This window comes from Astatotilapia calliptera, chromosome 14 (genome assembly GCF_964374335.1).
Source record: "Astatotilapia calliptera chromosome 14, fAstCal68.1, whole genome shotgun sequence".
Classification (NCBI taxonomy): Eukaryota; Metazoa; Chordata; class Actinopteri; order Cichliformes; family Cichlidae; genus Astatotilapia; species Astatotilapia calliptera.
Genome location: NC_137435.1, coordinates 16,783,588 through 16,855,676, shown reverse-complemented (window position 1 = coordinate 16,855,676; position 72,089 = coordinate 16,783,588). Strand labels below are relative to the sequence as shown.

The 72,089-nt window shown below is 39.8% G+C and overlaps 2 protein-coding genes and 1 long non-coding RNA gene across 5 annotated transcripts; 2 read left to right on the top strand and 1 right to left on the bottom strand.

Moving 5' to 3' along the window:
• Positions 1–27,403: 27,403 nt before the first annotated feature.
• On the bottom strand, positions 27,404–30,876 carry gemin7 (gem (nuclear organelle) associated protein 7). Of its 3 annotated transcripts, none has more exons than XM_026192413.2 (2): positions 30,858–30,876; positions 27,404–28,609 (listed from the first exon to the last, which is right to left on the bottom strand). In XM_026192413.2, exon 2 carries the CDS (start codon positions 28,586–28,588, stop codon positions 28,202–28,204), a length of 387 nt encoding a protein of 128 aa, XP_026048198.1. In that variant the 5' UTR covers positions 28,589–28,609; positions 30,858–30,876; the 3' UTR covers positions 27,404–28,201. The 3 variants fall into 3 exon arrangements, with proteins under 3 accessions (XP_026048198.1, XP_026048197.1, XP_026048196.1); XM_026192412.2 differs by lacking the exon at positions 30,858–30,876 and adding an exon at positions 30,612–30,630; XM_026192411.2 differs by lacking the exon at positions 30,858–30,876 and adding an exon at positions 29,809–29,930.
• Positions 30,877–38,433: 7,557 nt separating this feature from the next.
• Positions 38,434–51,360, top strand: LOC113036910 (uncharacterized). The gene is made up of 14 exons (XM_026193500.2): positions 38,434–38,517; positions 38,604–38,636; positions 39,250–39,280; positions 39,881–40,035; positions 41,612–41,746; positions 42,613–42,807; positions 43,110–43,211; positions 43,383–43,556; positions 45,998–46,089; positions 46,617–46,843; positions 48,458–48,617; positions 49,458–49,620; positions 49,742–49,795; positions 49,870–51,360. Exons 1-14 carry the CDS (start codon positions 38,457–38,459, stop codon positions 50,115–50,117), a joined length of 1,830 nt encoding a protein of 609 aa, XP_026049285.2. The 5' UTR covers positions 38,434–38,456; the 3' UTR covers positions 50,118–51,360.
• Positions 51,361–55,567: 4,207 nt separating this feature from the next.
• On the top strand, positions 55,568–60,537 carry LOC145420023 (uncharacterized). Its single transcript, XR_013901299.1, has 3 exons — positions 55,568–56,002; positions 57,764–57,855; positions 58,923–60,537. It is a non-coding gene; the product is annotated as an uncharacterized LOC145420023 (long non-coding RNA).
• Positions 60,538–72,089: the final 11,552 nt, after the last annotated feature.

Here is a 72,089-nt window from a genome sequence, read left to right as displayed (position 1 = left end):
TGTTCACTCAAATTTAGCTTTTCTTCGCTCAAAATAAATTTCTCCTCAAAATGCAACACTTGCACCTGCAATTTTTCTTTACGTGCGCTCAGAATACTGGCACAAAAAATAACGCCATATCCACTCTGCTGTTGCAACAACTTATCTTATCTTATCTTATCTTGTCTTATCCCCTGGTCGCTGGCATCAGGTGAAATGTGTTTATTGGCAGATCATTTATAATTTGTTGGTCCGAGAAACCACAAAGTCCTCTTGATCAATCTGTTATCCTCTTGTATGCTATTCTATTTCACCCCACCTAAATCCTTATCTGCTATTCCAGTTACTTTACCTGTTGGTACTGATTGGTAAGCCAGTCTAATATTAAAACTGATGACCTACCTTACAAACAGCTGTTGTTTTTACTTAATTCAAGGTAAAATATGACAGTTATATCCTAATACTTATAACTCCTAAGTGCTATGTCTTGAAAAGTCTTCTTTTTTGGTGTACTTAGGAAGGCTCTTAATCTGGTACTTGAGATTAATAAAACATGTTGTAGTTGTGGCATATTGTCCTGGAGATCAAACTCAGAAGAAAAACAGAAAGAAAACATAAAGCACAGATTCACAGACCCTTAAATGCACCACTGGGGAGAGTCTCTTAAACCTTGCTGACCCACAGATGGGCCTCTCATTGCAGACTCTATAATTGAGGACAGCTTAAATTTAGGAGGAATGTGTATAAATGATGGAAAGGATATCAAGAATATCACCCATTAAAGAAAATACCACAGCAGTGAGTGTTCCCTTCATCTGTGGTAGGTGTCATTTAGCTCAAGCTAATCAAGAATGTAAACAGGATCTTCTATATATAGGACACTTTAAGACAGAAAGGTGGCTTTAAAGACAATTTTTCAACATTAAAGTAATAGTTAGCCGCAGCTCTGGCTTCACTGAGCGCCTTCCTGAAATGAGCAGTAATCCCAGCCTCCAGCTTTCCCATCCTCTGGAAAAGCTGTCGGCTGCTGTCCCGCTGACTTCCGACGGGGGTGGAGAGAAACTTTTAAAGTAATACCTCACCGCCCTCTTAACAAGCCATCCATCCGTCCCTCATCCCAGTGTTCCCACCTCCATACTGCTCCATCCCTCCATGGACACAGAGTTTGAGGCCTCATCAGGAGAGGAGGGGGGAAGCGGGTATCTGGATTAATTCCCTGTTCAGCCACCCCTTCTCTTCTTCTCTTTTCTTTCACCAAATTGTCCAACATAATAACTTGTTGATTGGCATGATCATCGGTCCTTGGGTGGAAAGGAGAGCCTGGATGGAAAAGTTAACTTGGTGTCATAGTAATAGTAGTAAAAGCTGTAGACACACACATTTGTTTGTTTGTGTGTATTTTTTTCCATCCATCCATACAGTCTCTTTCGCTTATCCTTATCAAGGATGCTGGAACCTATTGCAGCTACTATAGGGCGAGAGGTGGAGTACACCCTGAGAGAGACAGACAGTCATTCACACCTATGGGCAATTTAGAATCACCAATTAACCTAAGCTCACTGCACGTCTTTGGACTGTGGGAGGAAGCTGGAGCACTTGGAGAAACCAAACAGACACGGGGAGAACATGCAAACTCCACACAGAAAGGCCCCGGCCAGATGGTGGAGTCAAACTCACGACCTTATTGCTGTGAGGAAACTGCTCACCACCATGCCACTGTGCTGTGTGTGGGTTTTTTTTGCATAGTAAATACTTCCCAGTTGATAACATGGGAATTTATGAGTCCTGTTATCCCATCAATAAAAGTCACGACAATCCACATTATCTGCTCAGCTAAACATCTGCTTGTTGAAGTTTTAAGGAAACTGACTGTTGATTTTCAAATTTTTTCACAACTGGATTATTTTTCACTTTTAATTGTTAATTTAATTGCCTAATTGTTGAGTTTACGATATAAAATTGTTAATTTTACATATTAAAATGAACAATTATTAATGTCCACAGCTTTTATGATGTTATTGCTGCTGTAACTTCATGTAGTCAGGATGATATTATTACATTAAACACCCTCAACGTCTTGTCGTTGTCATAAAACGTGAAATCTGAGCTCAGATGTTTTTGTTGAAATGAGAAAATCAGTTTTATATGAAACAATTTAAACATGATCAATGTTTCAGTTAAATATGTTGTGAACTTGAATCGTCAACAGCAATCCCAGTCTAATGAGGTGTGTATTCAAATGCATGACTCACTGGCTGAAGGAAGAATAAAAGCATATGTCGTTTATTGGATTATTGAACCAAATAATGATTGGGTGACAAAAGTCCAAATAGAAATGAGCAGGTGGGAAGCATTAAGCCAAGCAGAAACTTAAATTAAATTAAATTTCCCATATAAATAATTATTTTATCCTCTGCTGAATTTGTTTGCTCACTTAGAAGGAAACAGTCTTTAATTTTTATGGTACTTTCATTTTAATGGAGAGAGACAGGACATTAATCATTACATAAAAGTTATAATTGAGTTTCATGTCATTGATTGAAACAAAAAACAACAGACAAAAACAAACTATTTGGTCCCCTACAACCCACCCAGAATTCTGGCTCCCAGTCAGTCAATTATAGATCCTCCAGATCTCAAGTCGTTATGTGTATGAAGCACACCCACCCACAGAATCAGTGTCTTCCATTTAAACCTCTCCAGCACCATGTGCAAGACCAAAGAGCCATCAGAGGATGTCAGTTGTAGACTTGCACAAGTCTGGAATCAATTGCACGACCATCAGCAAAGAGCTTGGTGAGAGGGTGACAGCTGTTGGTGTGGTTATTTGGACATGGATGAAATATAAAATCACTATCAGTTGCCCTCAGTTGCCCCAAAAGTCTCCAGTTCCTGGGAAAAGCTCCTTTGCTGAAATGCAGCTAATGCCATCTACTAGCTATCTACTCTACTGATAGTCATTATTTTTTCATCAATACTGGGCCAAATCTCCTTGTATAATGTAAAAACAATTGCTTTGGTTAAAATGATCAAGAGACCCACGCTGGTCTTTCTCTTCAGCATCAAGCGGACAAATGAAGTAACCCAAATGTTGTTTGTTGCCTGGAAAAGCAAATTTATCAAGAAATCTACTAGAGAATTTGGTTTACTTGTGAGGGATTGTGAGTTTTGGGAAATAGTTTTGAAGAAAGGATTAGAAAAGTAATACAGATTTACAGCTGTGGGAACAAGCCTTTTATTCTGGGCTTTGTTTAAAGCTTTGGACCTTACACATGTTGATAAAACATATTAATCTACTTTAGCTGAAATTAATAAAACCATGTTTATCTGGGACAGTAGAACACATTTTCTGCAGCTGGGAAATGTTGGAAAGTCACACATTCCTCTGAGTAATCAATCCAGGCTATTAAATCCCCCAAATATAAACCTGTGCGAAAAGGAAAATCACTTTATTTTGAACCATGGAAACAGTTTAAAGGAACGAGTCTGACAGTTTACGGTATTGTACGTAAATGTTTTGTCGTGGTGCAGATGATGTGGAAAGCAGTTATAAAACTAAGCTGTTGTAAAAGTGAAAGCGGTGAAGTGACACTGACAGAACATCAAATTAATGTGAATTGTTGTTTATAGAAATTATGCAACAAACTCAGCTTTATCATTTAGTCATCTGGAGACTTTTTCCAAAATCCTTTGAAGAGCGTTGCTTTGAACAGAGTGAGGTATTAGGAAAAAAAAAATCTTTTGGGAGATCTAACAGCCTCAATTTAAGATGCACCTTTGGTTTAAATGACATGATTTATTATAAATAACCTTTCTGACTTTTAAAACTATGCCGTTGAGTTTACATGGCTTTCTCTACTTCAATTTCAGACACAAACACACATTACAATACTGAAATAGCTTTCAGTATTGTAATGTGTATAGGAGTTTTCCTACTTTTCTTAAACCTTCCTTACTTCCAAAACACCAAAAATATGGAAGCTAAAAGTCGATGGACATTGGTGAGTATCTCAACTTGAAACTGCTTTGCATGATGAAATAAAGCTGTCTGACCAAACATAAATTTAGTCGCAATGCTTACTGTGATTTACCAGTGATAATAATGATAATGATCATCATAAAGGACAACAGATAGATTCCTCTGAAGATTAGACAATCAGCTTGGATATCGTCTCAGATGTTGATGATATTAAGCAGTGTCTTCCCCGGTATATATGGGAATAAACACACACGCACACACACACAAACTTCTTAAGAAGTTTTCTGCCATGTTGTGTTTGTCATGAACAGAAACCAGTTTTCAGACACTGAATGCTTCCAAACACTGCTGCTTCTGTGTTGGACAGATCCAATGGACAAATGAAACACAGGCCTTTGGGCCCAAGATGTGAGATGAGCTGGTCCTATCCTAGAAATAGGATATCTGCGTCTGTCATAACAGAGCCTTCCCACTCAAACCAGTGCTTGAGATTCCACCGGATGCACTCGGAAATATCTTAGAAGTGGATATCCACTATTTTAAGCTAAACGAATATGTCTAGTCTATTTCTGATGAAAGCCATGCCCCCAGCACAGAGCAGGAGATGAGCAGGATGGGGAGACGGGCACAGAAACAGAGAACATCCAGGAAAATTTCAAAATAAAAGACCCAATGTCTTTAGAGTAGAGTAAACGTTACTGCTTCTGTATCCAGTTTCCAGAGTTACATCTGCCACAAGAGATACAAAACAGACAAAATAGCACATAGAAGAGCTGTATGATGAAACACAGTGAGACACAGGATGGCTTTGAATAGAAAAGAAAGGACGAAAATGTGGTATAAGCTAAAACAAAGATATGCAAAAATTGCCAACAAGTTGAATGCTGAATATCAACCCCAAGTGAGTAGGTGACGAGTGTTTCACCGTTACACACTACAGTTTGTCATAATGAGACAGGCGTATAAAAGTTATAAGGTATGGCATGTAAACCTGTTCAAACTTCAGCAATAAGTGTACAAACTCGACAACACGATTAGAAGTGCTTAGATTGATAGTTTGATGTATCCAGTAAATCCTTAAGCACACTTCAGTGTTTTTAGATGCTGAGTGTGTTTTAGAGGGGAATGACCAAGAAAACCAGGATGATTTGTGAGTACTGCATGCTGGAAAGGACAAATGGATGTCAGAAAAAGAAGTGACGAGAAAGAGCATGGGGGACGAAGATGAGATTTCATTACCAGCTCATACGAAGGAATCCACTCAGCTGAAATGAGCACACATCCTGCCCGAATGTACACAGTCGCACACTGACAGACTATACACAGACACTGTCGCAAAAACAGAGTCTGACTCTTTTCATTCACCAGTAAAGAATTCCAGTGTGCGATAAGATTTCATTCTTTTGTTCTGAGCTCAGTGTTTTTAGTTAGACAGTGGGCCAGACGTGTGTGTGTGTGTCTGGACACCTTGTGTCACGTCTCCTGCCCACACTGAGTCAGTCAGACATACTTAGACTTCACCAGTAAAGACAACAGTGTTGCTAAAGGGGAAATCTGGACTTCACTAATTGTAAATCCAAGATTAAAAGTTGACTCAAAGATTCTGTGAAGTTGGTTTAGGAGATTAGGGTGGCAGAGAGCAGCAGTGGAGGAAGGTCTTAAATACTCATAATATACATGTACGACATATCGTACCTTTTCGGGAACAATACCTGCAACTGAGAACCTGGTCAGTTTTGCTTTTTATGCATTTTCACTGTTACTGTGCTAAATCCTTAGTACAATATATATTTTTATTTAGGCAGTATATTTTCATACTACAAATGTGTTTCTAACTAAAGGTCTCATCTGCTACAGATTTACAGAGTGAATTTTGCTCTATTAACTTTGTACATCCCTTAAATCAAATATATTATAACAGCATTCTTCCATCTGCAACAGACTGGTGACCCATTTAGGGTCCCACCTTTCAACATGTGGGAGCTGTGATATGCTACAGCTCATTTGTGACAATGAAATGAAAAATCAGAGCAAAATCCATCCATCCTTCCATCCATCCATCCATGTATCATGATGAAGAGCTTCGAGAGGCTCGTCATGAGGCACATTAAGACCCGGCTGCCACCTACACTGGACCCACTGCAGTTCGCCTATTAACTGGTCAACACATGACGCCATCACCAGCACCCCCTACATCTTTTTCTCACCCACCTGGACAATAAAGACAGATATGTACGAATGCTGCTCATAGACTTCAGTTCAGCATTCAACACAATCATTCCTCAGCACCTGATTGTAAAACTGAGCCTGCTGGGCCTGAACACCTCCCTCTGCAACTGGATCCTGGACTTTATGACGGAGAGACAGTCCGGATTGGTAACAGCATCTCCAACACCACCACACTGAGCACTGGAGCCCCTCAGGGCTGTGTTCTCGGCCCACTGCTGTTCACGCTGCTGACTCCCAACTGTGCAGCAATGCACAGTTCGAACCATATCATCAAGTTCGCTGATGACACGACTGTGGTGGGTATAATCAGCAAGAACAATGAGTCAGCATACAGAGAGGAAGTTCAACAGCTAATAGACTGGTGTAGAGTCAACAACCTGTCTCTAAATGTTGACAAAACAAAAGAGATAATTGTTGACTTCAGGAGAGGAGGAGCGATCACTGTTCACTTAACATCAATGGTTCTGTCTTGTGTTGAACTGTCGCTGTTTTGGGTTTTTTGCAATTTTTGCACACTTACACTTTATGTAGTCCTGTGTTGATTGTCTGTTTAATGCTATATGTAGCACAATGGTCTTGGAGGAGCATTGTCTTGCTTCACTGTGTACTGTACTATTGCACATGGTTGAAATTTCACTAAAGCCACTTGACTTGACTTGCGATACCCAGACCTCTGACTGCCTAGCCACTTCACCCCCTGCTCTTCTGGTGTTGGTCCTGGTGCCGTAGCACAACAACCAACTAAAGAAATAATATTCTTACTGTGAACATGTGATTGTGTCATTGTGAGTAGGACTGTGTATCTTGATTATCTTTGGATAAAGAAGTATTTTAGCTCATTAGTTGGCTTCTTGGACATTTTATAATTCCAACTTTTATAAATAAAGTTATTAAAGTTAATTTTGACTTGTTGGGCTAGTCTCCTTGTAACTTTCTTTACCTTCCATTAACCTTAGCCAATAAAAATCTTAATACCAAACTTTAAATGATTCTTTCCTTCCATTGACCCACCTTACTGGACTATAAAACGTAGTCTATGATAGAAAAAAGGTAGCTACAACCCATACTGTTATTACAGTAAACTCTCCCTATTTTGGGAATTATATGGAAAAGTGTATATTTGCAATTAGGATATCCTAAAGATAATTTATGTCAGGTCTGCTGAATATGCAAAAATGTCAAATTTGTCTACAGGGATATCCACATCTAACCATAGGTTATGTTTCCAGTAATAAAGCAAATGTGAAATAAATTATAATTAATGGTTAATTACATTGTCTTTCCAAGAAAAATATTGGTAGGAAATTATTTGCAATTTGTGGGCTCTTAAAAATAAAACTTTACCAGGTTGTGGATTGAAACAGATACATCATAGCAAGGGCATATCAGTAAATCAGAGACATAAAATGAGAACAAGCTTGAGTGATCCATTTGATTCCTCTGAAATGGAAACAGGAAGTCTGGTGGCCACACTCCTCCTCCACAGAACATTCAAACCAAGGTTAATGTAGAGGCAAAGATGGATTTAGTCTGTGTCTGTGTGTGTGTGTGTGTGTGTGTGTGTGTGTGTGTGTGTGTGTGTGTGTGTGTGTGTGTGTGTGTGTGTGTGTGTGTGTGTGTGTAAGAGAGAGCGATAGAGAGAAAGAGAAGGAGAGAGAGACAGGCAAGCAATCCTATGAGCTAGTATGCATTCATTATCTTGCTCAAGGGCAAACAGCAACCTACTCACTCCACAAACGACCACTATTGCTGCACAAATTCATTCACAAAGAAACACACACACACACACACACACACACACACACACACACACACACACACACACACACACTGAGAGAAAGCGAGAGAAAGACAGACTAGATCCCTTATAAACTAACTTTCTTGCCGACTGATAGAGTTCCTTGTTTATCTAAGGTCAATCACATCACATTTAGTTTCATATTTCATTCTGTGGTTAGTTTTTACAGTTCCAAGAGGAAGATTTACCATAAAAAGTTTTAACTATATTATGGAGCGGACTTTATTACAGCTGCTGTTTGCATGCCTTTATATGACAGTTGGATTTTTTTCTAGATGGCTAATCAGACTCTGGTATCAGAGATAAGATGGTGGCATAATTGTCTTTAACATAAAGTGCAAATCTAATGATCTCTGTGTCTGTTTCAAATAGAATTGCTGTTTGAATAATAACAAATATTTTTTTTGTTTGTCAAACAAGAGTAAAGTACTTTCAGTACTCATCAAAATGAATTGGGGTGCCAAAAATCTTAAACTACATTATTTAAGGTCAGTCATTGATCTGAGTTGCAGCAAGACACTATTAAAAATTGTTAATTTAAAAGATAAGCAGTTATGAGGACAGCATGTTTGCAGATGTTTCAGTTTCTACAGCTGTATATATGGCCTTGCTCATTGTAGAAAGCAGATAAGCACACGCACAGCACATGTCTGTTTGGTTGTTGCATGCTGCTGCTTAATTACAGATACAGTATATTACAGGTTTGTATATACATACATGTGTGTGTGGTCAGTAATAACAGGAAGCTGGTCCTCAATGTTGACACAAAGCTGCCCGGGTGACTGGCCGTTTAAAATAAATAAACAAACACACACACGAGTGACCCACTCAAACCACAAGCTGCAGAGTTCTCCATGAGACTAAAAATACAAATTGACGAGCGCTCCACGCCATCAAACCCAAACAGGAACACCTGCAGCTCACCCCTCAGCCCGGCCTTGTTGCCGGGACGACCAGCTACACTGCGTAAAAACAGTTTCTAGTAGGATAAGGAGGGGTGGGAGAGATTTTACAGATGCCAGAGGATTCAGGTGACGATTACTGGAACACAGTTTGCAGACTTACAGCAAAGTTTGAATAAAGTCAAGGAGAGTGAAGAATGAGGAGACAGTCATAGTGTTGGGAGAGAGGTGATAAAATAGAAATATTAAAGAAAAAAAAGATCCAAACTGAGAGAGTCTGGATGTGGTTTGAGTGGGAGCTGGTGCTGTTTTTAGAGCCAGCAGGTGGCTGTGGAGCACCAAGGCCACAAGACTCACAGAGGAATGTATGAATATGACTGCGGTAAATCATGCCATAGCCTTCCCAGTGCAGTGGAGAAGTAAAAAAAAAATCAGTGTGAACAAACAAAAACCAACTTTTGACCAGAAGTCTGGACTCTGACTCACATCTGGAACCATTTTTAAGTTTCACTTTCAGTCACTGTTTACTTTGGTTTTCACACACTGTTTGGTTTAGGTTTAAGCACCAAAACTGCTTGGCCAAAAAAAAGGCTGATGGTTTGGGTGTCAAATGTCAAAAAAACAAAAAACAAAAGACAATGTGTCTCACAGTAAGCAGATGTATCTACGTAAAATTTACCAAGCTGAGATGTTTTCCCGTAATCCTTGTTGCTATAGACGCTCATGTTGTTTGCGCTTATATTTTGGGCTCGATTTGTGTTCAACACGTATGGGCTGATTCCATTCAAATCACAGACCCCCTATTTCACCCCCACTTCCAAAGTATTTGGGATGCTGTGTAAAATGGAAATAAAAACAGAATGCACTGATTGGCAAAGCATTAAAACTGAGACATTTTACGTTCTCTCCGGTTACTCCTGCTTCCTCCCTCAGTCCAAAAACATGCAGTTAGTGCGGTAAGGTAATTCTAAATTGTCCATAGGTGTGAATGGTTGTCTGTCATTCTGTGTTAGACTGGTGATCTGTCCAGGGTGTACCCTGCTTTTCACCCTATAACAGGTGGGAAAGGCTCCAGCCAACCTGCAACCCTGATAATTGAAAAAAAAAAATAAAAAAAATAAAAAAATAGTAGCTCAGTATAGTGATTGGCAGTTGGCAATCAATTTGCAGCATGTGATGTTAACCTCTTAAGCCCCAACTAGATTGGACATACAATATGTAAAGACATACATACTTAGAGAGCCAGAGTTCCTAAGAAATAACGATGGCTACGGATTCAAAAATCAGCAAAATACTGCATTTACAAATTGTGGAAAACCTTTCAGAATAGGATTCCTCCATGTGAAGCTGCAAAACCTTTCATCTACAGTCCATAATTTGATCAAAGTTTTCTTAAAATCTGGAGAAATCTCTGTGGGCAAGGGACAAAGTTGAAAATCTTTGGGCCTCAAGAGACAACTGCACTACACTGATTCTGTCATGGAACTAACTGCTCAGTAACTCTGTCATACAAAAACAACACCACATGTGATCATGATCCAGAAACACTGTTGTCTTCTCTGAGACAAAGCTCACTTAAAATGGACTGAGAGAAAGTAGAAAACTTTTCTGTGGTTAGAAAAATGCAAGCTTGAAATCATGGATGCCACATCCTCTGGACTAAAGAGGAGAGTGACCATCCGGCTTGTTATCAGCGCTGGGTTCAAAAGTCTACGCCTCTGGGTCATGTTTCGGCTGTGTGCTGGCAGGAGAAGGACCCAAATGCAAAACTCACCATACAGGAATTAAACTCAAAAAGCTGCTTTATTGCAGAATGGCACAAAAAATATAACAAAACTAAACTGGGACATGGCTAACTAACACACAGCCGGGGAGGGGAACACAGCCATGAGGGTAGATCACAACATGGACACAGAGAAACACAGGGCTTAAATACACAGAGGGAGCAATCAGGGAATAGGTAACAGGAGGGAAACAAAGCTGGGGCAAATCAGACCTAACAAGACAAAGGAAGCAAAACCAGACGTATTTACATGAGACACGGACTTTCAAAGTAAAACAGGAAACATAACACAGAGATGTGAACTTGACAAGGGGATACAGCTTACAGGGGAGACAGAGCAACTAGAGAACACAGAGACATAAACCATAAGACAGAACTCTAAGAAACCAAAGACTAGAAATGATAAATAATATAATAAACTCAAAACCCTGGGTCAACGACCCAGGCATCCTAACACTCTGATGGTATGAGGGTGCATTAGAGTCTATGGAACTGGCAGCTTGCACATCTGGAAAGGCACCATTAACTGAGAGGCATAAAAGGTTTTGTGCTCCCATCCAGACAACATTTTCTTAGGAAAGTAAATAATAAACTACATACTCCATCTAGTACAAGAACATGGTTTCATAGTAGAAGTGTCTGGGTGCTAAACTGGCCTGCTGCAGTCCAGACCTTTCAGCAAATGAAAACATTTGATGCATGATTTAAAAAAAAAATCAAACGCCACAAAGAAGACCCAGGGGTTTTTAGGAACTAGAATCCTATATAAGTAAAAAACTGGGCCAACATTCCTATGCCGGAAGTCCAGAAAGTGGCCTCATCAGTTCCCACACATTTACAGACAAATGCTAACAGTGGTAAACGTGGCCCTATGCCAACTTTTTTGACACACGTTTCTGCAATCAAATTCAAAATTAGCTTTTTTGTTTTTTTAATGGTACTTGTTCTCTGTTTAAACATATACTTACTGTTACTGTTTTCTATTGTGAATAAAATAAGAGAATTGCTAGTCGTTGCATTCAGTTTTTAATTATGTTTTACCTTTTGGGGGGATTGGGGTTGTACCTCACATCTTCAGAGCTTTTTATTTTCTACACTGTGGTTTAGTTATGAAGAAATTTTTGAGAATTGGTATATTTCAGAGGAAGATGTCACACAAAAATAAGCAACATTTCCCAAACATGACCTGCTTTAAAACAAAGCCAACAGAGTGTGAAATTTGAAATGCTTAAACTATCCCATAGAGTGGAAAGCTGTCCTCTCAGGTGGCCATTGATTTCCATGTGCATGCATTTTTGTATCTATGGTTTGAACTTGAGGGAAGCTCAGAGCTTTAATTCAGGATGTGTTGTCTGGCACAGTTAGTGGCCTCTTCTGGGAGGTTAAAATGCCCTCCAACAGCTGCAGCACCTGCTCAGATTTCTCTCCGAGACAGTGTGATAAAACCCAAGTCTCCCTTCATACATAAAATAAAAATGCAGACTCACAATTCATCTGGAGTCATGACTTGACATACATTTTTGTTTTCTGCATGTGTCTGTACATACGCATATGTACTTCATGCACATGTGGGGACATATGTTTGTTCTTTGGTGAAGAAGTGCATGCCTGTCTGAATTTGTGTATTTCCCACGAATAACATACTGTACATACATGAGAGTGTTATTTATGCATCCTCTCTGTGTCTGTAAGTGCGTAAGCTCCAGATGTGTCCCGGGGTCAGAGCAGGGCTGCCCTCTCCAATCCAGATGTGTCCAGGTGTGGCCTTAAGTGTCACGCCAAACAGAATCTTCTTAATGGCAGAAACAGGTCACAGGTTCACAGATATTTTGTCCTGACTTGTGTCTCAAGAAGAAGAAAAAAAATCACAAAAAAAATAAAAAATCAATCATGTGACAAGCAGGTGCACAGACACTTGACTTGCTGTAGTTTCTACTAAAATGAATGAATGTCTCTGGTCTAAAGTAATCTAGTGATTAATTTCTCTGTTATTATCTTTGGCAGGATATGACTGTCTATTCAGTCCTTACAGCTGTGTCCGTTGATATCTTGAGCAAGGAGGACAGGACCACGCTTAAGGACGGAGATCTGGCAACTTTACAACAGGAAAAGGGCACTCAAGTCTTACATTCTCTGGCACAGCAAATGGAGAGAGCGAGAGAGGAGGAAAGAAAGAGACAAAGAGAAGGAGGCACTAAAGTTTAACAGAATTTTTAAAATGCAGAATTTACTGAGGGGAAATCTGAGTAAAGTTCAGGAAGAGCTTGGTGTTTGTTAAGTGTAAGGATTTGGGTTTCGGGGGCATCAGGTCTGTGGTCGGGAACATAAGGAGAAAGGGAAAAAGGAAGATGTGCTCTACTTGTTATCTAGCCTCACTGTTTACTCAGATTCCAGCTCACAGATAGCATCAGCAAATAAGCTGCGGCCAAGTCAACGTGCTGTTAGACCATGCCAAAACTGACCTTTTGCTTCTGTGAACACACACACACACACACACACACACACACACACACAACATATACACATGCTGTCAAGCCATTCTCCAAATTCTCCTCAGTTATAAACAGCAAGTATCAGTGGGGCCAAAGCAAAACAAGAACCTGATCCTCAGTACGTTTATCTGAATCAAATAACACAAACATGAACATTTACATTTAAAAGGCTCTGTGATCATTACATGTACAAATAACAAAACTCAATCCTTATATGTAGCAGCTAAACTACTAAAATATGAAATAAGAGTAGAATTCAGCAGTAATTTACCAAAATGATAAAAAGATCATGCAGAAAATGTTCTCAGAATCCACTTTTGAACACCTCACAGGATCTTGTGTGGGTTATACAGTCATCCATCCATTTTGGCCTATTTGGTGAGGCTCAGATTATATATATGTACAATGTATATAATCTACAAACAGTTAAAAAAGTGATTTAACACCCCAGCAATTCAAGAAATTAGAAACAGAGGTCTAATCCACTGTAACTCGTCAGATTTTGATAACTGTAAACTATCCTCTCTGTTATATGGAGAGGAAAGTAAGATTTTTCAAAACTGTTTTAACATAATTCAGCATTTTGGAGATCATCTTAAAATAAATGATCCTGATGATGGTGACAATGGTGATAACATTGATTACTTGGTATACAACCTGTTCTTATTTTTCTTGTTTTAAAAATAATTTTATTTTTTCAAATGTGACATGTCTCAGATATACAAAAGCTGTCCTTTGGGAACACTGGGTGATAAACAGGGTCTTGGGATAAATGAGGTGGAGCTGTTGCTACCAAGCTGGTGTTCCTGGTGTGAGGGGCTGTATTTTAATCCAAACCCAATTCACTGTTTCCTAACCATTCCTGAATCATTTAATTGTAATAATGTAATAATATCCTGGCTTAGAAACGTGTTATCTATGCCAGCCCTCCAACCTCTTTATTTGGACTTTCTTGGACACCATCACCAACTGGCACCAACACCAGACGGCCTCTTGTAGCATATGACAATGGACACAGTTGTGATAGCACAAGTAAATCTATTCCTAGATATAATATTTTCTTCATTATTATTAAACCTGTTTTGCTCTCCCTGCAGCTGCCATATGTCTATCCTCCCTTGGCCTTACAATTTAAGGTGAGTTTTTATTCCTTACTGTCACCAAAGCCTTACTCACAGCAGCATGTGTCTCTATGGTGTTGTAGGTTATATAAATAAGATGACAGGAGGCCAGCAGGAGTAGAAGGAACATGACCACTTGCCACGTAGCTTTGGTGAAAGTTATAACCGGCCCATGGGCTGTTGAAGCTAGCTCTGATGTCTTTCTGGTGAGCCAATTTCACAGATACTTGATCTGACTGAGAATTATGCTATGACCAACACTTTGAAGTCTTTATTGTGTTTCTCAAACTAGTCTGAAACAGTCTTTGCATTGTTGCAAGATGCAAGCTAAAAGAAGGCACTGCCATTGCCATGAAGAGGTGTAGCAGGCATACAGCATAAAAAGTGTGGCCACAAGAGTTCCTTAACCCAAGCTTTCCCAGTAAATCATTGGCCAGAACATCATTATTCTTCCAGCAGCTTGTTTTCTTCCCACAGTGCATTCCTTGTGGACTTACTCACCTGTTACATGGCATGAAATAAAATGAGCTTTAATTTATATCACTGCTAATGTGGGAACCTCTCATCATGCCAGGGGTGCTCTAACCAGGTCATCTGGCCAATGATAATGGTTTGATGAGGGTTGCTAAGTTCTGTTCACCTGCCTGTACAGTGGCTAATTTTCTGACCAATATGTCCTAGACTATGACTTTCACTGCTGGCTGGACTCTTGGTTTATTGCCTACATTTAAGAAATGTGCTATTTTGAAATGGATGAATCAACCCTTTTAACTTCTGCTCTTTGGTGCTGGACCTCGTAGATGATTTTATGAACTAGAAAAAAACTGTAGCAAAGTAATGATGGAATAAAGTCTCCCATGTTTTTGTAGACTAATAAAATGACTAAAGTGTATTATAATTTTGCGACAGCATTTTGATGAAGCAATAGGAGTTAGTGAGCTTTGATTTTATTACGTAAGCATTACTGGATCTTTCATAATCCCCATCTTCTTGCAATGTCCCTCATTCATATTCAGTGTCTCCCTCTTTTGCTGTATTCCTCTCTTTGTGCGACGGAGTGGTGTGACAGTAGAGAGCAGACAATGTCGGGTTACCCTGGTAATTTAGGGAGGAGGACGGAAGTATCCTGGACAGGCAGTCCCTCCTCCCGAGAGTCCCACTGATGATTCACCAGCCTGCATGATGAAGGTTGGTGACCCCAATTTGAGTAAGGCAGAAGGAGGTGGAGCGGGAGAAGAAGGCGGATGAGGAAGGGGGATAATAAGCAGGAGGGGATGGCGATGCCTACGTCAGTGGCACTCGCTAATAGGCAGATGTCCTTGTCCATGACAGAAGTAAATCATGTCTCTTGGGGGAAAGAATACAAGAACGAGAGGAGAGGAAGGGAAGAAACAAGTAAGACAGAGACCAAGATTGCTGTCTGGAGTAGTGAAGTGCAGGGCTGGACGTGAGTGCGTGTCTAAGTGAAATTATAGGCAATTAGTTCAGCCTCTGAGCCCACTGTAGAAATGTTGTTTTGATGAAGAGGAAAACAAGAAGGAGGGAAGCCAGAGAAGGTGAAATGACTCAGTTTAAGTGTTTGAAGCTGTTTAGGTTGAGTGGGCCGGGTTGCATTAAACCAGAGAAGGTCACAGGTGATCTGCAGAGACAGAGGAATACAGAAAAAAAGAGCAAAAAAAAAAAAAGGAAAGGTAAAAGAGTAGTGTGCAGCAAAGAACTAGTAATGTGAGTGTAACAATAGCAGACTATGGAAATACTCAAGAGCAAGTTAACTTACAATTAATAGTATATTTCTAAGGAAACAAGTAGAGAAAAGTACCATCAGAAAACTGCAAACTAGCAAGATAAATAAAAATCACTCACATCCCTGTTCCCCAGATTACGTAATATATTCTCTGTATTAAATTACTATTTACTGTTTATAATTTTCTTAAAAGGCTTGTATGGCTTCAGACAATTCATGTGGAGCAATGTGTCATGTTTTGTAAGCATCTCCTTGTTTTTGCATGAAAATATTTATCTATTTTTTATGTAACTCTTTGAAGCACCACAAAATTGATCTTAGATGTAGTACTTAAGTGTCCCAAAGACTCGGCTAATGACTAAAAGAACATCAACTTTTATGAGTATGTGATCTACCTCCTGATGAAATAGCTGTATACCCACCCCCACTGCCAAGGAAGTTTCCATGCCACAGAAAACATAATCAAAACAATAATAATAATAACAATAATGATGGATTGCATTTATATAGTGCTTTTCAGGACCCCTCAAAGCGCTTTACAATACCACTATTCATTCACTCTCACATTCATACACTGATGGAGGCAAGCTACAGTTGTAGCCACAGCTGCCCTGGGGCAGACTGACAGAAGCGAGGCTGCCATATCGCGCCATCGGCCCCTCTGGCCATCACCAGTAGGCGGTAGGTGAAGTGTCTTGCCCAAGGACACAACGACTGAGACTGTCTGAGCAGGGGCTCGATCCGGCAACCTTCTGATTACAAGATGAACTCCCAACTCTTGAGCCACGACAGCCCTACAAAACACCAGAAACACTTATTTCTTAAAAGTAATGTGGACATTCAAGGTCATAGAAACATTTCAAGCAATCATATTATGAGACACTAATAATAATAATACTATCCCATCAAAAAAACTAAGGACAGGATTGGGCCTGCACCCAGGGCTGGACTGGGACAAAAAATCGGCCCAGGCATTTTGACTAGAGACCGGCCCACCAGGTATTATAGGAAAAGCCATAAAGCCTTTGAATGAAAGCAGACGCTGTTGTGACAGTGATGTACACTGTCTTTTTGGTATATTTATGATTTCTATACATCTTACGTCAGATAAAAACTTTGGTTGTAAGATTCAGATAATTATTTATTAAAAGCTAAACATTTTAAATGAGAATAAGAAAGAGACACATTTCTTTGTGTCCCCCTCTCCCTGTTAATGCCCTACCTGGCCCCCAGGCAAAACTTTGCTAGACCCGCCCCTGCACAGTTACCAGCTGTCAGCTACCTAAAAAAGGATCCTGGTGTTATTTGTCTCTCAGAAACAGTTCATAACTTCCCTTCAACTCATTCCTGTCACCTAAAAGGTAAACCTGTTTCTCCATCACCTGTTCAGCTCTGATGGTTCAGTAAGGACATCTCCTGGTTTCATCTTCATGTTTCCCTCTCACCACATATCCAAACCGACATCATGACCAGCAGCTTTTACAGCTGTGGCTCCAGCAAACATCAGCTGATACTAGAAATTAATATTAAATAACTTCTTACCTGAAGTTCAGTTCACCACACTCAGACTGGTGGCCGCCTCGGGTCTCTCCTCCTCCTGCCTCCCCTTTCTCTCATCCACCCGCTGGCCTCTGTGGAAGCTCCGCCATAGCCACCACCAAACAACTGAGTTATTTTTACACATCTGCCAGCATCTGGCCAATCCACCACCTTTCATTGTTTGTACCGTTACAAAGGGGGAAAAAAAAAAGGCAAATACCGGCAAATGCCCGGTATGGCTAATGGCCAGTCCAGCTATGCCTGCACCTGAAGCAGGGTTTAAAGGGAAAATCATACTCATCAACAATGTGTTCCTATTTTTTTCTTATTAGCAAACGTAGCTGAAAGGTTTCTGAATAACATATGGTTCAAATCATGTTTCAAAAGTAAGGCTTGAGTGAACCATCAAATCTGATAAACAACTTAATTTATATTACTGTTCAAAGAGTTTATTTTTCATGTGCCACAGCTTGGCATTGCTTTATTGACTGCATAGAGATATTTGCTCAGTAATAATAAAAGAATGACATCCCACTGTCTGCCTACACACTCAACATGTTCTTTTTCATCCTCATCTCTGAGTTGTGTTCATGGTGCAGATGTAAATAAAGTTGAGGTCATGGAAGAAGTATATTAATTTTTTCTTGTTTAAAGATTGTGTGAAAATATAAGGTATTTTGGCATACTGTGGGCTAAACGGGTTATTTTGCAGTACCGGGGTGAAGTTTACAGTAATGCACGATGTTGGAGTGGTGGAGGGCTGGCTGTACTGTTCATGGTCTATGTTGGGCTACATCAAGGCTAACAGGTATCAATTTAAGGTCAGTATTAGTCGCTCACCAAATTTTTACTTACTTTATATTGTCTAGGGGGTTGGAAAGCAGCCATATAGCTCATTACACATCTGCTTATACCTTGTTGAATTCAGATCGAAATATCTACAAAGAGCAGTGAATGTCAGAGTATCAGTACAGGTCAACTGATAACAGCCTGTCCACTGAGAAAATTCTTCTGGTGCTCCCAAAACAAACTATGTGGCTTATTTCCAAGTGATTCCTTTCCCTATGCTGCACTGCTACACCCAATCTTCAGGTTACTCCAACTGCCAAATCCCACTTTAACTGCTGCCTGGGATAAACTGGCAACCTCGACAGGTGGTAACGCACTTCTCATCCCACGATTGCTGTGGTACACTGCAACCTATACCAGCTGTCATAGGCCAAAAATGCAAATGTAAAATAGCTAAAAATAGCTATTTTAAGGCCTTGTAAAAATAAAGTTGGGAATCTTTGACGTTACCTTAGATCCTAAGCTCAGCATACTAACATGACCATAGTTCAGCTGATGTAAGATCTGTAATATGTCGTGAACCGCTAAATCACAGATGTCGAACTCCAGGCCCTGATGGCCGGTGTCCTGCAGGTTTTAGATGTATCCTTGATCCAACACAGCTTATTTAAATGGCTATATTACCTCCTCAACATTTCTTGAAGTTCTCCAGAGGCCTGGTAATGAATTAATCATTTAATGCAAGTGTGTTGACCCAGGGTGATATCTAAAACGTGCCCTCGAGGCCTGGAGTTCGACATCCCTGCAAGATAAGCACGTTAACGTTTGCTAGTTGGGACCAAAAAGGTACAGTTGAAGTTGATAAAAAAATTTCATAATTTTGCACATATAGATGTCATACACCAGAGGATTAAATAGATGACCATTGTGACTTGATCCTGGCATTAGCTGAAATATCATGATGGCAGTCAGTAAACTGACTTTGAAATCGATACAACATATTTAATAGGAATATTGATGACTGCACAAATGTGACTTTTACGTGTAGAAAAAAAAGGATCTCAGAGATAAACATCAGTCAAACCTTCACTCAAATATTCACAAGCTTCTCAATAATAGCATTTCTAGCTGGTCCTGATTGGTCACAGCTGATGAACCTGTCCAATCAGCGCTGACATCAGTTGGTCCTCAGCATCACAGACAGTAATTAGCAGCATCTTCCTGTGTTTACTCCTGTGGGGAAGGGAGTGGGCCGTGATAGAGTCTACAGACTTATAGATAAATGGAGATAACTTTAATCTCACTCTAATTGGCGCTTCCCTTCTCCTCCCACCTCCTCATATGTCTTCCTGTCTAGACTTGAGTTGGACATAAGCCTCCACTTTCCCATATCATGCTGTGGCAACTTCTTGATCATGGGCATGGATAGATATAGTCCAATATGGATTTGGTTCCTTTGCAGGGCTACAGGCCAATAAAAAGGAAAATTATAGTTTAGTATCTTCACTTTTTTATTTAAACAACTGGCAGCTTCATTTATGGGAAACAGTCTCAAAATGCTGTTGTGTTCATACATGTATATTCACCCTAAACACAAATAAAATTGAGTCTTTCAATGCCTAAGGGGTTTTTACAGTTTGGATTCCAGGCTTTTTCCAGCTGGCATGCTCCACTGCTGACCTCTTTATCTCCCTGGCCACTTGAGCTGGGGAAATGAGGCTGCCACAGAGCGCCTGGCCCTCACAATTGCTGGAGATCCTCCAACATTCCCCGCGGTGGCAAGTCAAACAAACCTGGGGACTGATTGTGACTCAGCCATTCCTTTTGTGTCTGTTTGCCTGGCTGCTTTGACAACACCTTCAGTGAGAACTTTACAGTAAATATCAGCACTTCTACTTTAGAAAACGTACTGTGACTGTATTGTATGCGCTAACATAAATGGGGTTTTATTCATTTATTTACCCAGTTCTTCTTAATAATATCTATAATCATAAAGGAGAGAAGCACCAGAAACACTCTCTCATTCATTCACTTCCTTACATAGTTTACAGTATTCTATAATGAATATTTAATTTGTGTTTTAGAAATAAACATAAATCTTTTCTGTCGTCACTGGTGGCTGTAATATTATAGGATTAATTTAATCATAATTACTACAATCATTGCATTGAGGGATTTTCAGCACTTCCATTGTGAGAATGTTTGAACTCATTAACTTGTGTATAAAGTTCATAATTAGAAAGCAGACACTTAAGTACAAAGTAATTCTGCTGCCTTGCATAGTAAACAGAGAATGATACAGTTGTCTAGAACTGTGCACATGTCTGCTGACACAATGTTTTTATGTATGCAAGCTGCTGAAAGCAAATGAGCAGTCAGGAGGCAAAGTATCGGACAATCTTCTTGGCATACTGTACCTTGCACTAAAGAAGGTCTGTATCAAATTTAGTGCCTTTTGTCTCACAAAGATATTTTTTAGTGATTTGTCTGTTGGTTGCACCACAGAGAGGTTCAATTCAGAGTCATATTTATAAAGCAACAAAATTACAACAACAGTTCCCTCAAGGCACTTTATATTGAAAGGTAAAACCCTGCAATAATTCAGAGAACAAAAACCACACACCCATGAGCAACCACTTTGGTGACAGTGAGAAGGAAAAACTTGCTTTTAACAGGAAGAAACCTCCAGCAGAACTAGGCTCAGTGAGGGACGGCCATCTGCTCTGACTGGTTTTGGGTGAAGGAGGGACACAGGGCAAAAGACACACTGTTGAGGAAAGATTTTCAGCACGATTGTAAAAGTAGAGAGGGTGTCTGTCTCCCAAATCCAAACCGAGGGTTGCTTCCACAGTAGAGGGGCCTGAAGGCTCTGCCTCCCATTCTACTATTACATATCATAGGAACCACAAAAAAACAGCAGTCTGACAGCAAAGTGCTCTATTGGGGTACAAGGAGGTCTTTAAGATAAGATAAGACCTGAAACTGAGTTTAGATTTAATTCTGGATTTAACTCAGAAGGTAATCTGGGAAAATTGTGGTCTCTCTTTGTGGTCTTTGTCAGTACCCAATTAAAAGCTAAACTAAAAGTTTCTCAGTTAGATTTTAGAAAAGCGTGGTAAAATGAATGACAAAGTTGGCTTTTTTCATTACTGTTTTTCTTTTAATTTTTGGGGGATTGAAGCAACCCAATTTTACTTCCAACTCATTTTATATTGATGCTTAATCAGGACCCCTTAGCCCTTCTTTTAGCATTCACTTTTAGCATAATTGTTCATTGTACAAAAAAACAAACAAAAAAAAAACTGTCTACACAGAGGCAGAGTGACACTGCAGGCACATGTAATGAGAAAAGGGTACGCAAGCATCACTATGTAAAGCTGGTACTGTGAATGCTTGCCTTCCCCACTAAACAAGAAGAATGAGCAGTAAGACAACAACCGCAATGTTTCCAAGTCAGTTACAAATAAGCAAAAATATTAAATTAAATGTGAAGTTGAAGGGAGAAAGTGATCACACTGACTCATTGAGGAAGCAGAGGAATGAAAAGCAGTTTCACTGACTCATCAGCCGGCTGAGTGAATTCCCCATCTCATACTCCAGTATATTCATTCATTGTGCTCCCAGTGTCACAGCTCAGACGAAACTTAGTCCTCGTTACCATATATGTTAACGGGTTTAACTCTAGCATTGATGCAATGACAACCAAAGTTAATACTTGCTTATACTTGGGTTAATACTTGTTCCAATGAATGTTATCACGTGAATCATCATTTCTTCCCCCTTTTGATAATGAAATGTGCTAAAAATACCAATTCATGAGGTCACTGCCCAATTATTTTTGTCTGCTGGCTGGTGTTTTTGGCAAAAAGGGTGATTAAGTGGTTTTGAGAGCTATCAGACACTTGCCAGGAAGTGACAGAGGACCACAAACAGGAAAGAGCGGAATGTGCTTCCTGTCGGCCGATGGTAGTGTACAGGGGCAGATTCCTTGTACCATCGTGACTGATACACCAGCATACACACACATGCATACACTAAAAGGCAAGGATGTTTTTCCACTGAAATCAGGGAGAAGCAGACTGTCAGGAAAGGCAAACAGCAAGAAAAGATAACACTGAGACAGCGTGTTCAAGTGCAGTGCGGCACATCGGGAAGCATAAGCCAACACCAGGCCTTCAGAACTACCTTGTAAAGCTCATTCTCACTTAACCTTTAGAAAATACTCATGTAATATTTGTTTTGTTGAATAAAGTGAAGTCATGAAGAGATCACTCTTTCGGCCAACTTAATAATGCATCTGTTTGACAAAGATCTTCCCCTCAAATTGGACTGATCTTTTTCATACTAAAGCTTAATTTTCTAGGTCACGTTTGCATGAACAATGACAGCCTGGCATGCTGGCATAACAGACTCTTTAACAAAAAGCTTTTTACCAGTCAGATAGAACCAAATCTGTGAAGGTGTTCACCGAAAACACCAAAACAGTGAGCTGAAAAAGGTTTCTGCTTGTTTCCATTTTCTTTTAATTGCATTTTTTAAAAGATGTTGTCCAGAAGTATTTGGATTTTGCTCAATGGTTATTTACATTACCATTGAGCAATATTCAAGTTTTTGCCTTTTGCAGCTTACTTTAGGCCGTTATCTCTTTGCACTGTGAAGCAGTCTGATCAGTTCAGCTGAATCTGAGTAGAAAGTATAGCCCTGTATACTTTGTAATTCATCCTACTACTTTTACCAGCTGTCACATCAATAAACAACAAAAACCCAGTTCCACTGGCAGCCATACATGTCCATGCCAAACACTGCCTCCACCATGTTCGACAGATGACCATTGTGATCTACCCATTGTTCTGATACAAGTTCATTACGGTTTCATCTGTCCAAAGACCGTCCACTGAACTGTGCAAAGTATTTTAAATGTCTTCTGGTAAAGTCTAATCTGACCTTTCTGTTCTTGAGTGTCACCAGTGGTTTGCACCTGGTAAGCCCTCTGTATTTATGTTCATAAATCATCTCTTCATTGTAGACTTTGACAATGACATGCCTACCTCCAATACGTGATCAGATATCAGATCGGAAGTGTTATTAGAAAATGAACCAGGAACCAACTAAAGCATGAAGTTGTATAAAATTGAAATGAATGTGTTTATGTATTGTATACATTACTGCAGATAGTCACAGAGGTGAGAGTGAGAGCTGGGGGAGTTGAGAGCTGCTGGTCATAGAACAGTATATGAAATTAACATTGGTTGTCCTTGAGGGCTTCCTGATTCAATCACACAGGCTTGATGACGTCATGCAGAGGTTTAAGCCATATTTCGGATTAGGGAGGGTGAGAGAGAGTGAGAGGGATAGCAATGTGGGGTGGCGGGGAGGCGGACGGGGGGGGATGAGTCACTACCTCACTGATGACTGTCTCCACTGAGTGGTCAGATAATTCAGGTACAAAAAGAGACACAGGCACAGCACGACCGCCTAATGGCACTCAAATAAAATGACTTATTGGGAACTCGCAAAATACACCTTTTAGGAAGATTAAATAGTATTGATGCCACCCCTCCTCCTCCCCATGAGGCTGGTACAAAACAATGACCAATACTGTTCTTCTGTATTTAATTAATGATCAGGGACTTACACGACGGATGTCTTTGCTGCCATCATATGTTGAGTCAGTATGGGCTCTATTACTGAAACATTCAAGAAAAACAATCTGGTGTAATCCTGATTCATCAAAGAGTACAGTTGATTTAGGTTATACAGTCCCAATCAAAAGTTTAAGACCACTTGAAAAATGGCAAAAAATCTTATTTTTCAGGGTTCGATCTTATAAGGTTCCAAGTAGAGCTTCAAACTGCAACAACAAGAAATGGGAGTGAGACAAAACATTTTTTTGAGCATGCAATTTATTAAAAACAAGCTTAAACTGAAAGAGGCTGCTTTATAGCTGATATAATGTTTAGGACCCCAAAAAACAAAAAAAAAACCCATAAACCCCCCAAAAACAGAAATCAAAGTCCCAAACACGAACTCAGTAATAAGTAGGTCCACCATTATTGTTGATCACTTCAAAAATCGTTTCACGGCGTGCTTGATGCAAGCGTGCTACCTGACAGAAAATGACAATGAATCCATATTTTTGCACATAATTGGCCTTTAAAAGGCATGTGGTTCTAAACCTTTGATCAACTGTAAAGCCGACTGTTTCAGTTAAAGCGTTGTTTTCAATAAATTGCACGCTCCAAAAATTGTTTTGTCTTACTCCAATTTCTTCTTGTTACATGTTGAAGCTCTACTTGGAACCTTGTTAAGATCCAACCATGCATTTTTTTAAAAATCGTTTTCAAGTGGCCTTAAACTTTTGATTGGGACTGTATGTTCCGTGCTGTAAAAATGACTGAAAAAATATAATCGCATCACTATAATCTGCATCCATAGATGCAAGGTCAGAAACAAGGACAGATGATGAACCTCGAATTGTCATCATTACAAATTTCTTGATCATCAGAATCATCATTTTCAGTCAGTCAGTTGAGATCCTGCTGAACAGTCCAGCAGGCGAGTTTCACGAGTAAAAAAAAAAAACATTTGTGAAAAACTTGCTAAGAAAGAGGATAGCAAGATAATACTTTAAAAACTGTTGCAGTCCAAACATCATTACTTTTATGATGATATTGGAGAAATATCTTTTGTTTCTTTATACTCTGTACCTGATGAAACCTTTAAGAGGAACAAATTACAATTTTCCGTTGATCAGTTAATCAATTGAGTATGACGACTTAAAGTGTTCATAACATACTATAACAGTTCTACATGTGAACATGAGGTTTTGAACTGTGTCTAAGTTAGCTCATTGTACAGCAACACTTTTATTACGTTTAATGTCATTATTATGAATATGAAACTGAAGATCAAGGAAATCGGCTGTCACACTTTTATAGATTAAATGGTTTTTTGTTTTTTAATTTCTCCAAATAAAAACAAACAAAATAAATATCCAGTATGATATATGTACGTCAAGGGCACTGGCACATATATTTTTCTTAAAAAAACAAAACAAAAATAGTAATACATTTTCAAGCAGAAACCAATAAATATAAAAACTGCGTGCAACTAACTGTTGCTACTGTAGTCGACAAACTGTTCTACCAGTTTGATGAAACAGATATTACACTGGTCATCATGATGATAGAGAGCCAACTGGAGAAAACTCAGTTTGTAGCTTTGTTGTCAGGCATTTTTAAATAATTATAAAAAAGGGTTAAAATATAGCTATGCAGTGGTAAGCCTTACAGGACAGACTTTGATTCCAACTGGCTGGAGGTGCTTCTGTGTGGAGTTGGGATGATCTCCCTGTGAATGCACACAGTTCCTCCAACAGTCCAAACACATGCATGTTAAGTTAGACCAGACCTTCCCAAAGTGTGGGGCATTGCAGGGGGGGCGCGGTATGAAAAGGGAAAAAAAATAAATAAATAAATAAAAACCAACGCTTGGACACTGCTAGCACGGGGCTCGGGCCAACATTTTTCTTGTAAAACAAAAGGGGGCCTAGCAAAAAAAGTTTGGGAACCACTGAGTTGGACGATGGTTCTAAATTGGTTATAGATATGGTTGAGTACGAATGGTGTTACTCTTTATGTTCTTAGCCCTGTGATGGACTGGTGTCATATTTAGTATGAACCTAACCCTTAGTCACATTATACAGTACTACACAAAAGTGGGATATATATATATATATATATATATATATATATATATATATATATATATATATATATATATATATATATATATATAGCTTCCAGATAGCCGACCATTTCAGAGGAATGCTTTGTTATTGTTTTGAGAGGAATGTTTAAGTCACTTAACACTGACCTATGAATCACCCAAACATAAAAAGAACCTAACTCAAGTAATGCACCAGTGTTGTGTCTACAGATAATGACAACTTGGCAAAGAATCCATTTTAAATTGAACAGTTCAGACAGTTAATAGCAGCCTGTTGTTGAAAAAACAAAACAAAAAACACAAAAACCCGTCCCTAAAAAAATCCCCCACAATTTACTCCTTTTCTTTAGATTAATCTAAAGAATTATTAATTACTAGTAATCTGTTATTATTATTACCATTATCATTATTATATTATTAAGCTAAATACCAAAGATAATAAAATCTGACAGGCATAAAAGAGAATTTTTGCACGAGCAATGTAATTCCACCACAAGAGGTATCAGCTGAACCTGGCATATCTTGACACGCTGTGCAGTGCAATCTTAAAAAAAATTGAGGAAACTGACCAAGTGGAGGACAAGTGTCAGACCTAAATTACAAACTACAGCCAACACAGCCAAGGACATAACATCCGAAAGTTGTGTCCTTAAGAATAAGGGGCAAAACAAACAAACAAAAAACCTGTTCACTGAAGTCTCATTAGAAATGGTCTCAGTGGGAGAGTGGCCATCAAAAAGCCATTCTTAAGGGAAACAGGCTGAGCAACGACAGAATAGACAAGGACTGGACTGAAAAACAGTGGCAACAGGTCCTATGGAGTGATCCACATTTGATTTTTTTTTTTTTAGTTAGACGAGGTCAGGGAAGAGGTTTCCAGCCATCTGTAAAACACAGTGGAGGGTCTAGTGTGGTTTGGAGCAGTGTTAAAAAGCTTTTCAAAATTGGTGGAATAATGAACACTGAAAGGTACTATCAGAACCGTGGAATACCACCAAGATTCCACGTATCTGATTGGAAAATGCTTTACTTTTTAGCATCCCAAACACGCTGCCAATGCAGTAGAAGAATAGCTGGATAGAAAAAGACAATGAAAGACATCATGGATTATCCTCCAACATTACTGAAGCAGTGTATTATCTTAAGAGAGAATGAAACACAAGGAAGCCAACATCCAAAGCTTCTTGAATGTCCTTCAAGAAGCCCAGAGAATTATTCCTGAAGACTACTTCAAGAAATTACAAAAAAGCTGTCTTAAGAGCTCAGGATGTGCTGAAGAATATAGATTGTCTTACAAAATATTGACCTTGAAGCTTGTACTGTAAATGTACAAAAAGTTTGCTTTATTTAAACTGCATGTTTTTACACGTTTCAATAAATCATACATACTTCCCATTTCTGTAGAAAAATAATAAAGAAATGGAGGTACCTCAAGACCTTTGCACAATGCCAAAAGGAAGAGTTTAATGAGCCCACTTTAGGAAAAGAGCTCGATTCAAGAGTGGCTTTTGAAATTGAGCTTTTCATTAAACATGAATATTTACCAGTTATTTCTTTAAACATTTTATTTTGCAAAAAATAACATTTTGCCACACAGTCCTGATCACTTTCACAGAGAATACAAAAGTGTTTCCTTTAAGTGCAATAATTTATATACCACATTCAGTTAAATTGAATGAGGCAATTTCACAACTCCAGCACCAGTACAGCAGTAACATGTTTGTACATATCCAACTCTGATGTTTAACTGAGACAGGAAACCTGTTCATAAACATGATACTGAGGCTAAATGTCAGGTGACATCTGGCAGGATTCACTGACCTCAAAAAGCTGCATTATCTTTGAAGTTTTGCACTTCTTTAACTTTGCAGACTGTTACAGCCTCTACCTCACACATTTGTTGAGACTTATTATGAAACCACTAGTGGCACTTCTGATATTTGAGAGTATCATTGAGCTCTGGAGCAACCACTAAACTCTGCCATCAGGTTTGGATGGCTACCTCTTGACACAAAGGCACGCGACTCCCTCTTGTGTTGAAACAGTGGGACTGCTTGTTGAATGCAGTCAAATCACTAGCATATAATCCAGTCCACCGCACACACAAAAGCAACATGTTTATACATCAAAGGTGAATGATATCACATCCTGACATCTGATTAGAGCCTCTTTCTGCACACCAATGGGAGTGTGCAGGTCAGACACCTGAAAGTTCAGCACGTCAATATCTGATGCCCCAAATGTGGCCTCCACCTTCACATTCTCGTACATCTGGAACTGAACCTTCTTGTTGGTCATGGAGAGCAAGCACCGGAGGAAGCCCTCTCTCAGCACAGATCGAGCATCCTGCTCTTTCTGCAGCTGCTCGCTGTCGGTATCTGAAGCTGCTGAGGAGGAAATGGAGGTTCGGCAGAGAGCGATGAAGCGGGGCGAGTTGGGGTCAAATCCACGGCTGTTGGGGTCAGGTCCTTTGGGCAGGCGGAGTACGGGCACTGGAGTCGCCATGCTGACTGCTTCTGCCAAAGCCTGCAAAAGGAAAATAAAAGTCAGGAGCAGGAAAATAAATGTGCTCAAGAAAAACTTTTCCAAGCACAACCACACAAAAAAAGATTAAACTGCAAACTAAAAATAAACAGATCTACTTGCAGTTCAAGATTAGCTACAATATTATGAAAAAGTCATTCACTGTCACTTGTAAATTGTCAGTTAACTTTTCTTATTATATGTAAGACGTATTTAAGATGAAGTGAAGGGGATCATCATGGAAAAGTTATTTATTTATTTATTAGTTACATTAAGTAACAGGTATAAAAGCAGTTATGTAATTATAGCGCTATAGTTACAGATCCTGCTACAAAATGTATGTAAACCATATGTGTTTGTTTTAAGTTCATTTCTATGGGATCAAAATGACATCTTAACAATTCTAAGTATAAGTGGTTATTCTTTTTTTCCCTCTTTATCCTGTCAATTACGCATATCCGTGTTCAGATTTTTGAGAACTGGTCTTCAGTCAAAGATGTTTGACATGGGCAGAATTAAAAGCAGCATGTCACGGATAAGAGATATAACGGAGACATAAGAAAAACAAACAAACAAACAAAAAACCCAACAACAACACTCGCCTTAGTGTCGTGCATTCTTAGCTTTACTGAAATCAACGAACCTTTCATAGCTCGCTAAGAGTTGCTGATTAACAAATGATTTGATCCCATTCTCAGCTGCATATCACTGTAAAGTATATTTTGATTTTGTGTTTTTCCTTTTGTGCGTGCCTTTGTAAGATTAAAGCAAATATTCGATGCGCCATTCAGGGTTTTGATAACAAGTTATCCACATTTTCATTAAGTTTTTTTTTATCGTTTTCTCTCCAGCCCCCCTCTTTCTTTCTTTCTTTCTTTCTTTCTTAAATACATTCGGGACTTTTCATTGTAAAAATGCACTTCAAATTTAAGTTATTAATAAACACGAAAAAAAACCCGATTTATATCATCGTTTCATCCAGAGCAGATGTTACAGTAAGCTAAAATGTACGCTGACCTACATTAGGCAAATTTACCAGAAAAGTAAAATTGGCCAGTTTATGATCAACTGAACTTCATTAACAGTCAGACACTTGGTTTACAATCCCGTTTAATTTAGACACAACATAACCGCACAAAACGACCAGAAAGCATAGTGAAACAATCGAATTAAAATGCACAAATGCTCTTTCCTTTACTTACTGTGTGCTTTCTCGTGTTAGCACCGTTAGCAACAGCTATCTAGTCCCAGACCTTGTTGTTCGGTTTCTTCCTCGACGGATTCATTTGCGCATATAAATCAGCTTAAATGTGCATTACCGCCCCCTAGTGGACGTGAGAGCAAAGAGCCAAATTTGCAAATAATATTCGCAATTTTTTTTTATTTGAAAAGTGAATTTTGAAATATTTTATTCTATACATCAATAATAATAATAATAATAATAATAAAGGTGGACATGTAGAGATATCAAGAAGCAACTGTTAATACCATTAAAAATAATGTTTTTGAATACAATTACTTTTTAAAGACACAGTAAAGTAACTTGTTAAAAGTGTGTCAAAGGTAAGTCAAATAACCATTCATTAAATCCGACATAAGCAGAAGAGCATTTCTGAAATCAAAGTCATGCTACAAGCTAGTTTGCTGAAAATTACCTCCTCTGTTGTCATTTAAGCTCACTGTAGCATTTTTCTTCAGGACCTGTAGTCGCAAACATTTGAAAAATCCACCCACAGAGCATAAGTAAATTTTGTAGCCACTGATGTAAACAATATATATAACTTTTCACTAGTCCGTTGTTATGTTGCAACATAAATTTTGAAAGCACATACTTTTGAAAGATGAAATAAGATGAATTACCAGTTGAACTTTTCACAACACCTGGGGCTTGTTTTGCCCCACAGCCACTGTGTAGTAAACAGTGTAGCAAAACAGAGCTCAAGTGAACCAGATAGATAGACATAAGGTGTCACGGTCCTGGGTTGGTTTTCATATTATTACAGACCTTTGTTTTTATCTGGGGTTTGACTGCTAGTGTGATGGTTTCTGTTTTGTATTTCTTGTTCAGAGGTTTTGGTCCTTGTACTCTGTGTCCCCTGTGTAGTTTCAAGTTTGTGCCCTTAAGACGGTTGTATTTCCTGTTTTACTTTGAAGGTCTGTGTCTCAGGTCATGTATTCTGTTTTGCTTCCCCATTGTCTTGTCTAATTAGGCTCAGCTGTGTCTCCCTCCTGTGTGGCATTTCCTTGTTACCTTTGCTGGGTCTCAATTCAAGGGCGGCATCCTTCAGAGACCAGGCCTTCGCAGTCTACTCAGGCCAGGTTGAGAAGGCTGGAAGTGCGAGGCTGTGAAATAGGACGGTCTAGCCTTCAGATTTACGTCACCAGCTGTGTCTAATAAACTCAGCCGTCTGCTCCTTGCTGTCTTAAATATAACAGGACATTGGAGTAAATTCTCTACCATCTCACACTTCTGTTTGATCAGTTTTCTATTTGTTTATTCAGCTGTGTAAAAACTATAACTTTAATCTCAGCCAAACCGATTTACTCAGGAACAAATAAAACACAGAAAAAAGCCAAACAATAACATTGTTAAGTTACCTGAGTGGCAAAAGACCGCGCGGGGTCTGAAAACAATGTGCAGGGAGTCTGGTGTTCTCGTCAGCTTTAGTGAGTCCTTACCACCCTTTCAGCTATTGAGTCTCAGAAAATATTGGAGCACTTTTGCAAATATGTGAGCAGATATTTGAAGTTGACACAGCTACATTCTTGCCTGAAAATATGTTAAAAGTTTACTTTGTGACCCAGAAAGAGTAATAAGATTAATATTAAAACTAAGCAGCTGCCACTATTGTTGGAAACTGGAATTGGCTGGGCTGTGTTATGAATCCTGGGATAGGTTGGGCCACGAAGGATACACCTGACCCATCCTTCAAATTTGGGGGAATGAAGGATGCATTTGGAGCAGCCTTCGAATTGGGACAGCCCTCGTCGCGTCACTGTGACGTAGTCGGCCTTCAAATGCGGCCTCGGAAGGGTCCAGCCCTTGAATTGAGACACAGCCCTTGTGTGTATATTTAGTGTGTGGTTACCTCTGTTCTTCATTGGAGCGTCTGCGTATCATGCATGTTGGTCATCCTGCTCATCTTCCCCAGTGTCTCTCCAGCTATGTTTCCATGTTTCAGGTTGTTTAGTTTTATAGTTTCATGTTTAGCTGTCCCCGGTTTAGGTTTTTGTTGGTGGTTTTGTGGTAATTCTTACAGCTGCAACAAAGGCTCAGTTTGAAACACTCTGTCCTGCATCTTTGTCTGCGCCTGGGTCCACACCTCTTATGACCACCATGACATAAAGGAAGATATTTTGTGATTTTTATTTCATTTTCATTCATTCTTTTTTTTTTTTTTTATCTTTGACAGGTCTGAAAATGTATCGAACTTCAACTGAGAAAATGAAGAAGCTTTTTCTCCAAGAGAAGATTTATTCCTCCAAGGCAGGGGTGGGCAACTCCAGGCCTCGAGTGCCAGTGTCCCACGGGTTTTAGATCTGTCCTTGATCCAATCTTGATCCATCCTGATTTAAATGGCTAAATTACTTCTTCAACATGTCTTGAAGTTCTCTAGAGGCCTGGTCATGAACTAATCATTTGATTCATGTGTGTTGACACAGGGTGATATCTAAAACCTGCAAGAAACTGGCCTTTGAGGCCTGAAGTTGCCCACCCCTGCTCTAAGGTCATTATAAGGTCTTTGATTTTGTTTGCTCACAAGATGGAGCCAACGTGCTTCGTATTTGCAAAGTCATCATTCAGTGAAAAGAGATAGTGGAAAGTTGTGGGTTGGCAACCAGAGGAGTGAATCCAAAGGTGTAAATAATTTCCCACACCCAAGCATTTGTAGCCTAAGCTCATTTGCAAATCCTGACGCTTTGTCCTTTAAAGGTTTGCTTTGTTCACAGTTAACATATTTGCACACAGATCCTGTCACTGTCTGTCTCCATTTAACCTGTGTGAAGAAGACCCCCCAATTGGGGTCAGCAGGGGGCTGAGGATGAGATGAGCATCACAGCATACATAGTTTGGGAAGCACAGACACCTTGTTCATGTTGCTATTAATTTGAGTGACAGGTGGAGGCCCAGTGTTTGTCAGTGCATCCCAGACAGTTTCTGCCTCTCTCTCAGTGGTGCATCCAGCCATGTTGGAACCCTCCTCTGAGGTCACAGCAGCAGCAACAGTGCCAGGCTGAAGAAAGTGAATGTACACAAGGCAGCAAGCCCAGAAAAGTCCAGGACACATACTCAGGGAGTTTGCTGACCAGCTGGCACATGTCCTGATGGACAACTTTACCACCTTTCTGAAGCAGACTGTAGTTTCATCATGTTTCAAGTCTGCCATCCTATCATTACAGTGCCCAAAAATCCACCATCACATGTTTTAATGACTGTTGCACTAGCTCCCCTAATGATGAATTGCTTTTGAGAGGCTGCTAAGAACTACATCATCTCTATAGCTCCCATGTACGACTGCTACGGAGGCACAATGGAGTATGTTGACCAGCTGTATCTCCACCTGGTATGGCAATTGCACAGTCTAAGACAAAAAACAACTGTAGAGAGTGGTAAGGACTGCAGTGAACATCATCAGGACTTCTCCATCTATCCAGGATGTTGTGCACAAACGACGTCTCAGCAAAGCATCGTTTCCATCATCTGTGACTCCACCCACTGACACCAAGCACTGTTCTCCCCCTAGAAAAAGATTTTGTGGCATGAATTCTGTTTTAACTTTTCCTGTCTTGGTTCCAAAAGTTTATTTCAGTGCAATAAAACTGCATTTGCTGAACAACTCCATCTCTGCACAAAGGTAAGACACCAGTCAAACAGAATTCAGCCACTCAGCCAAGTGCTTCCCACTCGACCTCTCTCTATTTCCAAAGATCCTGTACATATGTCTGTGAAAGTTCTCAGTCATCCAGGTCATTGTAGTCTAAGGAGCTTGGATAGGAAAGCGTCTGGACTTCTTTAAATCGCTTGAAGACGTTTCACCTCTTGTCTGAGAAGCTTCTTCAGTTCTAGGGTCAAATGGTGGAGAGTCCCAGATTTAAGCCCTGTGGGAGTTTCCCCCGAAGAGGGACAATAGACCCCCTAATGATCCTCTGCCTAATCACATGTGCCAAGGCGTGAAAATGGGTGTAGGTCACAATCAGCCAAGGTTTTGGGTGAGCTCATTGTGAAACCTAACCCCACCCTATCATGGAATTTCCTGAGGTCAGATGGCCCAGGATGTGAGTGGGTGTTAAGGTGTCTGGGAAGGGATCTCAAAACTGGATTATAGATGGCAGACAGTTGGTATCGTAAACCACCGCCTCTGTTCAAAGATGGTCGCTCACAGTGGACGTAAATGGCTTCTTTCACTCCTCTTTCAAACCATCTGTCCTCTCTGTCCAAAATGTGAACATTGGCATCCTTGGAAGAGTGACCTTTGTCCTTAAGATGCAGACGAACAGCCGAGTCTTGTCCCTGGAGGTTGCTCCTCTATGTTGTGCCATGCGTTTATGAAGTGGCTGTTTGGTTTCTGGGCATTTCTCGCTACACTACAGCATACACTACCTTGTTAAGTTTGTGTTTAGGAGATTTACCTTTGGGATGAACCAGTTTTTGTCTGAGTGTGTTGCTGGGTCTGAAGTATACTGGGATATCGTGCTTGGAGGAGATTCTGTCATGGTCCGGGTGAGTACGGGGTTTTTCCACTCCGCTGGGCTCCACCTTCAGGCAGAGACTCCGATCAGCTTCCACACCTGGTTCCAATCAAGTCACCAGCATATAAGACCAGCATTCACAACAGACCTCTGCCAGATCTTCTGCTAAATCATGTCAGTGCTAGGCCGCCAAGCCCTTGTGAGAACCCTTAACTACTGCTTTTCTCCTCACCGTGTTTTCTTTGTCATAGGACCCACCTGACAGTCGCGCTTCCCAACCTAGACTACTCACATCTCCGCCTGGACGCTGGTTCTGTCATCTGGTTGCTTCCTTTCCATCATTGGACTACACCTGCCTGCCTCCCTGCCAAGCCCCTCACTCCAAGCATATTCTGGATCCTCTCTGGACACTCCTCACCCGGAACCCCCTGGACACCCCCTCCTCGCATGACACTTTAAACCTGCTACGCTGACTGCGTACCTCCATCCAAGTCGCTGCCCCTTTTTTCCATTCCCCGGATCCATCCGTGAAATCTAGCACCTAGTCATAGCACTCAGAGTTTCATGTTCACAGTTTGGCCTCACAGTTCTCAGTTCATAGCTTCCACAGTTCATAGCATTCATAGTTTCCTGCTTTGTAAGTTCACTAGGCACTGTAAATAAAGCACTGTGTTCACGCCCGTTTTGCCTCCCTCTGTGTCTTCATTTGAGTCCACAGCCTGGCCCTCTCGGCTGTAACAGATTCTCCTGAGTTTTTCTGATACACCGGCTACATAGGGGATGACAATGTTGTTGTGTTTGTCCTTCTTATCCTCCCTCCGCTGGTGTCTGATCTTCTTTTCTGTGCCTCTTTGCTGACTTGATGTTTTAAGAGCTTTCTTCACATGTGTGTGTGTTTCTTCTTTTTCCCTTCAGGCTTAAAGGGAATATTTTCTGCCCGGTGTTGTAGGGTCCTGATTACTCCAAGTTTGTGTTCCAGAGGGTGGTGGGAGTCAAAGAGGAGGTTCTGGTCCGTGTGTGTGGGCTTCCGATAAATTTTAATTTGAGGTCTCCATTCCCTTCAATGTACACGGCACAGTCCAGGAATGGCAAACAGTTATCCTATGTGTCTTCCCTGGTGAACTTATCCACAGAGTTAATGTGAGCAGTGAAGGATTACACCTCTTGTGTTCCTGTACAGTTTTTCCTTACTTATTGTTAAGTTTTATATATACATTTATCCACATTTCTTAGATTTTTCTCACATGTATATAACCTAGATTCTTTAAAAAAAAATTAATATCTTTAGTTTTATTCATTTCATACAGTCCAAAAACTCCAGTCCTCGAGGGCTGGTGTCCTGAAACTTTTCAATGTGTCCCTGCTGCAACACACCTGAATAAAATTTAGTGGCAACCCCTGACCCAACTCAAGTAAATTTAAGTAAAAGTTCATTGTAAAAAAGTACTTCTAAAACTACTTTTATTGCACCATGTTCATTCACCCTGAGCTGCTGTAACATGAATCAAATTGCTGAATTGCCACCTCAGCATTCAGCCAAGTTCTATTACTAATGACCTACTAAATTTTGGTGTAGCAGGCAGCCTCCCCCATATCTCAGCCTGTGTGGGAGGCTGACATGATGACTGAGCAATCTTCAAAAGAGATTGAGATATTTTGGCTGCTGACCTGAGAACTGAGATCATTATTTCTCTAACAATATCCATAACAGATCTAAACCATAAGTTAGAAAAAAATCATTTGATCACAGTCTTACTTTTTTTTGCCTCTTTCTTACCATAATCATCCCTCATAGTTTAAATGGCCACAGAGTGTTTGTTCTCATTACTGTGATGTGAACTAATGAGCAGTTTAAACACAAAAAGCTAAATAAACATGGATATTGTAAAAGAGGTTCCATGCTCCACAAATGATAAATGGCCTGTATTTGTATAGCGCTTTACTAGTCCCTAAGGACCCCAAAGCCACAGCCACCCTGGGGCGCAATGACAGAGGCGAGGCTGCCGGACACTGGCGCCACCGGGCCCTCTGACCACCACCAGTAGGTAACTGGTGAAGTGTGTTGCCCAAGGACACAACGACCAAGACTGTCCAAGCCGGGGCTCAAACCGGCAACCTTTCAATTACAAGGCGAACTCCCAACTCTTGAGCCACAATCGCCCACATATCAAGTGCATCTGTCAGGACTGACTCAAGGGAAAAAGTGCAATGAAGGATTATTTGCAAACACTAAGTGAGCAAGATACAAATGTGAGGGAGTCAGGGGTTCCAGGAATCCACGGGATGTAGGGAGACCGACACCACGCTCCACTTTTGATACGCCACGTCACTCTGCCAAACACCCACACTCAGGAATCCAGGGGTGGGAAACAAGAATGAGTCCAGGAAATCTATATACAATAAAAAAAAAAGAGATCAAAACCAGGAAATCACAAGGAAACAAGAGAGACAGTTGGGGCGAGGGCTACACTAATGTGAGTTGTACAACGATCCAGCGACAAAAAGTCTTGAGCCACTGCCTTAAATAGTGGCCAGGAGTTGCAGGATAATGAGCCACAGATGAGTAACTGCTTGCAGGTGCGTGGGCCAAAAGCTGGAACCCATAGTGAGATCCGCATGAGGTGTAGTCCACCTAAAACAGGGGTGGGCAACTCCAGGTCTTGAGGGCCGGTGTCCTGCAGGTTTTAGATATCACCCTGGGTCTACACACCTGAATCAAATGATTAGTTCATTACCAGGTCTCTGGAGAACCTCAAGACATGTTGAGAAGGTCATTTAGCCATTTAGATCAGGTTGGATCAAGGGCACATCTAAAACCTGCAGGACACCGGCCCTCGAGGCCTGGAGTTGCCCACCCCTGACCTAAAACTACCAACCAACCACCCAACCAACCATGGAGCACAGAGTTTAAAAAAACACTAACACACATCAAACAATTTATGGTTAGGGGGAGTGAGTTCCTTAGTGTAAACATGTGAAAATCCCCCTTCTTGGTCTATTTTTGCCTCTTTCTCTAAAATATTTGAATTGACTTGTGTCACCTTTAAACAATCAGTATGCTTGATAGGGAATTTAAGGATATTGGCTTGTACAATTGATCCATCCATCCATCCATCCTCTTCCACTTATCCTTGTCAGGGTCATGCAGGGGCTGGAGCCTATCCCAGCTGTCTTAGGGCGAGAGGCATGGTACACCCTAAACATTTCCCCAGTCTAACCAGGCTAACACATAGAGACAGACAACCATTCACATTCACACCTATGGGCACACACACTATGATCTCTTTAAAGAAAAAAAGTATGTGCTAATTGTTTTGTGTCTTCTTGTACACATATGCTACACGACTGGTGTATTAGCGAGTAGTCTTTCAGTCATTAAGTGTGCAGATGGGTTTGTTGGTCATTCCAAAACTTTTGTATTTTATAATTTAGATCGCTTTCTACCCAGATGAACATAATGGACAATTTTAAAACTTGTCTTCATCATATATTTTTTAAAATCAGAGGTAAGTTAGTTACCCTGCTTTGATTTTTTTTTTTTAATGTTTTTTTTTTGTGTCCCGTTTGGATCTTTAGCCATCAGAATTGTTGTCTTAAGGCCAAGAAAGATGCCAAGCGGATTTATTTTACCAAGTGGATCATCATGGCCTTGCCATATTGGTCCATTTGATTGACCTTTAATTTATTTATTAATTTATTTTCAGTTGCTACAAACGGGACAGACATGACTGGGGGATAGGACAGGGAGAAAGAATGAAAGAAAGAGAGGGAGAGAAAGAAAACCAAAGCGGAGAAGAGACGGTGAGAAGGGGGGGAAGAAAGAAAAAAAAACAAAAAACAAAACACCTGGATCACCTGTATGGAGAAAACCCTGCTTTGATATTACTGAACCCGTGTTGTAAATGAAGGTTTATGATGGCTGTACATTTTTAAGCAAACACATTGTGTGTGTGTGTGTGTGTGTGTGTGTGTGTGTGTGTGTGTGTGTGTGTGTGTGTGTGTGTGTGTGTGTGTGTGTGTGTGTGTGTGTGTGTGCGTAAGCCACCTTGATTCTGTGATGACTAATTGCCCATTTTTGGGCAATATCACAAGGGAGGTGTGGTTTTAAAACAGTTTAGACTGAGCTGTTTGCTTCTTTTGCATCTCACTTTTAGAGACAATGTGCGGTCGGAATTTCCTAAAATGTTTACAGATGTTCTCGCTCTGGGCTCTAGGCTTTGGTAGGCTACTTCATTCCTTTGCCAAAATTGAATATTTTGAATTAAACATTGTTATGTTAATAATGCTTCCATCTCCCGTCTTTCAGTTTTGCTGATTTTTGGCATCACCACTGTCTGTGGTAAGTAAGGTTTTTTTTCCTGAAAATTAGAGACCACTTGTTCTATACAGCTTATACTGTGCAGATATTGTGTATCCTGAACTCTGTATGTGTGTGCGTGTGTGTGGACGCAGAGGATGCATGTATTTATTTGTTATTCATTTTTTATATTGCTATCTACCTATCTATCTATCTATCTATCTATCTATCTATCTATCTATCTCTGTGTGTGTGTGTATATATATATATATATATATATATATATATATATATATATATATATATATATATATATATATATATATATATATATATATATATCTTTATGTGAAAAGACAACAGCAGAAGAACTAGCTTTCTGTTTCCATCTGTTCCCTTTCCCCCCTCTCTCTCTCTGTCTGTGCACTCTTCTGTGGTTTTGTCGTGACTAATGTACAGTGGAAAAAGGCAGTCGATTGTTGCTTTTGAACAGATACTTTTGTAATATTTATCAAATTGTATCACGCTAGACAATGACATGGCATAAGCTTTGAATTAGGAAATATTGAATCTATTTATTCAGAAAAACAGATTTAACGGGTTTTAGTTTGTTAATACAAATTATTCACAGCTTTGAATGTTTGCTTGTCCACAGAGCCTGCAGGCTCCAATAATAATTGTCATCGGTGAGTCACCTCTGCCTTACTGTAAAAATGTGTGATGCTTATTTTTACCATTTGATCATCATTGCAAGTTAAGTGCTGTTCAGTGAGTGTCACTGAGGTTCCCTACAAGAAAAGAATTAACAAATGAGGCTGTCATGCCTGTTCAAACAAAAGGCACGAGTTGGATTTGTTGAAATTGGTGTTGCATGCTTGTCCACCTTTGTTTTTTAATGGCTGAATAATGACTAAACATTTGTCCATTCTCTGGTCTCTTGCTGTTTAAGTGTGCATTAACGATTTGACCACATCTGTCAGTCCAGGGTTAACCTCTGCTTTAACCAGTTGATTGGCCGTAGTACCTTCACCATCCACTTCATTAAAGTAATTTATCTTTCCACTTCTGATCATCATATTCACTTCACTCATTAGAGCCCACACTTCTGACATCACTTGTCAGTTTGACCGGCAGTATCTTTTAGGTTCAAACAAAAGGCATCTTCCACAAACTAATAAAATACAATAAAGGTAATGAAACCACTTGTTTTCCCTGCAGAGGAAGATATACTTTTATATCTGACTGCCAGCAATAATGTCCAGGCTTTGGTCATCTATGCTTTTCAGAAAAGACTGTAATGGAACATGGTATGACATCAAAGAGGCTACATGCTGTGAAAACAGACTTCACCCTGGTGCAAGCCTGTCTTGTTGTGGAAATGAGCCTTACAGTCCTGGAACAGCCACTTGTTGTAAACAGCAACACAGACACACTGTCACAGGTAATGAATTTATAAGATAGAAAACTGGAATGTAAAAAAAAAAAAAAAGAATAGAATAGTAATATTAAAAAGTCATCAGCTGGTATTAAAATAGGTTATATGTTTCCATATATTCAGATCTATTCTTGAAGGTCTTTTTCTCACTTCTGAGAACATTTGTGTATCACTCAACCTTGCATTATGGGTATTAAGCAGATAAAGGTTTTTCTTTTTTAGCAAACAAAAATTGCTAGACACCTACAGTGCTGATGTGATGGTTGAGAGGGAAAGCTTACACTATTTTGTTGCAACCATCATAAAGTACGGGGAGATGTGAGGAAACAGAAGTACAGTGCATCAGGAAAGTATTCATAGTGCTTCACTTGTTCCACATTTTGTCATATTGCAATCTTTACCAATAGATTAAATTCATTTTCACCCCAACATTCTACAGCTAACACCCCAAAGTGACAAAGTAGAAAAATAGTTTGCCTGAAATTCTTGCAAATTCATTAAAAATAAATAAAATAAATGATAACATATACATGTACAAGTATTCACATCCTTCACTCAATACGTTTGAAGCTCCGTATTGAGTCTTATTGAGTATGATTTTTAGACAGTTTGTCATATTATTCTTCCCAGAAACTCTTAAGCTCCATTGGGTTGGACAGGGACCATATGTACACAGTCATTTTCAGATATGTACAATTAGATTTAAATCTGGTTTCTGACTTTCCTAATTAAAGACATTCACATACTGGTCCCAAAGCCACTCCTTTGCGGTCTTGGCTGTGTGCTTAAGATTGTTGTCCTGTTGGAAAATTAACCATTGCCCCTTCTCCAGTCTCTGCTGCCGAAAAACATCCACACAACGTGATACTGCCACCTCCATGCTTTTCTGTAGTGATGGTGTTAACCAAGTAATTAGTGGTGCCTAGTTTCCTCCAGATATGATGTTTGGCATTCAGGCCAAAGAGGCAAATCTTTGTTTCATCAGACCAGGGAATGGTTTCTCGTGGTCTGAGAGTCCTTCAGGGGACAGCCACTCCAGGCAGGCTGTCATGTGCCTTTTACTGAGGAGTGGCTTCTGTCTGGTCATTCAACCAGACAGGCCCGATCAGTGGAGTGCTGCGGAAATGTTTGTCCTTCTAGAAGGTTCTCCTCTCTCCACACTGCAATACTGGAGCTCTGTGAAAGTGATTATCAGGTTCTTCGTCACCTCCCTAACTAAGGCCTTTCTGCCCTGACCACTCAGATTGGTGGGGCGGCCAACTCTAAGAAGAGCCCTGGTGATTCCAAACTTCTTCCATTAATGTGCTCATTGGGACCTTCAATGCTGAAGAAATTTTTCTGTACTCTTCCCCATATCTGTGTCTTGATACAATTTTGTTTCATAGGTGTGAATATTTTCCAGATGCACTGTGGCTGTCTCGATGCTGCTCAAGTAAAAGAAGCAAAAGAAAACAAAACAGTTTTTAGATTGAACTGAGTTTCTTTGAAGTTGTGAACTTTCTAATCGTGATTTGATGCACTTGTAATAACACTCTTTCAGCAGTTACATTAAGGTACTGGTGTCTGCATCCTGTTTTTACAGCCAGAGTTACACAGGGTCTTAGTGAAAAGGTATCCAGCTGCTGTGAACTGAAGGCTTACAATCCAGTGAATGAAATATGTTGCCAGTCAGCCATCATAGCAAAACCTTCACCAATGGCTGAGTGTTGTGGTAAAGGTGAGTAGATGCACTGATGGAAAGCATTAATTAAATCAATTCTAAAGTATACAATGTAAATATGGAATTATGTTTTCTCCATCACTAAGTTTTGAGTGTCTGCAAATTTGTAGTTGTTTGAGTATTAAATCGTGAGATTCAGTTAAGGTGCAAACTGAAAGACATAGGAAACTGCAAGGTGGTGTCAAGAGAGAATATAACTAGCCACCATCAGATGGCAGACTTTGGAAATCAAGAGAAATGACTGAAGGCAGAGAAAATGATTAAGTGGTGGCTTGATGCATGCTCAATCATTCAGGTAAGGGAATGCCAACATTTTCATTGGGAGAAACTTTTTGTCACTCATCCAAGTGATTTCTTCAGTCTCAGCTGACTGCTGGTTTCCCCAACCTTATAAGTAATACATCTGCATAATGACAGGCACTATCACCACTGACTAACAATGGGTCATGAGGGCGGTTTCATGATCATTATTGTGCAAATTGTCATGACCATTAAGTCAAAGGAGCTTGCAAAGAAAAGCGTCTGGACAAGAACCCTAGCAAGTATAAAGCTAATATAACGGTGGAAGTATTACTAAGGGACATAACTAGATTGAACTGAAATCAGTGATTGTCTCTTGAAACAGTCATAATGAGATGCATCAGGGCACTCGTTTGGGAAGTTATTATGAGGCACTTTCTAAATGAACTTTAATTTAAAAGGTCAACAAGACATAAAAACTGAATGTACAGAATATACAGTAAAACATGATTAGAAAACACACACACACTTAAAGGTTTACCAACATTGCAGCAGCTTGACAGCTTAGCTATGGTTAAGGTAAATTAAGAAAGCAAAAAACAAAACATATTTTCTTTTCACAGATGTTTTTGATAGGGTCAAGCAGTTGTGTTGTGGTTCACCTGATATTAAGATGATTCTGATGAGAAATTCCAGTCACCATCAGTGCTGTGGTCACAGCCAGTATGACACCGAGACTCAGTGCTGTTGTTCAAATGAGAAGAGGCTGGAAGTATACCCAAAGATTTCATCCTGCTGTCTCAGGGACTCCACTTCAGGTCAACACAGCATATCACACTGTGTAGAATAGATTTAATAAAATCTAAATCTGAAAGTTTTTGCAGTTTGCATCATACTTTACATGTTAGACCAAGACAAGAAAGTCATTTCATGGACTAGAAATAAAAAAAAAAGTCTTATCCCTCAAGACTATCTGCACTAGATATGCCATGTCTTTAATGTTGCATATACTTAAAAAAAATCTTTGTGGAAGTATGATAGCTGTCACAGAGTATTTAAAGGAAGCCAATGTTAATTACTGTGAGTAATGAAATTGTGTTGACTGTCTTTTCAACTACAGCTCATTTATGTGGAAATGAGACCTATGACAAAAACACACAACTATGCTGTCAGTCAACTGTTATTGACAAACATTCACCGAATCACAGATGCTGTGACAAAAGTAAGTGAAGCTGAAAAAACAGAAAAGTATTTCACTGAATATACAGTAGATGATTAGGAAGATTATTCACCAAATGAAGAACATACAGACATCTTTAAAAAGCTCCATATTAGTTTAGCTATGATTAAAGTTCAAGTGTTTCAGTTTTTGATATCTGTATCTTTTCCACAGGGGCGTATGATGGGGAAAAGGAGCTGTGTTGTGGTCCAATTAGTGATAAGAAGATCCTGACAAGGAACTCCCCAGATCACATGTGCTGTCATCAAGGCCAGTTCAACAGCAAGACTGAGTGTTGCTGCTGGAAGGATGATGGTGCTGAGATACAACCGAGGAATTCATCTTGCTGTAAGTCGTGTATATAAATTTCCCCTACAGAGCACATTGTGCCATTTGTTCTTGTGATGTTAGCTCACTGTGGAAAACTCTTCAAGTAATAAAGTGTGAAGACAAAATATGCCCCTAGTAATATCATTTTATATACTGTAATACTAAACTAACTCTTTCTAAAACTGAGAATAATGCCTTGGGAGTTTATCAAATGATGAAACAAAGAAATACTATCTTGTCTTCTATTTGTATTTGTAAAATCCTATATGCTCATTTTTAGTTAAATGTGTGCATTAAAGAGGGTTTTGTGTCATGAACCAGAGGTTCATGCAAGATATGGACCCTATGTAGACTCAAACCCAACTTAACTTTTCACAAGACTTTATTTACACAGCAGAAGAAGAGTGAGGTAAACATGAATATACACCAGCTGAGAGCAGACTATCATGGAATCAGAATCAGAAAGGGTTTTATTGCCAAATGTTGAGCGGGTTTACAACATTAGGAAATTGCTGGAGAGCCACTGGGAGAGAATAATTAATCACAGAGAGTCACTAATAGTGAATGACCCTGGAAACCCAACAACACCGGCTGGAAAATCCCAGACACGGCCATGGAACATGACAGTTTTATTTTTGGAAAAACATAATGTGAAGCTATAGTTGCAAGGGAACACCCTGACTAATATTTTCTCAAACATGTTCCATGCTCTGAGTAAATGTTATTTTCTTTCCTTTCTCAGATCCTTTTTTTCCCCTGTTATGTCTTTCCTGATGTAACTGAGTTCAGCATTTATGAGAAGTTTCTTTTTTTTTTTTTCTTCTTCTTTCTTTTTCCTTCATTTGCACATTAAAATGAGAACCCATTTCTTCCACTCAGTAATGAGATCTAGGACTTGGTGTTTTTTAACGGGTGCCGTCTAAATGCCAGATAGGTATCTGGAATGAAATGCACCTCACAAACATTGCGTATGCCATGCGTCAGCCTTTATACAGTTTAATGTAGTGCTTCACTGTTCATTGTTCATGTTTAAATTAATAAGCTGGCAATAGAGTTTTACATTATATATCGCGTCAGTGATTCATTGTGCATGTTCAAATTAATAGGCCAAGAAATGAAAAGGAAGACGCAGCCCTACTTCCATTCCTAATGTTAGTCTCACAGATTTCCCAGCTGTCTCGTGTTTTTGTCCCAGGTGTGACAGAAATACAGGAAAATAATCTGCTTCTCTGTAATTGGGCAAATCCACACTGTTGTCATTGTGGACAGAACGATGTTGGCTTTCTCTGTAGATATGTTCATTAAAGTGACTTCCTGTCTTTCAGAGCTCATCATTCCTACAGATTAGCAGCAGCTGTTTTTGTTTCATCATTAAAGTCAGTCCTACAATCAGTTTACTCCTGCGTCCAGTCAGGCCTGCAGCACTTCTTCTGCTTCCAGCAATATTTCAGCTAAGGATGTTTTCAGTTGTGATGATTAAAGAGATTCTGAATAATCGATTGTGCGTTAACTTCCAAAGTAACACAGTGCATTTGATGTTTTGCCAAAGAATGACTTCTTCTGAGTGGTATATGGCAGAGGAGGAAGGGGAAAAACTTGATTGTTGTATTTATTCCCAGCCATCCATAAATCCATCCGTTTATCCACTTTCTACCCCAATCCAAGGCCGCTTCACGGGGTCAGCACCCTTCCAGCTAAAATGTATAATTTGCCCAAACTTTCTGTCTAGTGCTTTTAATTTTTCCTTCATAGAGTTGTCGTCAGTCAATACATAGGGAAAATGTTAGTTTCAGTAAGAACTGGGCAAGTACCATTACAGCAGCAGACCTGGGTAACTTTGATATGGAATTGTTCTGCAGCTGTTTGTAAATGTTTGCCAGCGTTATGGTTTCTGATTTATTTCAGGCTCCTCAGAAGTCTGATATTTATTGGACGGCAGATATTGTTTTGTGGTGCAGTAATTAAGGAGCTAGCAGTCAAGGGGATTGTATGGGAGAAGAGGCAGAGCCCAGAAGCTTTGGGAGGAAGCAACAACGAAATCATTTGCCTGCTGTTGCTTACCAGGGCTGAAGCCGACGTAGCAAAGATTCTGCAACACAATTGATTGTGCAGCAAGTTGAAGCTTGTTTTGCTTGGTGGTGTACAGATGCATCCACCGGTATCATCTTAGCATAAAACTTCATATTTCGACCAATCAAAATGTTCAGAATCACCTGTGTATGTGGGAAAGCACTGCAGGAAACTGCACTGTGAGTTTGAAGCTTTTGCACAATTTCATCCAACAATGCAAACCAGTAAATTATACATTTCAGGAACTTCCAAAGAAAGTGTGGAAGAGAGTCTTCATTGATTTCCTTACCAAGCGCCAGCTTTAGAGACATACGATACTTTACAAGCATGAGAAGTTTCTAACTCCTGTCCTCTCTCCACCCTTCCAACCCTCACACCTCTATGTTTAGGTCAAATCAAGGCAACACCCACTGTGTATAATCCACACATACAAGTCTGCTGTGATGGATGTATCTCTGCATGGAAGCCTTGGATGGATCAGGTAATAATCAAATTGTTTTTCCTTGTCTTGTTTGTTTTGTTGTTCTGTCTCTGGGCCTCATTTTTAGTTATAATAGAAAGGTCAAAAGTTTTAATTTGTGTCTCTGGGGGAAAAAAAAATCCTTTTCCAATGACAGTGATAGACTTAAAGCAACGTTTTCTTTCAAATAAAAAAAAAAAATTATATGTATGTATTAGGAGAATTTTGGAAGAATTTTTAATAAGATTGTTAATGGGTAAAATGATGGGCAACACATTTCATTATTAAATGAAATGTGTTGTGTCACATCCTAATTAGGATGTAGAGCTGACAGCAGTGGAAAAGAGAGATTCTAGGAAAAAATTCTGCTTTACTGACCCTTTGATGAGAGAGCTCAGAGCTCCACCCCGCTCCTTTTATACAATAACTGAGGGTGTTTTTCGATCTGTCTAAAACTCATCGAACGGCCTCAGTATTCGCTACTACTAATGCAAAAGGGCCAAAAGGCATTTCTGAACAATTTACTGTATTATCTCTGATTCTTCAAGTGCTGTGGAGAGACGCCGTACGGCTCGGGACAATGTGGAGTTCTCTGTTGTAATAACACCTTGTACGAGGACAGAGTCGATGGACAGGAATGTTCAGAGATGGGTATTCCTTACAACCCGGCCAAAGGGACTATATGTTGTTCTCAGTTTCACGGCAGCCCAGGACAACACTGCTGTGGGACAGAAATTTACCGGCCTGATGTTGAGATTTGCTGCAATGGACACAGGTGATTGTGTGTGTGTGTGTGTGTGTGTGTGTGTGTGTGTGTGTGTGTGTGTGTGTGTGTGTGTGTGTGTGTGTGTGTGTGTGTGTGTGTGTGTGTGTTGCTGATAAAATCTAGTGAAAAGGGATGGGTTTTTTTCCCATTCCTTATTCATCAGCTTGGTATGTAACAGTGTTTGATTTTAGGTCAGTGGGCAGTTAATTTTAATGCATCTTGTGCTGGTTGAGGGGAAACCCAGAAGGGAGAGGCAAAGGAAATGTCTTGCATTCCAGTAGAAGGTCTTTTCTTTATCGAAATTCCAGCTGTGCATAACACTGTCCCACCTTTGTTTACTTTCAGGCACCGTTGTGCTCTGGTCTAATGTGATAAAGCATTCTTTTTTTCTTTTCTTTTTGCCTGTCCCGTTTGGCTCTTTTGCCATCAGAATTGTTGTCTAAAGGCAAAGAAAGATGCCCAACGGATTTACTTTACCAAACTGACCATCCCAGCCTTGCCGTAATGGTCCATTTGATTCACCTTTTATTGTTTATTTTATTTTCACTTACTGAATACGGGACAGACTTGACTGGGGGAAAGAAGGGGAGAAAGAAAGAGGGAAAGAGAAACAGCTGAGAAGAGGGACGGGGGAGAAGGGCAAAAAACATAAACCAACAGAACGGGCAGAGAAAAAAAAATGCATATATCAATCACCTGGATCACCTGCTGAGAAAGAAAAAAGAAAACAAGCAGAAGTGATAAAGCATTCTTCTGTATCGGTCCATGTGGTTTCTGACTCGGTTTGGTGCCATATGGGTTAAAGTTTGCAGTTAAACTGTCTGTGTTTGCATCATTCAATAGTCTGGATATTCTATGGCCTGAAAACATTTGTGGCAGCTACTTTTCTTTCGGTCTCAGTTTTAGTATTGGTGGAGCAGGTTGTATCCTGAATGCTCTCATTAAGCGTATTTTCAACTGCAGAGTCTGTCAGAGTGGGTGATGACAGCAACACTGAGTATGAATATATTATGTGTGAACAGTGAGAGCTGAAGCTGCAGTTCTGATTCTCTGCTTTCAGTGTACAGCCTGTGTAATAACTGTGTTGAAGAAGTGGATAAATATCTTCCAGGCTGACATCCAACAATATACATAAGGACATGTCTCACTCAGCCTCTTATAAACTTATCTTGCACTCCTTATTTCAATGAGGAATGATCATTCAGAAGACTTGAATATGATATACTAAGCTACAGAAATTAATTGATCCTTTTGATTAGTCTCTGATGACACATGATGGCAGAATGGAATTATGGTGAAGATAGAGGCTTGGACGGAGCTTTAAGTGACTTGAGGGACACAGAGATGGGTTCCTGGAAAGGAAAATAATGGAAAAGCCCACAGATTTAAAGCACACAGGGTGGAGTCTGATTGGCTCAAAGAAGGCGGGTAAGAAGAACACTGGACTAGTGTAATGATGTCAGTATTGAATTTGACAGCGTGGGAAATTGGAAGTCATGCAAAGAATTGACTAGCAGGCAAACACCCAGAAAACCAGAGAAATGTTGTAATTGCAGATCTTCATTATTTAACTTATGCATAAGCTTCATTTGATATTAATGTGTCCCTCTGTTTTCCAACCAGACATCCCAAATCAGAAAACATTCACTGCTGTGGGGTCAAAGCCTACAATATTAAAGATCCACAGATGAAGTGCTGTGCAGGAACACTGTACACGCTGACATCATTACATAAGCATGGAGGGGACCTGCAGTGCTGCGGATCCACTCTGCAAGAGCCACAGGTAGTTTATCAGTAATGATGTATATAATATAATTATCATGTTATCTGACCATTTCTCGTGCATCCTATTCATGCCATGAGAACTTATTTGAGATAAACTATATGAATTTCAGGGGCAGGACGACACGTCACACACTCCACTTCAGGTTATATCTCTATAAATGGCTCACATGCTTGTTTGTTCTCATTTCCATGCCCCACCGTCCATCCATCAGTTTTTCACACCCTCTCATCATTATCAGGGGATCTGTGAGGTTCAGAAGCCACTGAGAATCTGTCACTGAGCCGTTCTCTGCACTGCAGTCTTTAATTTTGACACTTTGTTTTTTCTTCTCTTTTTTTTTTCTCCAAAAGCATTTTGAATTTCCTTTCTTACTTGTGACACCTCTCAATAACCAGTTAAGCATTAAATCTAGAATATATGCCTACTCTACAGTGAAGGAAAACAACACCTTGTAATGCATTGGCTCCCAAGGCTGCTTTCATGGACACAGCTTGTCCGGCTGTCACACAAATAGTTGATAAATGCATCCAGGAGAAGATTACTGTACTTTATAAAAGTCAGTCCGAAGAATCCTTTACAGATCATTTCAAAAAAGAGGAGGATCTCCAGTCTGAACCTAAACACAACAATTTATAATTCAATATAACCAAACCATCATTATTAGGCTTTGCAAGCCAAACTATGCAGTTGCTGCCAAGGCCCCAGTAAGACCAATACTAAAACATTTTTTATATTTAGTGATATATTTAGTGTATATCTGACAGTCAGAATACCTTCAGCATAAGGAATATTACACCTGTCTTTAGAAACTTAACTAACATCTCTTTTCACTACCAGGACATTTGCTGCTCAAGTGAGGAGGAAGAGGTGATCTACTCTGCCAAGACAGGGTTTAGATGCTGTGGTCACCTCTATTACAACACCACCCTGTGGTCATGCTGTGCTGGGAGGCTGAGATCAATCCATGAACCAGGACAGGGTCAAAGAAAGATGATTAATGGTTTGTTTTGTCTGCTTAGATGTCCTTTCCATGCAGTAGAACTTCATTTGACGTCATTTTAATTTGATGGCAAAGCCCAGATCCTGCATTTTACCAATAACATGTATAATGTTGTTTTCAGAATCCAGAGTCCTATCTGTGAATAACCTGAACAAAACAGATCTTTGCCAAAAAAGTAAGTCTTTTTTTAACATAAAAAATGCTGATGTTTTGGTTTGTAATGCCATGGCTTTATGTATCTTTGTTTAGTGCACATTGGGACTGTGGAAAGTGTGTCTCAGCAGAGCGTTGTGTTTGGGAATGTGCTGACGGTTCATGGTATGGAGGCCGAAGCTCTGCCTTTTCCTTACGTCCTGGAAACAGATGATCGCTGCAGCTTCCCTAAACTGATTCTTGGGAAGACCTACTTCTTTAACAAAGTTAATGTTTTCACTGATTTCAATCATGACTCTGTTCTTCAGTCACTCCATTTCATTATTTCCAAATGTTCACCTTAGGTCACCATTGGCTGATTTATACATGGGCAGTCCTGATGAGTTACTCTATTCTCTGACAAAGTACTAATTTTGTATTTTTATTTTGTGCTTGCAATATTGGGTTTTTCACTCTCTTGAATGTATTACATATTACTGCATTGTTATACATTGGTCTGTTAGCAATAGTGATGCTATCCTAAAAAGACATACCTAATCTGTCCTTTGTTTTTTGTGTATTATTAGAGCCATTAGTAATGGTTGATTCTCACAATTAAATCAAAAAACTCCTTATGTACCGTCTGTAACCGTAATGTCTTTACCTGATTTAGAAACAGTAATGCATTACAGAAAAATGCCATTACAGAATGCATTATTTTTAAATTGTTACACTTAACACTGCTTACTTATGCATTTAAAATAATTACATACATAATATTACTAAAACTGCAGCATCAGTTACATGTGACTCTGCACATAACTAGTCAAACCCTGCCATTCCTCCACTCTCAGAAAATCTGTTCACTGAGATGACTAAGTAAAATTTTTGAAATCACTGAGAACATTGTAGCTTTTTACTGAAATATTTACTGAGTTTCACATTGTACTCACTCACATAACTTAAGACAGTTATTACTACTGTGACACAGCCCAGTTGTATTTAAGTATACAGTGTATGCAATAATACGATGAAACTATTAACTTCAGAAGTCTAAAAAAAAAACAAACTTAAGTTTCTTCTTGATTCTTGTTAGCATGGAATCAACAGTTGCTGACTTCTTACAGCACTATAAAATGTAGCTTCATAAAATATTAGCATATGGCTCATTTTTTATTTTTAAGCTATTTTCTTGCACTGAAACAAATTATAATACATAATTTAAAAAATGTTTGACCTTGACCCACATAATCAAATGTATGCATATACTGTAAATGGCATAATTTATTTTGATAGCTAAAGCTAGTGAATGTTAACCACTGAGTTGCTAATGCCATGAATGCTACTATGCTGTACCACCCAGAGGTCCCACTGAAAAGACCATGAAAGTATTTTCTTTTCATAAACAGCTGTTTTTATTCTTACTTTTTCTATTGGAATGTAATTTCTATAAGGCCTCAGTGCACAGACACAGTAGTGGTGATGGCAGATGTTTGGGCTTTGTAGTACTGTCTCGATACTGCATGTTTGACTTTGCATGTTTGTGTTTATTTTGTGGCCTAATGTTCTTATGATTTAAGCTTTAAATAAATAACATATTTTGCTTTATCCTATTGAGTTGATGATCTTTTTTTTTTTTTTTTTGCCTGTCCCATTTGGTTCTTTAGCCATCAGAATTGTTGTCTGAAGACCAACAAGGATACCCAATGGATTTACTTTGCCAAATGGATCTTCGTGGCATTGCCGTATTGGTCCATTTGGTCGATCTTTGTTTTTATTATTTATTATATTTTATTTTCAGATGTTACAGATGGGACAGACATGAGTGAGGGATAGGAAAGGGAGAAAGAAAGAGGAAGGAAAGGAAAAACAGAAGGGGAGAGGGACAGTGAGAAAGGGGGGGAGAAAAAAAATAAGAATCTCCTGGATCACCTGTTGAGAGAAGAATAGAAAACAAGCAAAAAAACAAAAAAAAACAAAGCAACATACTAAACACAACACCATCGCATTAATCTAGCTAAGTGTAAACAGCAGTAAATACTAAATATTCAATGTTGTTGTGCAGTACGCAGGACAGATGTGCTTCGAAGTAGTAGCCAAGAAAGGTGTAATTTAAGTCTACGAGCAGTGAACACCCGTGTGCATACCTGTGTGGATCAGCGTGCTTGTATTCCAAAGGTTTCTTCATGTAACGATCTGCTAGGGAGTGTGGGGGGGGGGGGGGGGGGCATAGCCCCGTCCTCCAGGGTATGAAGCAGGTATGGAGGAGATCAAAACTCCAGACATCCAGAGGCCCCCAGAACACAAGAGACCATAGAGGACCAACAGAGGGGCAGCCGCGCCACTGTCCCAGAAAGAGCTGAGGAGAGTCCCAGATGAGGGTTCACTCAGCAGCCGCGGAGCAGAAGCCAGGGGGAGTTGCAGTGACGCGCCCGTGAGCTCCACCGGCAGCCAGCTGTGCCTGAGTGACCGAGCCCCAGGCCGAGAGGCCGGGGGCACCCCACCTCCGAAGTGGCCCAAGCGAGCCCCAGGTTCCAGGCCCCGATAAGCGGCCGCCAGTGAGCCGGTGTGTACCTGGACGCCCACCCCCAGACACAAAGAACCACCAACGCACCGACACCTGAGGGAGTCCGCCACCGGCAGGGGAAGTGGTGGAGGGGTGGAGATAGGCCTCCAAACCTTGGAGGGCCTGAGGTGTCCCCAGAGAGGTGGTGTCTGATACCCAACCTGACATATAGACACAGACATACAGGCACACACAGACACAAACATCCATTCCCCCCCTCATGCTCTCATATGCACTCACTCCACACTCAACCAACGTGGAGACAGACATAAAGAGACGCTGTACATACGATCACACTCCCCAAGCGTACCCTACAAACCGGGTCTAGGTACCCTTGCCCCTGGAGGGGGGAACTGCACCCAGACCCAGGTGGTGTTACCCTTTTCCCTGCGGTGGGGAGAGGCAGACCGCCCCGACTCCGTAGCAGCAGGGAGGCCCCACACTCCAGACCGCAGTCGGACAGCCAACTCCTCCTAGCCCCCCCGCTCCAGCAGGTCGCAGAGAATGGGGGTGGGAGAAGACTCCAAACCTCCCTCCACCCGCTCATTGAGTTGATGATCTTGCCATTGGCAGAGGTTTTTTTTTTTTTACTAAAAAAGTGCTTTCATTACAGACTTTATGTTTAACATGCAATGTTTGCAAAAAAGTTGAAACATTTATTTTAACTAGTTTTGAACTTTTAAATAGTCCACAATAAATGTTAAAGAGGATTCTGCACCTTTCTCAGATCAGATTCATTAAAAACATGGGACTTTGGCTGCATCTATAAATGTATTACTGGTACATCTGGTACACGTTTTAGGTCAGAAAAGTGGTATTCAAGCATTAGTGTACACCAGGGGCGGAGCGGGGGGGTGGCTTACTGGGCTTAAGCCCGGGTTGATTTTTCAGAAAGCCCAGGGTCTTTTGGAGTGTAATTTTTTCATAGTTAGATGCCTGGCTGACACTGTATAAAACAAAAACTACACACAATATTCGAACCACATAGTGCACACTGTGGGAATTTATGACTGTGCGTAAATCCCCCCTAATATTGGTATGATCCGAGCTCAGACACTAAGCGGGGCGGGGCAGCTGCTGCCTGCGAGTGCGCTGTTAGAGAAACGCAGCCAGGCAGACAGAGGAGAACTGAAGTTCGACCAGGTACCAAAGAAAATCATTCGTACTGTACAAATAATGTAAATATGACGGTGTATCACGAAAGATTGATATCCAACTGATCACTTGACCAATATTACGTTACTTGCTCTTCAAGTGAATCAACAAATGGCGAAATGAAAAGCCGAACAACAACAATGCTGTTTCTTTAGAGAGTCTTAGCTTACATGTGTGTTTATTTCATATTTTCAGTTGTTACCCTCCACGGCTATAAATCGATTTCAGTAATGTACTGATATACAAGAATGGACATAAGGGGCTTCTTTCAAAGAAAAAACTCTGGTAGTATTTTATATATTATGCTTTGGATGTTGTTCAGTATATTTCTGTGCAAAACAAGAGGAATTTCAATACACAGCAGTATATTCACAGTTTAAACCAGATATTTACATACACTTTATGGAAAACACAAGAACATTTTTTTACTGTACATCATCAATTTAGAGTAAACTTGTTTTGTTTTGGTTAAATAAATATTGAAATATCTTTTGAATTAGCTAAATGTCAGAATAAAGAGAGACAGAGCTGTCTATTTTTATCACTTTCATCAAATTTAGGAGTACATATACACTAAGTTTGTTAATTAATAAGAAACTCCAGACGATTCCATTCTGAGCTGAAGAAGCTTCTGATTGGTTAGTAGAGTCCATGTGAGTAAAGTGGTGGCACACCTGTGGATGCATATAAGGCAAAACACAGAGCCTGTTTCTTTGAAATGGGAAAAATCAAGAGATGTCAACAAAAACACCAGGAAAAGAACTGTGGAGCTCCATAAGTGTGGCTCAGTTTTGAATACAATTTGGTGCCATTTACAATTAAGAAATACAGATTGTTTCTCTCTTTACTCTTAAAGTTAACAAATGTGTTTTTTATATTTATCAATCTAAAAAAATAAACATTTAGTCTGATTTGATGTTACAATTAAAAAAGTGTTTTTATCTCAAGAGTAAGTAAATATCTGGTTTCAACTGTATATTTGATGATTGTCAGCACAAAGAGGGAGAGAGAGGAACAGAGATGGAACAAGAGCAGGTGAGACAAACATGTTAGTCAAATGGTTGTTTACCAAAAGTATCACCGTATCATAGGTACTCATGTATCTCGTACCTAGTGTTTCTTTTTAGGTTTGTTATTTTTCAAATTCTATATTTATTAAGTTGTGCAGGCTTGTTTGCACAACAAGGCTAAATAATTATATAAACTTTTTTCAATCTAAATAGTGGACTTTGGTAGAATTAAAAAATAAGTGTAGTGCAGGTCTATGATGATTTTTAGTGCTACTATCATCTAGTTCTGATTCTGGTTCTGTCTTGGTTAAGTCCTCAGTAGTCCTGATTTTGAACTGTTGTAGTCCTGTTTTAATTCCGGATCAGTTCTGGGTCTGGTTGAATTGGGGTTTAGTCCTCTGTCTTGATACAGCCCCGACTTTGTTCTGCCTGGTACCTGCCGGGTACCTGCGCCAGGGCAGGCAGAGCCGGCGCTGAGCCCCACTAATCCTTTTGCTGCGTTTGTGCCTTCCCGGGGATCAGACATGAGTAGTGCCGCCCCTGAGCCACGGAGAGCAGCACAGACGCCGGGGCAGGAGTGCTGGAAGTGCGGGCAACTGGGACACCTGAGGAGGGACTGTCCTCTGATGGAAGTGGGGCAGGTGTTCCGCGTTGCCGGTGCCCCAGCACCCTCTCCCGGTCCAGGAGGGACATACAGCATTCTGGTAAGGACTCGAGGGGGTATACGCCATGCTTTGGTGGACACGGGCTGCACGCAGACCCTCGTGCACCAAGGCTTGGTTCGCCCCGGGGCATTGCTGGAGGCGGAATGGGTGGAGGTGAAGTGTGTTCATGGTGATGTTCACAGGTATCCCATAGTGCCGCTGTTATTAAAGTATAAGGGCAAAACGCACAGAGTAACGGCTGCGGTTAGCCCGCGCCTGTCGCATCCCCTAATTCTGGGCACGAATTGGCCGGGGTTTCGGCACCACTTGTGAAATGCACTATACACAGGTACGCCCACACACAGGTCTTTATCACCAGGTTCCACATTTATTTACAATTTTCCCCGGTTATGACTGAACACAGTCTGACAGCTGTCAGTCCCAGCTGATTTCCCTCTCTCTCCGCTCCTCTCCGTCTCACTATAAAAAGGGAAGGAAACCATTATCAGTCCAAATCGCCATCAGCTGTTCTCACCGGCATCTCCAGCACCGCCCCGTTGAGCCCACTGCACCACTCCTCCCCTGCAGCCGCGCCCGGGACCACACCTCCGCCACAATCATTAAACCCATTACTGCACTGAAATGTGCATAAAATTTGAATATAAGTTGTGCGGCCTACATTATAAAACAAATTGTTTCCATACTTCTTTTTTTAAAATTTAATGTGATATGGACTGTTGTGTTGATTGTTGCCTGTTTTACACACATCCACAGCACTGAACCAAACACACATCTCTGTGGGTCGTCGTGTTACAATCCAAAGCAAAATCGTTGCTGTGAGAGTAACCACAAGCCTCACTCACTCGACAACTCAGGTGTCACTATCTATTTGTTTGTTTGCCTTTGTTTTGTAGTTGTTTTGGTTGTTACTACTGTATTACATCACTCTGTGGTGTATGTAGTATGTAGTAGAGTAAGTTGAACAAGTAACCTCACCCCAACAAGGCAGTTAGAGCTGAGTGAGCAATTGTGTCTTTGTCATGTTTGTCTTATGTGTATCATTGTAAAAAAACAAAGAATTACTTGAACGCGTCATTTGTTTCTGTGGTACTTATAATTTTGGAAAATACCTCTAGAGGTAAACAGTTAAAACAAAAGAAAGAAGATTGTTTTAAAGAACCTTTAGTGGATTTAGTGGAATGTAGTATTGAGAATGCAAACCGACATGATACCCAAAGAAGCAGTAGCAGCAAAACATAAAAAGAAGGATTTTACCTTCCTACCTGTGTTTGACATATTCATCCACCCCCCTTCTACAATCAGCTGAGCCATGCTCTAGGATTTCTAGCCTTTTTTTTTTTTTTTTTTTTTTTTTTGGTCCAAGTTAACAAACTATGAGATCACAATAATGTGATTTTGTCATGATCATTCTTGTAGGAACTTGCATTGATAGTCATGAAACATTAATATGTTATTGTAGCAACAACAGGAAGAAGAAATTGCTCATATAATTATCAGTTATTATACACATTCTTGAGCTTATTCCAGCTCTTGACAGGTCACGGGTCTAATGGTAAATTAAGAGATGATGAGATCATGACTATGCAAGAAAAAAGAGGGGGGAAATCAGAAGAAGTCACTGCAACTCCCCCTGGCTTCTGCTCCGCGGCTGCTGAGTGAGCCCTCATCTGGGACTCTCCTCAGCTCTTTCCGGGACAGTGGCGCAGCTGCCCCTCTGTTGGTCTTCCTTGGTCTCTTGTGTTCTGGGGGCCTCTGGATGTCTGGAGTTTTGATCTCCTCCACACCTGCTTCACGCCCTGGAGGACGGGGCTGTGGCCCCCCCACACCCTCTAGCAGATTATTACATGAAGGAACCTTTTAAAAAACAAAAAACAAGCGCGTCCATGCTCACAGGTGTACACACGGGTGATCACACCCACAAACTACACCCTTTTTGGCTCCTACCTCAAAGCACACTGTGTTCTGTTGATCTTATGTGCTGCACAATAATGTTTAACATTTAGTATTTACTGTCATATTCCCATATATCATTGTGATGTTGTTTATTCTATTACTCTTGTTCTCTTCTGCTTGCTTTCTTTTTTCTTTCTCAGCAGGTGATCCAGGTGATTGATATATGCATTTTTTTTTCTCTGCCCGTTCTGTTGGTTTTTGTCTTTTGCCCTTCTCCCCCGTCCCTCTTCTCAGCTGTTTCTCTTTCCCTCTTTCTTTCTCCCCTTCTTTCCCCCAGTCAAGTCTGTCCCGTATTCAGTAAGTGAAAATAAAATAAACAATAAAAGGTGAATCAAATAGACCATTACGGCAAGGCTGGGATGGTCAGTTTGGTAAAGTAAATCCGTTGGGCATCTTTCTTTGCCTTTAGACAACAATTCTGATGGCAAAAGAGCCAAACGGGACAGGCAAAAAAAAGAAAAAAGAAGTCTGGGTGTCTGTCTGAACTCGTTCATTGTTAGCGGAAATCAAAAAGTGTAACAATGTTTTTACATCACTTGAAATTCAGGACTGTTCAAAGGATGTGAAAACACATAAGCTCTGACTTCAAAGAGTGAATGAGTTAAAACTTGCTCGCTATATCTCCTTTCTCCTCTTTCTATTCTCTAAACCACCCTGTTTAGGTCAAAGGAAGGCCACAGCTACAGTGTATAACCCACATACTCAGGTCTGCTGCGATGGACGTGTATCTCCGTGGAAGCCTTGGATCGATCAGGTAATGTACTAATTGCTCCCCAGCCCCTACAGGGAAAAATGATCAAACCACCATTTCCACTGAAAGTTGAAAATCTAAAGCACTGTTTTACTGAAGCAGAAAAATGTTTGAAAGCATACATACCTTTTATTATTAAATTCAATCATATAGCTTTACAATGTAGAAAGTTGGCAAGAGTGCTACTCTTTGACAACAGAATTCAGAGGTCCAGGCCACTGCTTTCACACAGTGCCAGAGGCTGGATTCTATCTCTGTTTTCTACGTGTAAAATTCCCTTAACACCGTCCGTGTCACAAGCAATGATGGGAACTCAAGCGCAGAGCAGAGTTCAGTCCCAAAAACAGAGTTTTTGTTTTTACACAATCACCAGGTGCAGAATATTTACAGTGGAGGAAATGCGGGGTTCCTAGGGTCCAGGGGGAAAATCCGGGAAGGGGAAGCTCTCTCACACACGCTCTCTTCTTCACACACGTCTACACAGCGGGTAGTTTATGGGTCCGGGAAAACTATTCATCAGAGAGATTGGTTAAGCAAAATCACAGATTTACACACAAAAGTTCACTGAGGCTAGAGTCTCACTAACGTGTCTTGCACAATCATCCAGTGATGAGACTGTCTGCGTCCTGGCTTTAAATGGCAAACACATAATGGCAGCCTGATGGGCAATAGGTGTGTGGACCAAGGGCGGGAGCCCGCAGAGAGCTCCGCCCATGCAGCAGGGCAAGAGAAAGAGAGAGTAAACAAAAACACATGTAACCTTGCGGGGCCGGCCGGGCAGACACGGGGACCATGATAGTCCGTATTCATTACTGCCAATGCAAAAGGATCAAAAGTCTGGTAAGGCTAAAAGACTGTAGAAACATAATGCATGGATGTTACATGTATGTAATGCAGAATTTTCGCAAGTGTTTTATGTTCTTAATTTGCATTTTTCATCTGTTTTTTTTTTTTTTTTTTTTTTTTTCTTCATAAGTCATGCATTTTTCTGTTTAGCTTTGAATGTGTAAACTAGAGAGTCTGGTTGTGTCTGCTTGCACAGTTTACTGTATTATGTCTGATTCTTCAAGTGCTGTGGAGAGACGCCGTATGGCTCGGCACAACGTGGAGTTCTGTGTTGTAATAAGAGCTTGTACGAGGGCAGAGATGATGGAGAGGAATGTTCAGAGATGGGTATTCCTTACAACCCGGCTAAAGGGACCATGTGGTGTTCTCAGTTTCACGGCAGCCCAGGACAACACTACTGCTCGACAGAAATTTACCAGCTGCAATGGACACAGGTGATTGTGTACTGTTTACTTGCTTTACATTGCTGATAAAATCCATCTCCCCTCTGAAATCCACATAAAAAACAAAACAAAACACAATCACAAATCCCAAACCTCAAATCTCAGTAAGTCATGTTTGTATTATTTTATTTAAATATTCTTCTGCCAAAGTTGAATGCTGGTGAAAAGGAAACTCTTACAAATACATATGCCAAACACCCATGTGACATCTTTGAGTAGCCAAGCTGCCTTTTGTTGAAATCAGTCCACAATACACACAATTTGTTTTTTTCTCACTATATATATATAATATTAAAAATCTGCCTAAATGCTGCAAATGAGGGGAGACACCTCATAAATATCTTAGATTAATGTCTGAATCTTAACGATGACGTTAATAAATACTTAGCATCACATGGCACTCACGATAAGAACAAAAAAAAGAGAAAGAAAAATCAATAGTGATGTGTAGAGATGGGCAGTAACGCGTTATGCATTACTGTAATCTGATTACTTTTTTCAGGTAACGAGTAAAGTAAGGGATTACGGTAATTAGATTACCGTTACTTTCCCTTAGGAACGCTGCGTTACTAAAACGGTGATTTTTTTTTTTTTTTTTTTTTTTTTTGGCGAGAATGTCTCACGACAGTGACGTAAGCGAGTGCACCGTTAGTGACAACAGCTGTGTGCAGATCAACAGTGGATCACATATCGATTGTGGGAGAGAGTATGAGCGTGCAGCGTTTAAAGCGTGGAAGTACTGACCTTACTTTGAGTTTGATTCCATAAAAAGTGACAAGACCATTAGTGTCCATCGTGCGTGGGAAGAAAACTTCTTTTTACAGCGAAAAAACCCCTAAACTTCCGAGCAAGCACCGAGTGCACAACGACGTAATGGGAAATTCACAGAGAAACTCGCGGATTCTTCAACTGACCGCGGCACACCTGCACCAGGGTAAACCTCCGCCTACCGCAGTCCTGCTTTACAGGTGAAAATAGAGCAACAGGACCGCTGAGTCTTTGACTTTATTTATGTTCTGCTGTGTTTTACTTGCATCTATTTGAAAGAGTGAGTGTAAACACAAAAAATATTTTATTTTATGTGCTGGAATGTGTAGAAAATAGGTTTCAATGTTAAACAAATTTATTCAACTCTGAGAATGTTGCATATAATTAAATTTTTGCTTGATGCATAAAGTTAAAAGATTAAAACTAATAAAACAAGTTTAAAAAAAAAAAAGAGACTTTTCCATTTGATTACATTTTGTATGATGGATTATGTAGAAAAAGTAGAATTGGGCTGAAAGATCTATCGCTTTATCACCTCTTCAGGTTGTAAATCGTGTTTTTAAAAAGTAACTAAGTAATTAATTACTTTTGAAAATAAGTAATCAGTAAAGTAACAGGATTACTTTTTTGGGGAAGTAATCAGTAATTAGTTACTGATTACTTTTTTCAAGTAACTTGACCAACACTGGTTGTTAATAATAAATTAATTAAAGCAACGAAACAACCTGAAGATCCGGTTGGGAGCCGAAAGAGCCGGTTCTCTAAAAAGAGCCGGAAATCACATCACTACTAACTTGATTAATGACAGTTTTTCGAAGAAACATCAGGTGAAATTTGTGATTGCATAACTGTCACAGTGGTTTTGCAGATGTACGTCACGCTCTCTCAACCGTTGAACAAACAGTAATTAAGTTTTGGCTTGAACGGAAACAAAAATTTCACTACGAAAAATTCCTAAATGCATTTTCTAAAGATTATTTTTACCTTTTGTACTGGATGCCAAAGTAGGGACGATTTATAAAAAAAAAAAAAAAAAAAAAGCATATTTTGTGTGCAACTTTTAGAAAGACAAATATCTTCATCTTCAGAGAGTCTCTATAATAAAATTTCATTTATTTTTGTCCGGGACGACGTTAAATTCATGTGTTAAATTGTTTTTTACATGTAAGATTACATTTATTTTCCAGTCAAGAACAACAACAGTAGGAAACATATCTCTCGCGCTGTAAATTTCTTCCTGCTTTTGTTCTGCATTTAAAAATTTCAAATCACAATAACGTTGCAGCATTGGTATTTAAGGATTAAGTGAAAATAAATAGGCGTAATTTGTCCGAGCAGCCCCCAGTTCTCAGGACCACAGACGGTCCCCAGCAATTTCGAACAAAGTGTTTCATCTTTATATCAGAAACACGATTCTCCTTTAGCTGCCTCTCATTGATATGAATTGCGAGGCTTTTCAAATCAATGGGAGGCAGAAAGAAACTCGCTTCTTCGTTGATATAGAAAGACATAGCCAGTTTATTTTAATAATGATCAATGTAATCTACCAAAACTGACTTTGATTAATGAGTCACAAACGAGCACACCCCACGATAGCGCAGTTAGTGTAAGAGCAGGTTTTACGTGTTCAAGAGGCAGATCTAGGATCATGCTGACGCTCTGTAAGTGATTTTTTTTTTTTTTTTTTTTTATTATCATGCATTCTTTTTTTCTTTGACATTATTTAGCTCAATTTTCAAGAGAAATTGCATTTAAGTTTGATTTTTTTATTTTATTTCTGGGAGTACTGCATTTTTTTTCAATCTATGGAACTGGAAAATAAAACAGGATTTTGTTTTTAGTAAATGACGTTTTAGGTATTTTTTTGTGGATGTAGTGAAAACATGTTTGTGTGTTTTACTGAGTGTTGGTTTGAAGATACAGGTGTTTGTTAGTTTTTCTGTGGTTCAATTATAAAGGTGATTGGTTAATTCAGTTTTATTTACTGTGATGGCATGCCACACATGGTAAGCTCCACACCTCACCACCCGTTGATTCACTTTAGTTTAATTTACAGTCACTACTTTAAAATATTCTATTTATTGTTCAATATTGTTTCTTAAATGTATTTATTTTTCCATCACACCTTCCAATGTTTATATGGTGTACACACATATTAACCTTGCAAGGTCAAAGTTCTGTTTTATGTTATATTAATACATCTTTCTTTGTTTGAGTTACCTGGGGTTTGGCTTCTCCTGTCTGGCAAAAGATATGGCAAAGGGCTGCGAGACCTGAAGTACCACTGACAGCCTAATTGGATTGCACCACATGCTTCATTGCCTGGGGGGTGTTTCATGTTTGTTTCATTGTTTTGTATTAGTTGGTTATATGGCAGCCATCTTGTTTTCCCCCGTGTGTGTCATTTGGTTTAGCTAAACCGGTATTTAAGTTCCCCTGTGTGTCATTTCAGCAGGTCAGTTTGTCATGTTTGTTTGAGTTTAGTTTATTGAGTTGACCTCTTTTATTGGGCTGCCTGTTTAAGTTTTGGCTTTGTTAAATATATTTTCATATTTTTGGGTCAATAAAACCCTTTTTTTTTTTTTTTTGGAATTAAAACACCTGTGTCCTTTATGCTTTACTGCTTGGTCCCTGACATTTACACAGCACCAAATCACAACAACAGGGCCCTATTTCAGGAAGCCGGTTTAGAAAACTCAGAGTTAAAAATGATACACGGGGTTGAGTAACCCCGAACTGTCCAACTCGGAATATTCGGTTTCAGAAAGGCTGATAACAATTAGTTCAATCAACGCGGAGTTGCTTTAACCCCAAATTAAGCGCGCGCACGAGGATACATAAAGCCCTGATTAGTGGAGCACAGATTAAGCGAGTCACCATGGAGACGGAGGGAAAGAATGCGCGGTCAATGTATTTTACAGCGCTTGAGGCCGAAATTCTGATGGCAGTATATGCAAATAACATGCAAATTTTGCGGAAAAAAGTAACACAGCCTCAGCTGCAAAAGAAAGGGAGCATGCATGGCAAAACATAGCCGACAGAGTCAATGTGTGAGTGTTAATTTAAACATTGATCGAGGGATTTCCCACCCATTTAACACGTTATTTTATTATATTTTATTTTTTATTTCATACATTTTATTTTGTGATGTGATGTGAGCGCAGGTGCAACCCAACAGGCCCCAAACGTTCCTGGCAGCAAGTAAAAATGAAATATAAAAATATAGTCCAAACAGGTAAGGTGTAATTGTATTATGAGCCATAGTGCTTGGTCTGTTTGTCCGATGTAAATCAATTGCAGTTAGAGGCTACATTAATTTCCCCTCTGTAAGCACTTATTGAAATTATCTGAGCATTACAAGTACATATTTGCTTACTCTGTATGCTCATATGCGACCCGTTATAGCCACTAGAAAAAAAGTGGAGGCCCGAAAAACAGGTGGGGGTCCTCCACCACCACCACCACCACTCACAGAGGCTGAGCAGTTGGCTTCCACATTTGTGATAATGTTGGCAGCATCACATATGATCTTCACAGTGCAGAGAACACAAATTAGCATCCATTACTATAATGAAATAATTTGTTAGTTTGAAATGCTACAGGGAACTATGTACCTGCACATTAATGCTGTGGAAAGACTTCCTGTTCACATAGTCTCCTTCATTTACTGAAGGAGCAATGATTGGAATGTGAGTACCATCTGTACAGCCAATCACGCCTGGGAACCGTGAGAATAAATGTAAAATTTAAGTAGTAGTTCAAGTATCACCACATCATGTATTAAGTTTCGTTCATCCTGACACCTGCAATTTTGTGGCATCCCTCTTTGATAAATCTTGTGGGTCTATGACCGGGGAACACCACAAACGAGTACAGGAGACGTTTCAGTGCAACTGTAACATTCCTGACTGCCCGACAGACGGTAGCCTTGGAAACGTGCTCAGCGTCACCAATATTATACAGAAAGCTCCCGTTTGCAAAAAACCGAAGTGCAATACAAATAATATGTACAGAACTGAGAGAATGTCCGCGATGTGTCACATGAGCAATATTAGGCCTGAGGATGTTATCAAAATAACTTATAGATTGTGCTGAAAAACGGTAACATTCACACAGGAAATCATCAGGAAATGATAAAATGTCAGAACGCGCTCTAATCACTCTCTCCCGGCGGAGAGCTCTGCGGAGAATTTGTGCTTCAACATCTACTGGCTCTTCAAGGAAGGGGCACGCCATGTCTGACACTTCCTACAGTCAGGTTTCCGACGAAGAGGCGGAGAAGGTCAGGGTTAGTTGAAGTAAACCTGCTAGGGGGCAGGTTAGCTTCACGGAGTGTGTCGTCATAGTAACTCACTCAGAATTTATCTAAACTCGCTTTGTGAAACTGAAAACCCAGAGTTTTCGTTAACTCAGGGTATACTTACTCAGATTTTGCTCTAAACCGGCTTCCTGAAATAGGGCCCAGTTGCCCAAAGACACTTTATATTGTAAGGTAGATCCTACAGTAACACATACAGAGAAAAACCTAACTTGGATGACCTCCTATGAGCAAGTGATTTGGCAAAAGTGGGAAGGAAAAACTCAACCATCTGCTGCGACCGGTTGGTGTGAGTGGTGGAAGACAGGAAAAAGACATGCTGTGGAAGAGAGCCAGAGATTAATACCAAGAAAAAACAGTTGGTTAGAAATGCCAACTGTTGCTTCATTCTGTGTAGGTTAGTGATGTAGAAAGACAAGTTGTAAGCGATATAGAACCTTTTATATTTGCTCTAATAGTATTTGCACATCAGAACCAGTTTGTGTTACTTGTTAATTGTCCCCTTTTAGTACTTTGCTGGCCTCATTCTCCATCTAACATGACTGTCAATGAACCATATTTACATTTTACTTTATTTCAAGCAGCCACATGAATAATAAAATATTAAATTGTAGTTAAAGATCTGAAAATGTATCGAACTTTGAGAAAATGAAGAAACCTTTTCTCTCAGAGAAGAGTTGTTCCTCTAAGTCCTCAAGAGCAACTATCCTGCAGCTTTTAGATGCTTCCCTACTCCAACACAGCTGAATCAACTGGTTTGATTACCTTTTTAGCATGCCATCAAGTTTGACAAAGGCCTGATAACTAGCTATTCATTTGATTCAGGTGTGTCGGAACATGGACGCATCTAAAAGCTGCAGGACGGTAGCTCTCGAGGACTGGGATTGGGCAACCCTGCTCTAAGGTTATTATAGGGTTTTTTAATTTGTTTGTTCACAAGATGGAGCCAAAGTGCTTCAAAATTACAAAGTCATCATTAAGTGAAAAGAGATAGTGGAAAGCTGTGGGTTGGCAACCACAGGAGTGAATCCAAAGGTGTAACATTAAGTAAATCATTTCCCACACCCAAGCATTTGTAGCCTAAGCTCATTTACAAATCCTGACAAGTTTGCTTTGTTCACAGTTGACATATTCGCACACAGATCCTGTCACTGACTCTCTGTCTGGTGAAAAAGACCCCTCAATGGGGGTCAGCAGGGGGTCAGAGGATGAAAAGAGCATCAACGCATACGCAGTTTGGGAAGCACAGGCACCTTCTCAAGCTTCTCATTGCTTCTTTTCTGAGAGCCTGTTTTCTTTTGACAGTCCTTGTCCTACGTGCAGTGTATCTAGTTTTGCTTCCCCTCGTCTCGTTATGTTTGATTACTCCCAGCTGTGCTCTCCTGCTGTGTCTCATTCACTCACTACTCCCATGTGTATTTAAGCCCTGTGTTTCCTCTGCCCTTTGTTGCGCCGTACCCTCGCTATGCTGTGTTTCGTCCCTCCGTGTTCAAAGTGATTCCTGGTTCAGTTTCTAGTGTTTTAGTTTTCTTCTTTCGAGTTTTGTTTTGTATTTGTCATAGTGATTTCCAGTAATATAGCTGCCACTTTCAGTTAAATTTGGTGTACTGTTTTTTTCATCCCAAACCACAGAATTCGTATGAAGGAAACTCGTCCACCACAAGGGATCACGCCTAACAGGGGAACAGCCAATCACAAAGCAACAAACAAAAGTCAGGTGATTAGTGTGAGCTGTGGGTACTCCTTCCTGACGTTTTCCTGTGCTGGGTTGTTTCCCACGTGGTTTGGACTGACTAATGTTACCTGTTGGGCTGGTGGAACTTTTTTTAAATGAGTATTTATTTCGTCATTGTGATACTGTTTCTGTACTGGTGTATCGTTTTATTAGGTGCTGTAACATTTTATTATAGGCAGAAAATAATTATGAATGTGTAACAGTGGTTGCAGGTATTGACTGCTGTTCAAGTGAAGCTTTTTTTTTTTTTACCCATTATTTCCCATTTGGCAGTGACGGGAGGGTTAAGTAACAGTCAGAGTGTCTTGGAGGGTTTGTGTGAGTATAGTGAAGTAATCTTAGATGGCAGTCAGTGCAGAAAACCAAAGAAGCATCTAACATGAGTGAAACTGAGGGACTTTCTGTGAACAGCTTAAAGCTCCTCAGGTTGGGAAAAAAGAAAATAAACCTTCTCCCCAGTCTGAGGTCCAGAACGCTCTGGAGCAGGTTATCTTCAAGGATGTCTCCATACATTGCTGCATTCATCTTTCTCTTGACCCCAGTCTCCCAGTTCCTGCTGCCAAAAAACATCCCCACAGCGACACACTGAAACCACCATACTTCACTGTAGAGATGTATTAAACAGGTAAGGAGTGGTGGCTGGTTTGCTCCAGATACAATAGCTAATCATTTTACTAAAGTTTTATTTTAATCTACCATCCAAAGATCTTTTAATGCATCATAGTAGGCTTCTATTCTAACTATATATAACTGCTTCTTGTAAGTAAGTCATCCTCTTTTGCTGGGACTTGAGCGGCTGTGGTATTACAGGACTGGCATAACAAGTTGGGCACAACTGTCACCTCTGTACCACCTTAACAATGGTGTCCACAACAAAAACTCGGTGTGTGTGTGTGTGGCAAATATGTGAGTCTTATGACAACCGACATAACGCCTACCTTTTTGTCTGCAGATAACACTTTGATAAGTCACCGCTCAAAATGTTTAGACGATGAGGGGAAAAAAGTAAAAGCAGCACAAAGTTTATCCAAGCCAGCATGTGTTTGGGGTGGAAAGTTCATAACAACTTAGCAGTCATTGTAGCAGGTAGCATACAAGAATATTAGCATAAAGTTTGATGTTAACATAAGCTAAACTGCTATCAGCTATAATGGTTTATCATTTAAAATGCATGAAAGTTATTAATTTTATGCTACTTTCTTGCAATAAGCTAAATTTTAAATGGCATGCTTGGTTATGTTCTTGAACCATACAATTGAATGTATACATGTACTGTAAAGGCCCTGAATTAATAAATGAATAATACCAGTGAATGATAAACAGTTAATTGCCAACATCATGGACACAAACATGCTATAAAGACCCAAAACACTACCTCAGAGGTCCAACTAAGAATTAATTTCTACTTGTAACTACCAGAGATGGGCAGTAACGTGTAATCTGATTACTTTTTTCAAGTAATGAGTAAAGTAAGGGATTACTATTGCAAAAACGGTAATTAGATTACCGTTACTTTCCCGTAGGAACGCTGCGTTACTAAAACCGTGAATTTTTTTTTTTTTTTTTTTTTTTTTTTTTGCAAGAATGTCTCACGACAGTGACGTAAGCAAGTGCGCTATTAGTGACAACAGCTGTGTGTAGATCAACAGTGGATCACATATCGATTGTGGGAGAGAGTATGAGCGTGCAGCGTTTAAAGCGTGGAAGTACTGACCTTACTTTGAGTTTGATTCCATAAAAAGTGACAAAACCATTAGCGTCCATCGTGCGTGGGAAGAACTTCTTTTTACAGCGAAAAAAACCCCTAAACTTCCAAGCAAGCACAGAGTGCCCAACGACGTAATGGGGAAACTCACAGAGAAAGTCGCGGATTCTTCAACTGACCGCGGCACACCTGCACCAGGGTAAACCTCCGCCTACCGCAGTCCTGCTTTACAGGTGAAAATAGAGCAACAGGACCGCTGAGTCTTTGACTTTATTTATTTTCTGCTGTGTTTTACTTGCATCTATTTGAAAGAGTGAGTGTAAACACAAAAAATATTTTATTTTATGTGCTGGAATGTGTAGAAAATAGGTTTCAATGTTAAACAAATTTATTCAACTCGGAGAATGTTGCATATAATTAAATTTTTGCTTGATGCATAAAGTTAAAAGATTAAAACTGATAAAACAAGTTAAAAAAAAGAGACCTTTCCATTTGATTACATTTTGTATGATGGATTATGTAGAAAAAGTAGAATTGGGCTGAAAGATCTATCGCTTTATCACCTCTTCAGGTTGTAAATCGTGTTTTTAAAAAGTAACTAAGTAATTTTGAAAAATAAGTAATCAGTAAAGTAACGGGATTACTTTTTTGGGGAAGTAATTAGTTACTGATTACTTTTTTCAAGTAACTTGACCAACACTGGTAACTACTTATTATTCGGTCACCTTAGTTTAAGGAGAAGTTATTTTTACATGAGAACGTGATTCATGTGATGTAATGGATGATATAGTAGTGGAAGTGTTTCTTTAGTGAATATGTGAGGGACATTCACGCTATAAGCAGGAGAAACTGATAAAACTGCCTGTTTGAATATGTTGGTTACAATTTTATATTGCATAGTTAACAGGACATAATGTCCTTTTAAAGATTTAGACTTTAAAAGGACACCAGCATATAATTTTCAAACTAACCCTAATATTATAGTAAGATACCTTTCTAGTTTATTTTAACCAATATACTGAACTATCATGTTTAGAAACCTACATAGACCAAATAGTCTATAAAAGGGGTCAGCAACCTGCGGCTCTGGAGCCACATGCGGCTCTTTTGTCTCTACACTGCGGCTCCGTGGTTTGGGAAAATAAATTGTAAAAGTATTTAGCTGAAGTGTATTTCATTTGTGGGGGGTTTTTTTTTTTTGTTTTGTTTTTTTTGTTTTTTGTTTGTGTTGTTTAACTTGTTCTAAATTGGAAGATTATCATGATATTGAAATATAAAAATAAAATGATATTTTATTATTTTTCGTCGCTCAAAATAAGGATACACTACTCACCGAAACGCCAGGTAGGCCAAGTATGGAGAAATGTAAGAAAAGAAAAATATCTGAAGAAAATAGAACATTTAATGATGCCTGGGCAGATTTATTTGCGTTTACTTCTGACGAGAGCAGCCTACCAGTATGCCTAATTTGTGGACTGTCGATCTTCAGATCCACATACGTATTTGAGCAGCTATTCTCCACCATGAACTATTATTAAAAACAAAAACCGCTCACACCTCGCAGAAGACAGCTTACAGTCCTGCGTAAAGACAAAAGTGACTTCGTACAGCCCCGGTCTGCACACGCTGTGTGCAGAGGTTCAGGAGCAAAAGTCCCATGGAAAACTTGTCACGGCAGACCCGATGATGTTTGCATGAACATGCTTTTCGGCTTCTCTTTATTGACTACTTTTCACACACAGTTGCTGTACACATGCAGCTAGCTTTAGCTTTCCAGCACACAGCCCGACACATAACACAACAGTGGAGAGAGCACAGACTTTAAGGTGGCGAGGCGTGATTGCGGACACTCAGGTGCGTCCACCTCTTCTGCAGAGGCACTGTAGGCCAATAAGGATGGCGGCTCAGTTTTTGTTTGCTACATGGATAATTTAAGTTCAGCTTTTTTAATTAATTTCAAAGAGACCTTCAACTGGATGTCTTTCTTTTTTGTAATTTTTTTTTTTAAGATTTCAAAATGTGTTCATTACAATAAAATTTCATTTTCTTTGTAGCACTTCATGGATTTCATAAGCAACACTTTATAGTTGTTTATACAAAGCATAAAGGTAAAAAAACAATGTATGCAGTGTTATGTTCATTTTAGATGTCAAAAAGTATTTGCGGCTCCCAGTGTTTTCTTTTCCGTGGAAACCGGGTCCAAACGGCTCATTGGGTCTTAAAGGTTGCTGATCCCTGGTCTATAAGGTCTAAAAATTGATGCTATAGAGACCTAATCACCCAGTAGAATATTTAACCTGTCATATGTGTCTTTGGCCTATTGTCCATCACTGACATATAACAACTGCTCCTTATTAAAACTCAAACGACTGATTACACATCAACACTGACTTGTCAAAGTTCTTTTAAAATTATATATAAAATTGCTAGCTCAAGTTGATGACAGAGGTTACAACAGAGGTTCGTCCTTAAATGTGTTTGTCTTGATAAGTTGTTGGTAACTACTTGTAGAAGACAACAGATACATTGACCAAACCATCTGATACATAACTCCAATTACCTCCCAGTGTTCCTTAAACCTGTTATTGTGTGTTATGTGTGCGTTTGAGGATTTCATTTAGTAAAATCTTACTTTGCATTTGCAAATCCATATTTTGAAATTGCAAAAACTTTACAACAATGATGGTGAAACCTACTTAACAGCAAAGCCAGACACAAATGACCAATTTTCTGGATTTTTATTGGAAACACAAGGGATTATTTGCGCAGAATTGATCCTCTGTCCCCTACGTTCAAGCATTTCCTTTGACAGTCCCGTGCCCTGCACCAGTTTATTCTGTTTTGCTCCCTCCCTGTCTCGTCTCGTGTGATTATGTTCAGCTGTGTTTCCTGCCTGTTTGCCATTTCCATAGATTTTACAGCACATAAAGGCTCTGTCCCAATTTAGGGTCTGCACGCTTGAAGTACGCATTTCAAGTGCGGTTACGTCACTGCCACGCAACGACGGCTGTCCCAATTCGAAGTGTACTTCAAATGCATACTCCAAATGCGCCGTCGATTTCCCCAAATATCAAACGTGGTCCGGTGCACGCTTCGTGGTCCCATATATCCCACAATTCATAGCGCGGCGGTGGGTGTGGATAATTTTGTCGCAAAATACGGCAGAAGGGAGCGGCCGAAGAGGTTTTTTTTTTCCAAACTTTATTGAACTTATAAAGCGAACAGTCAGTCATTCCAGTTCAGTTTGTACAGTAGACATACAAGGCAAATAAGAGTAACAATATACAGTACAATGAAATAAGGTTGAATAAATAAAGGATTAAAAAAAGAAAAAAGGGGGGGGAATGTGACAGACTTCATAACAACTTTGTACTTGAAAGTTGTGACAGCTCATTCGTTAAACATTTCTGAATGAATTTCAATCAATGATAAACCTTTTTTATTGGAAGTTAATTTAAGAGAGTTTAAGTAATATTCAATTTCAATCAAAAACAAATCAAATGATGGGGTTGAGTTTTGAGATTTACATTTATGTATATGGAATTTCCCTAATAAGATGGAGCGGCCGAAGAGTGAACTGTCAAAAGTACTGAATATGACGTCACTTATTTATGTGCGAATGTTTAATAATTAAAGTCAGTCATATATCCACAAACACAACAAGCTGAAAGTCAGTGATTGATATATATATATATATATATATATATATATATATATATATATATATATATATATATATATATATATATACACACACAAAGCTGTATGTAACGTGTCTCGCGGTTAGTATCATGGTTGCTAGGCAACCTGAACAGCGTGACGAAGCGTATACCGTCCCATTTCACAAGCCACTCACTTCCGCACTTCTCGTACTTATAGTACGCACCGTACGTAGTGCGCGTACTTCAAGCGTGCAGACCCTGAATTGGGACACAGCTAAAGAGTGACATCAGCCCACAACTTCTGCATATGACAATGAAGAAAGACTCATACTCTGCCTATCCCGGAGCCTGAGCAGGGAAACTGCTTGTTTCTACCCGCTTTGTGTACTTATTGCTCTTTACATGATAGAGCCTGCATTTTATCTTCTTTGGAAAATGCTAGTTGCATAAGCCAGGACTGAAGATGTTAGGGCGTAATGACACAGAGGCCAATACGGAATGCAGCAGGCAATTTCTGCTATGTGGTACCTGTAGGCTAAGACTCCGGTGAGTCAAGAGACAATTTGTAATCTGATAACAGTTTTGGTAATGTCACACGACATACCTGATTACTTTATTAACTTTATTTGACAAGTATACCAGATTTAACCTAGAAGTTGATATGAATGTAATAGTTTAAGAAGTAGCCACAGTATTAAAGTGTCTTCATTCTGAATGCTGCACCTTTTTTGTGCTTTTTTTCTGAGACACAACATAATAA

Coding starts and splice junctions, on each gene's coding strand:
- gemin7 (XM_026192413.2), bottom strand. CDS start 28,588: ATGGCGACTCCAGTGCCCGTACTCCGCCTGCCCAAAGGACCTGACCCC.
- LOC113036910 (XM_026193500.2), top strand. CDS start 38,457: ATGTGCGGTCGGAATTTCCTAAAATGTTTACAGATGTTCTCGCTCTGG. Junction 43,212..43,382: donor TCACAGATGCTGTGACAAAA/GTAAGTGAAGCT, acceptor TCTTTTCCACAG/GGGCGTATGATGGGGAAAAG. Junction 48,618..49,457: donor CCACTCTGCAAGAGCCACAG/GTAGTTTATCAG, acceptor TTTCACTACCAG/GACATTTGCTGCTCAAGTGA.